General features: G+C 46.2%; 1 protein-coding gene across 1 annotated transcript; it reads right to left on the bottom strand.

The window, feature by feature from the left end:
• Positions 1–16,539: 16,539 nt before the first annotated feature.
• On the bottom strand, positions 16,540–49,184 carry LOC144608635 (uncharacterized). Its single transcript, XM_078426609.1, has 6 exons — positions 49,032–49,184; positions 34,037–34,130; positions 23,371–23,551; positions 21,005–21,060; positions 19,652–19,684; positions 16,540–17,152 (listed from the first exon to the last, which is right to left on the bottom strand). The coding sequence occupies exons 1-6, from the start codon at positions 49,182–49,184 to the stop codon at positions 17,013–17,015; spliced, it is 657 nt and encodes a 218-aa protein (XP_078282735.1). The 3' UTR covers positions 16,540–17,012.
• Positions 49,185–72,089: the final 22,905 nt, after the last annotated feature.

Consider the following 72,089-nt stretch of genomic DNA (forward strand, 5'->3'; position numbering starts at 1 on the left):
CCACCCATGGTTATCGCACTCTGAAGCTGACCTGTGAAGGGTGACCCATTGAAACTGGAACCCCACCAGCCCCTGGTCACATCGTGGCCGCACTGGAATGGGTGACGCTTCGGGTCAAGACCCTTCTTCGGTCTCCCATTCCTTCTCTCCAGCGATGTTGCCTGTCCCGCTGAGTTACTCCAGCATTTTATGTCTATCTTCCTGTCCCGCTGAGTTACTCCAACATTTTGTGTCTATCTGCTAGTTTACAGTTTAGTTTATTGCCACGTGTACACCAGATTGATCCCTGGGATGGCGGGACTTACATATGAGGAAAGACTGGATAGACTGGGCTTGTACTCGCTGGAATTTAGAAGACTGAGGGGGGATCTTATAGAAACATATAAAATTCTTAAGGGGTTGGAGAGGCTAGATGCGGGAAGATTGTTCCCGATGTTGGGGGAGTCCAGAACCAGGGTCACAGCTTAAGGATAAGGGGGAAGTCTTTTAGGACCGAGATGAGAAAACATTTCTTCACACAGAGAGTGGTGAGTCTGTGGAATTCTCTGCCACAGAAGGTAGTTGAGGCCAGTTCATTGGCTATATTTAAGAGGGAGTTAGATGTGGCCCTTTTTGCTAAAGGGATCAGGGGGTATGGAGAGAAGGCAGGTACAGGCTACTGAGCTGAATGATCAGCCATGATCATATTGAATGGCGGTGCAGGCTCGAAGGGCCGAATGGCATACTCCTGCACCTATTTTCTATGTTTCTATGTTTCTATGTACAGAGGTACAGCGAAAAGCTTTTATTGCGTGCTATCCACAGCTGAAAGACAATACATGATTACAATTGAGCCATTTACAGAGTGTAGATACATGATAAGGGAATAACATTTAGTGCAAGATAAAGCCGGCAAAATCCAATCTGTCCGAGCTAGTGAGCTCCCATTTATATACACACAAGGAATTGTCAGATGCTAGTTTGCAAAAGAAAGACACAAAGTACTGGAGTAACTCAGAATGTCAGGCAGCATCTCTGGAGAACATGGATGGATAAGTGACGTTTCGGGGTCTGAAGAAGGGTTCTGACTCGAAATGTCACCTGTCCATATTCTCCAGAGATGCTGCCTGACCCGCTGAGTTATTCCAGCACTCTGTGTCCTTTCATGTACAGATAAGTTTATCAGCAAAGCCCCCTCCCTCTACTGGAGACTGAACTACTCCCAATTCCTGTAAATGGACAGATCGGAAGGAACAAAAGGAGGTGACCAAAATTGTTCTCTCACTCCTTTCCTGGAAATCAGTTTGGAGTTTGGGGAAGGGGATAAAACATTGCCGAGATAATTTGCTGTGCTCTCTGTCTGAATGTGATATAGTCATTATTGCGCACTGTTACCTGGCCACAGGATTTAATGGATTCACTTTTATCCTATGCTTATAATGACGGGGGAACGAGGCCATTCGGCTCATCAGGTTCATATCGCCTCACGGAAGAGCAATACTATTGCCTCCTTTCCTTTCTGCATCTCTACCACTAGTTTATCCTCCGTCCCCTTGATTCTTTCTGCCATTAAGGGGTGTTTCACAGTGGACAATTAACCTGCAAGGCCACCTTTAGGAGGTGGGATTAAGCTACCTGGGTGAAACCCGAGCAGTCACAGGGGAATTGTTCAAATTCCACATGGACACACCTTGGTCAGGATCGAACCAGGTCTGAGGTGCGGGAAAGCCACACGAAACCCTTTAGAGATTTTTTTTTTGCTTCCACATTTATCACAAAATCATTGCCACCACACAGTCGGTAGATTGCAACGTTTCTACCTCGGGAAGAATCCAAGGAACTGTCAGGTGGTGCTGGTTTGCGAAAATGAAAAAGATACAAAGTGCTGGAGTAACTCAGCGAGTCAGGCAGCATCTCTGGAGAACAAGGATAGGCGATGTTTCGGGTCTGAAGAAGGGTTCTGTCGCCTCTGCATATTCCCCAGAGATGCTGTCTGTCCCGCTGCGTTACTGCAGCAATCTGTGTCCTTTTATGTACAAGTTTGTTGATCAGCAAAGCCCCCCCCCCCCCCCACTCTACTAGGGACTGAACAGCTCCCAACACCTGTGCAGTTAAATGCACAGACCAGAAGGAACAAAGGAAGGTGACCAAAACTGCAGCACATTTAAATACCTATGAAATATCCACAGCCTCCTGTGCTCTCTCTCTCTCTGTACAACGCAAGGATGGGACGATTAGCTGGTGTGATTACACTCCAGGACAGGTCCACCTTTGGCATCTGGCTAAGAAGTCAGCCACCAAGCATCGTTTGAAATCCGATTCTCACAATTTTTGAAATACCGGGAAGGTTCCCTCCCAGCGCATAACGTAACAAGTTTGTGGCTGAACCAAATTTTGGAGTTTGCTGCATCTCTCGATGAGATGTATCCACCTCCAGAAGAGATACACAGAAAGCTGGAGTTACCCAGCGGGTCAGGCAGCAACTCTGGAGAAAAGGAATAGGTGACGGTTCGGGTCGAGACCCTTCTTCAGACTGAGAGTCAGGGGAGAGAACCGAGAGGGATCTCCATATATCCATCCCCACATGTACAAGCTGTGTTACCAAACCTGTTGCGCCTCAGTTTCCAAACATTAATAAAGCTTCATGCAAAAACAACGTGGGTTTTACCACCAAACCCAAAACACTCCAAACAACATTTCACGATCTTAAACGGAAACCGTGCTGATTCAAATAATTTTAAAGCAATTCTATAAACTTAAAGCTAAAGCCTGTATAAAAGAACGGGTTGTGCCCATAATGAGATTGAACATTGACTTACCAGCGTAATGTGTGTAGGGCATGTAGTACTTGGGACTGATGGTAATATTGAAGTCACCTCCTGTCGTAGCATTCACTACCTTGCAGGGCTGCCACTGGGAATAGGTTGGTGCACATTGAAGAAATAAGCCCAGGAGCAGCGCAGGTAGAATAATTGAAGCCATTTCTCTGTGCTGGGAGCTCTCAGGCAGCAAGAAGTGTTGGTAATAGCTTTAGTTCTGTGAGTCCTGTGTATTTTAAAGGGAGTCCAGGTAGAACCTCCCTCATGAATATTTAAATCTGAGGACATTTAAATATCAATGTCCTTGCTGAGGCATTTCTTGGTTCTGCTGGGGTTTTTTTTCCCCACCTCTGTTTCCTGATTGCCAATTCTCTTGTGACCCAGGTGATGCGGGCAATTTGTGACGATGAGCTGAAGTCTGTAAGAGTGAGTGGGTTTTCCAGTTTGGACTGTCCACTGCATTCATTGGAAATTCGAGAGTCAAGAGTGTTTTATTGTCATAGATCCCAGATGGAACAATTTAACTCTGACTTGCGGCAGCACAACAGAATATGTAAACATAGTAGATTGTAAACAATATAATTAAGGAAGAAGGGTCTCGACCCGAAACGTCACCCATTCCTTCTCTCCTGAGATGCTGCCTGACCTGCTGAGTTACTCCAACATTTTGTGAATAAATACCTTCGATTTGTACCAGCATCTGCTGTTATTTTCTTATATATATTTACACACACACACACACACACACACACACACATACCGACACATTTAAAAAAAAAACTATAATAGTGCAATAATAACAATAATATAGTAATAACAATTCTGAAATCTAAGGAGCTGGAATGTGATCACTACTCTCAAAATGTGCAAAGTATTGTTGGTGCAGTCTGCAGCAAACACTGAGGGAGGAGAGGCAACAGGTCTCTGCTCTCATTACTGATCGAGAACCCTCGTGGCAAGCTGGTGGTTCCGGGCCGAATGAAAATGGAACAAACTCCCTTGAAACTTGCAGTAAAGTTCCATTTGTTATTCGGTCAGGCGTCGACTGGGGACGGTTCTGATCTTTCCAGACTGTTCCTCATTACCAAAATACTCTTATTGAGAAAATGCCTGGAAGAATGCGCAGATTTACGAGGATGTTGCCAGGACTCAAGAATCTGAGCCATAGTTTAGTTCAGTTGAGTTTATTGTCAGTTCAGTTGAGTTTATTGTCATGCGTACCATGGTATAGTTCTATTCACAAAATGCTGGAGTAACTCAGCAGGTCGGGCAGCATCTCGGGAGAGAAGGAATGGGTGACGTTTCGGGTCGAGACCCTTCTTCAGACTGATGTCAGGGGGGCGGGACAAAGGAAGGATATAGGTGGAGACAGGAAGATAGAGGGAGATCTGGGAAGGAGGAGGGGAAGGGAGGGACAGAGGAGCTATCTAAAGTTGGAGAAGTCGACGTTCATACAACCGGGCTGCAAACTGCCCAGGCGAAATATGAGGTGCTGTTCCTAAATGGGTGACGTTTCGGGTCAAGACCCTTCTTCAGACGGTATAGTTCTATCCAGACAGCGGAATGATAATACATGATTACAATCGAGACATTTACAGTGTGCAGATAGACGATAAGGGAATAACGTTTAGCGCAAGGTAAAGCCGGGAAAGTCATTTCAAAGATAGTCCAAGGGTCACCAATGAGGTAGATAGCAGTTCAGGACTGCTCTCTGGTTGTGGTAGGATGGTTCAGTTGCCTGATAACAGCTGGGAAGAAACTGTCCCTGAATCTGGAGAGGTTGAGCAGGCTAGGACTTTATTCCTCGGAGGGTAGGAGACTCAGGTGATTTTACAGAGCAAAAAAAAAATGTTGGAGGAACTCAACTGGTCAGGCAGTATCTGTGGAGGGAAATTTACAGATGTCATTTGAGGACTCTTCTTCCAATTGAAGTCCGGTCCATCCATTATCCTCCATTGATTCTCCCTGACCCGCTGAGTTCCTCCTGCATTTTGTTCTTTGCTCAGGATTCAGCATCTATAATTTCTTGTGGTCTTAAAGAGGTGGAAAATCATGAGTGGTATCGATACGGTGAATGCACAGACTATTGCAAAGGCTGGGAATCAAGAACTCGAGGGCACAGGTTCAAGGTGAGGGGGGGGGGGGGGGGGGGGAGGGGGGAGATTTCATAGGAATCTTGGTCAGCATGGGCAAGTTGTGCCGAAGGGCCTGTTTCCATGCTCTACTGGGGATGGAGATCAAGGAAGATGTGGAATAGATCATTGTTAGCAGGGAGAGGGTAACAACAAAGCAGAGATAAAATGTAGTCGGAGACAGTCAGACGTTGGAGAACTGGGAAAGGGGGAGGGGATGGAGAGAGAGGGAAAGCAAGGGTCACTTGAAGTTAGAGAAGTCAATGTTCATACCGCTGGGGTGTAAGCTGTCAGCAAGGGCAAGTTGGGCTAAAGGGCATGTTTCCATGCTCTGTTATTCTATGACGCTCATTGCTAAGTCACATACAGGAAGTGAAATTAAACAAAGTTGAGTAAGACTGAGAAAAAGAGGGAATGTAAATGTAAGGAACAAATCATTTCTCCAAAAGAACTGAATTCTAAAGATGGGTCCCAATCTGAAACATTGCCTGCCCATTATTTCCACAGATGCTGCCTGACCCACTGACTTCCTCCAGCACATTGCGTTTTACTCTAAATTCTGATACAACTAGGCTTTATAAGTTTTATAAATGTTTAATTTTTTAGGTTTTAATAATTAAGTTTTTAATGTTTATAAGTTTTAATTATTTCCAAACATTCTCACCGACAAACGATATTTTCATTGTCCAATTCTCAAGCCTAGTTGTGTCAGAATTTAGAGTAAAAAAACGAATTGCCGGAGGGAGTCAGCGTTTTGGGTCGGGACACTTCTTCAGAGATGTTGCCTGACCTGCTGAGTTACTCCAGCTCTTTGTGTCTATCTTCAGTATAAACCAGCATCTGCAGTTCCTTCTACACACCCTGTCCCTCAGATGCTACCTGACCTGCTGAGGTCTTCCAGCAGCTTGTATTTTGCTCAAGATTCCAGCATCTGCAGTTCCTTACAACTTCATTTTACTGCTCTACAGTGAGATTTCTTCAAATGATCCTGACTTTGAAGTGGTTCTCCTCCTCCCTCCTCCTGCACGCGATAGCCCAGCTGATGGTGGTTGCGCAGCAGAAAACAAAAGCAGAAACAGGTGTTCTTCAGGACCCTCTCTCACTGCTCCTCATAGTGGCTGGCTCGAAGGGCCGAATGGCCTACTCCTGCACCTCTTGTCTATTGTCTATTGTCCTCCGGCACTCCCTTGGCTCCCCTGCTACTTGACCAGGGTCTCACCCACACTCACAGCCACGTGTCCTTCCTCAACACATCTTCACCGCCAGGCTGAGGAAGGGTCCCAACTGATTCTTGATTAGTGCGGGTGTCAGGGGTAATAGGGAGGAAGCAGGAGAATGGGGTTGAGAGGGAAAGATGGACCTGTCACGATTGAAGGGCGGAGTAGACTTGATGGGCTGAATGGCCTAATTCTGCTCCTACAACGTATGAACTTATGAATAGAACCATCGTCCGTCCATTTCCCTCCACAGATGCTGCCCGGCCCATTAGGCTCCTTCAGGACTTTGCGTTTTGCACTTGTGTAACCTGCCTGCTACTTCCTTTAGGGACTAGAACACCTGGACACCTTTCAACTTCTCATTTGCAGAATCTCTTGAATTTCGATAATTATCCACCCTTTCGTTCCTCTTACTGAAGTGTGTGGCCTCACATTTCCCCACATTAAACTCCATTTGCCTGTTTTTTTCATTCAGTCACGTAATCTCTTGCACAGTCTCAATGCCCTCATCACGACAAGTGTTTCCATTTACTTTGGTGTCGTTAGCAAACTTGGAAACCTTCCATTTTGTTCCCTTCCTTCGTTCAATAATATAAATAGTAAACAACTGGATTAAACAAGTTTGTTTTCAGTAGCAGAGAAGGTGGAGGAGGAACGACTAGAATAAAAGGAATATAATATAATAATAATAATATATAGGGTGGGGGAGGATCCAAATGGATTCACAAGGAACTGCAGATGCAGGAATCTTGAGCAACACACAACATGCTGGAGGAACTCACCAGGTCAGGCATCATCTATGGAGGCAAAGGATAAGCGACGTTTGAGAGCAGATTCAGTGGAGACGGAGAGATTGGGAGAAACTGCATAAATCCAGTAAACTGATTGTAGATGAAGATATCAAAATTGGAAATAGACACAAAAAGCTAGAGTAACTCAGCGGGACAGGCAGCATCTCTGGAGAAAAGGAATGGGTGACGTTTCGGGTTGAGACCCTTCTTCAGATTCAGTCTCGACACCGAAACGTCACGCATTCCTTCTCTCCAGAGATGCTGCTTGTCCTGCTGAGTTACTCCAGCTTTTTGTGTCTATCTTCGGTTTGAAACAGCATCCTTCCAACACATATCAAAATTGGGTTGCATTGATTAAAATGGACAACAGTTCCCAGCATAACTCTAAGTCCTGGAGGAGCTCTACAGGTCAGGCAGCATCTGTGTAGGGTCTGGACAGATGGCGTTTCAGGTCGGGACCCTTTATCGACTGTAACGAATGATTCTAATGATGCAAAGCAAAGTGATTATGTTAGCACTGAAACTCTGAGCATAATGTGGCCATTTGTAAAGTGTTTCACTGCCCCACCCACCAATGTTCTCAGGTGCATGTCAGCCTGCAGCAATATATACAAGGACACCCCTCTCCCTTTGAATGTCAGCATTTCTCAATAAGTCATTATTTAAAAAGTATTCAAGACGTGCGTTATCTGCACTGAACAGAGCAACCCCCACATTTTCCCTCAACCTACTCCGTCAGCCATGTTATTGCTTAGTATCTCTGACTGCCTATGTCACCTTGAAGCCACGTTGCGCCCCATTATTGCTCATGTTCCCACCGACTTTCATGCCATCTTGCGGCACGGTGGTGCAGCGGTAGAGGTGCTGGGGGTAGAGGTAGAGGTAGAGGTAGAGGTAGCGGTAGAGGTAGCGGTGGTGCACCGGTAGAGGTGCTGCCTCACAGCACCATGGACCCGGGTTCCATCCTGACCGTTTGGAGTTTGTACGTTCTCCCCGTGACCTGCGTGGGTTTTCTCCGGGTGCTTCAGTTTCCTCCCACGCTTCAAAGACGTGCGGGTGAAAGCTGTTAAATTTAAATATTTAGTTTCGACAGGCTAGATGCAGGAAGATTGTTCCCGATGTTTGGGAAGTCCAGAACAAGCGGTCACAGTTTAAGGATAAGGGGGAAGTCTTTTAGGACCGAGATGAGAAAGTTTTTTTTCACTCAGGGGGTATGGAGAGAAGGCAGGTATGGGATACTGAGTTGGATGATCAGCCATGATCATATTGAATGGCGGTGCAGGCTCGAAGGGCCGAATGGCCTACTCCTGCACCTATTTTCTATGTTTCTATGAATGGCAGAGAAGACTTGATGGGGCGATTGGCCTAATTCTGCTACTATCACTTATGACCTTATAAACATAACACAAAAAGTAAGGAAATTTGTGTTTGGTAGATTATTTCTTTGTTGTAACAATGCTTCTTGGCAATAAATCTTATACCGTTGGAAAGCCTGTTTATTTCCCTTTTAAATGGTGCCACATTTGTAAGGAACATGCATTTGTGGGATGAGCAGCAGAGCTGAGTATATGGGTTGTGCCCATGAAAAATGTGCCAAATCCTCTCTGCCAATGCCAAACAGCTTATTCTGCTGTTGCTATTGACTCTTGTTTTGAGCTTCTGGTACCCCCAGGTGCTGACAATCAGGTCACTGATTGGCACCTGATTGGCAGCATCTGTGAGCATGGGCCCTGCTACAGTGGTCAGTAGGTGTCTGCTCCAAGAATCGGCATGCCACGTTTGACTGATCTGGATAGGACCCGTGCGATAGGGCAACTTCAAGCTGGTGTTCCGCAAAACCAAGTTGCGGCATTATTTGGAGTGAGCCCTAGTACCATCTCCAAAGTGAAGGCCAAGTTCCATATAACGGGGGATGACAGAGACAGGCCGCGAAGTGGGCGTCCCAAGAAGACGACACCTGAAGAAGACCGTTTCCTCACCCTGTCAGCACTTAGGAACCGTAGGCTGTCTTCTACAGATTTGCAGTCAAGGTTTGCAGGACGATATGTCCGACGGCTCTCTGCCCAGACAATTCGGAGCAGACTGCAGGCAGCCGATCTCTGGTCTCATAGGGCTGCCAGGAGGCCTGCCATGACTGCCCTTCACCGTCAGGCCCGTTTGCGCTGGTGTCGGCAACACGTGCACTGGAACCTGAACATGTGGAGGAACGTTATGTTCAGCGATGAGTCCAGATTCTGCCTACGGCAGTTGGATCATAGGGTCAAAGTGTGGAGAAGACACGGAGAACGCTATGCTGATTGCTGCACCGATAGAGTAACATCTTTTGGTGGAGGCAGCATGATGGTGTGGGGCGGCATCTCCCTCACTGGAAAGATGAGGCTTGTCATCATTGGAGGCAATCTCAATGCAGAGAGATATCGAGATGAGATTCTGCAACCAGTGGCAATCCCATATCTCCACAGTCTGGGACCGAACTCTATCCTCCAAAATGACAATGCTCGCCCCCACAGAGCAGGGTTTCTCAGAGACTACCTCCAGAATTTGGGAGTGGAGAGGATGGAATGGCCTGCCAGCAGTCCTGACCTCAACCCCATTGAACACTTGTGGGATCAGCTTGGGCGTGCTGTTCGTGCCAGAGTGACCAACACAACCACGTTGGCTGACTTGCGACAAATGCTGGTTGAAGAATGGAATGCCATCCCACATCAGTGTGTGACCAGGCTGGTGACCAGCATGAGGAGGAGGTGCCAGCCTGTTGTGGCTGTGTATGGTTCTTCCACACGCTACTGAGGCTCCTGTTTATTAAATGAATAAATTGTTAAATTGCCAATATGTCTTGTTTCTTCAGACTTCAATCATCCAATCCACCAAACAACACCGAACAAGAGTCAATGGCAGAATAAGCTGTTTGGCATTGGCAGAGAAGATTTGGCACATTTTTCATGGGCGCAACCCATATACTCAGCTCTGCTGCTCATCCCACAAATGCATGTTCCTTACAAATGTGGCACCATTTAAAAGGGAAATAAACAGGCTTTCCAACGGTATAAGATTTATTGCCAAGAAGCATTGTTACAACAAAGAAATAATCTACCAAACACAAATTTCCTTACTTTTTGTGCTATGTTTATTTCCAACTGAGGTAAAATGTTCTGACTGCCCTATCTACGCCACTCGTAGAAATTTGATGTATTTCTATCAAAGATAGACACAAAATGCTGGAGTAACTCGGCGGGTCAGGCAGCATCTCTGGAGAAGAGGATTCTCCCACAACATTCAGCATTCCAGAGAAAACAATGCAAGTCCGTCTAACCTCTCCTTGTAGCTAATCCCCTTTAACCCAGCCATCATTCTGGTATAAAATTGACATAGACTGCAACACTTTGCCCCTTTATCTTTCAGCGATTGGATGTCTTACTACAATTATCCAAGGACTCAGTTTAAGGAGTGGAGAGTATATTCATTAGACTGATCCCTGAGATGGATCATTTAGGTCTGTATTCACTAGAGTCCAAAAGACCTTCTTGCCCGCTGTTATCAAACTACTAAACGGTCCCCCCACAAAATAAGGTGCAATCAGGTTCTTCCAACCTATCTCAATGTGGATCTTGCACTTTTTAAAATCTGGACTTTCTTTGCATCTGTAACACTATAATGCTGTGAACATTATATTCTGTTCTCTAGTATCCATCTCTTTGCCTACCTGGTCTATTTTAGTTTAAAGATTCAGCATGGAAACAAGCCATTTGGCCCACTGAGTCCATGCTGACCATCGATCACTAATACACTAGTTCTATGTCACGTGGAGAATGTGGAAACTCCGCACTGACAGCACCTGTAGTCAGGATCGAACCTGGGTCTCTGGTGCTGTGAGGCAGCTGCTCTATCGCTGCGCCACCGTGCCACCCTTGCGCTACTGTGTACAGGCTTGGTTGTACTCATGTATGGAATGATTTGACTAGATAGCAGGCAAATGCATTTTGTTACTCTATATTGTACACCTGACGGTAATAAACCAATGTCCATCCCAATACCAAAGGTGAGAATGGTACGGTGGCGCAGCAGTAGAGTTGCTGCCTTACAGCGCCTGAGACCCGGGTTCGATCCTGACCACGAGGTCTGTCTGTACGAAGTTTGTACGTTCACCCCGTGACATGCGTGGGCTTTCTCTGAGATCTTCCCACACTCCCACACTACAAAGACGTACAGGTTTGTAGGTTAATTGTCCTGGTATAAATGTTAATTGTCCTTAATGGAATCAAGGGGTTAAGGGCTGATTGTGGATGATCAGCCATGATCACATTGAATGGCGGTGTTAGCTCGAAGGGCCAAATGGCCTATTGCTGCACCTATTGTCTATGTATCTATGTGTAGGATAGTGTTAGTGTGCGGGGATCACTGGTCAGCGTGGGCTCGGTGGTCCGAAGGGCCTTTTTGCACGTTGTACCTCTAAACTAAATACAGAATTCGACAGATTTAGAGACTTATCTAAATGGCACTGTTGTATCTGCTTGCTCCACTATTCCTGGCAACGTATTCCATACATCTAAACAACTTCTGTGTAAAAGAAAATTGCCCCACGCATCTCCTTTAAACGTTGCCCCTCTCACCTTAAAGGGCCTGTCCCACTTCCGCAATTTTAAGGCGACTGCCCGTGACTAGGCTGTCGCCGACAGTTCGCCGGGGTGTTGCGGGCATGATCGTGAGGAGTCTTCAAAGAATCGTAGTGGATCTCGGCACGTCGCTGAGAAATCAACCGGTATGAAATTTCTCGGCGACAGCTGGCTTGTCGCCAGGTATCGTTGCTTATTGCGGGCTCTGTCGCATGCTGTCCCCAGGTTTGATAGGTTCTCTTAGATGCATTTAGAAGCACGTAATATTAAATTAAGTAAAGTCATTTGAAGATACCATAAAATACTTGTGTTTAACCAATTTATTTACCGTCAGGACATTTGACAGGTAGATTGGAGGCGACAGTTTGACGGTCAGGTAAGAGTGGGAATTTTCGCCATGTTTATGGCCATCAGCGATTACAATTAAAGTAGGCTCCCAACCCAGATATGCAACCCAGAAACCAAATATGTATCTCCCGTACAGTTTCAAAGAATGCCCACACTCTGCACAAAAATCCATTCAACCACTTTTAAAATTAAAGTTCTCAATACTGCTATTAGTAAACTGGAAGTCAATCCAGTTTATGCCTTGTTACCGTGAAGCTTGGCTTTCAAGTAACCCGGGCAAGATGTTTTATTTCAAAACTCTCAAGTAATTACCGACTTGTCAGTGATTTCAGCGAAAATTAGGACGCTGGAGAAGCATTGATAAGCGTAGGAATTTCGCGATGTTTCCGAAGACGGTGTAATCTCAACCTGACTCTGCATTGTCATAGGGTAAAAGAAAATTTTGGCGATCTGCTACGACTTTAACACTTGCCGGCAGTCGCCTAAGTGGGACAGGCCCTTAAAGCTATGCCCTCTAGTCACTGAATATATTTACAGAGATAGACACAAAATGCTGGAGTAACTCAGCGGGACAGGCAGCGTCTCTGGAAAGAAGGAACGGGTGACGTTTCGGGTCGAGACCCTTCTTCAGACTGGTTACGGTTAAGGGAAACGAGAGATATGGACGGTGATGTGGAGAGATAAGGAACAATGAATGAAAGATGTGCAAAAAAAGTAACGATGATAAAGGAAACAGGCCATTGTTAACTGTTGGGTGAAAATGTGAAGCTAGTGCGACTTGGGTGGGGGAGGGATGGAGAGAGAGGGAATGCTGGGGCTAAGTGAGAGAAATTAAAATTCATACCACTGGGCTGTAAGCTGCCCAAGCAAAATATGAGATGCTGTTCCTCCAATTTGTGTTTAGCCTCACTTTGACAATGGAGGAGACCGAGGACAGAAAGATCTGTGCAGGAATGGCAAAGAGAATTAAAGTGTCCAGCAACCGGGAGATCAGGTTTAACAGAGAGAGATAAAGGGCGTGGGGTGAGTGCAGGAACATGGTGTTGAGATAAAGACTCATCCATGATGACAATTAAAGTCACAATTCTGCGATTTACCGTATCTACACAATGCTAGGAATTGTTGAGAGACATAACAAGTTGAGTGAATTGGCTGAATAACATGGGTGGGGTGGTGAAATACTTTACAAACTGCAGTATTAGGTTCAGAGAATTTCAGGCAATGATCACACGATCACCTCAATTCCTTGTCAATTACCATATGAAAACACGGTCTGCTTTGGAAACTTCAAATCTTGAAAAGAAACTAAAAGGAAGGCACTTTCAATTTTTTTTAGCATTCCACACTTCCAGTACTCTGATGGGGCTCGATCAGCCAGGAGGGATGTGTTTTGTAGGAAGGAACAGCAGTTTCTGGTTTACACTGAAGATGGACACAAAATGTTGGAGTAACTCAGCGGGACAGGCAGCATCTCTGGAGAGAAGGAATGGGTGACGTTTCGGTTCGAGGAGAAGGGTCTCAACCCGAAACGTTACCCATCCATTCTCTCCAGAGATGCTGCCTGTCCTGCTGAGTTACTCCAGCATTTTGTGCCCTTTTTGTGTAAACCAGCACCTGGCAGTTCATTGTTTCTGCATCCTTTCTCTTGCTTAAGAGTCGTCTTAGATTGTTGAAACACTTGGCGTGATCTATTTTAGGAAGAACGTATTCCTTAGACTTTAGCGACACAACGTGCGAAGAGGCCTCGTCAGCCCACCGAGTTCATGCCGACAAGCGATCACCCTGTACACTGAACCTTGCACGACACACTCGGGCAAATTATACCGAAGCCAATTAACTTACAAACCTGTACATCTTTGGAGTGTGAGAAGAAACCAAAGCACCCGGAGAAAACCCACGCAGTCACAGGGAGAACGGACAAATTCCATACAGACAGCACCCGTGGTCAGGATCGAACCTGGGCCTCTGGCGCTGTGAGGCAGCAACTCTACCGCTGTGCCACCGTGCCACCCACTGTTCTACTTCTTTGCCTCTTTCTGTGCAACAATTGTTGCCATTGACAGTGTTCACTGGTTCTTTATTAGACAATAGACAAGAGACAATAGGTGCAGGAGTAGGCCATTCGGCCCTTCGGCCCTTCGAGCCAGCACCGCCATTCATTGTGATCATGGCTGATCATCCACAATCAGTAACCCGTGCCTGCCTTCTCCCCATATCCCTTGATTCTACTGGCCCCTAGAGCTCTATCTAGCTTTTTCTCAAATCCATCCAGTGATTTGGCCTCCACTGCCCTCTGTGGCAGAGAATTCCACAAATTTGCAACTCTCTGGGCGAAAAGGTTCCTCTCACCTCAGTTTTAAATGGCCTCCCCTTTATTCTAAAACTGTGGCCCCTGGTTCTGGACTCATTGGGCACATTTTTCCTGCATCTAGCTTGTCCAGTCCTTTTATAATTTTATATGTCTCTACAAGATCCCCTCTCATCCTTCTAAACGTCAGTGAATACAAGCCTAGTCTTTTCATTCGTTCCTCATATGACAGTCCCGCCATCCCAGGGATCAATCTCGTGAACCTACGCTGCACTGCCTCAATTACAAGGATGTCCTTCCTCAAATTAGGAGACCAAAACCGTACACAATACTCCAGATGTGGTCTTACCAGGGCTCTATACAACTGCAGAAGAATCATTTTACTCCTATACTGAAATCCTCTCGTTAAGAAGGCCAACATTCCATTAGCTTTCTTCACTGCCTGCTGTACCTGCATGCCAACGTTCAGTGACTGGTGTACAAGGACAATAGACAATAGACAATAGACAATAGGTGCAGGAGTAGGCCATTCAGCCCTTCGAGCCAGCACCGCCATTCAATGCGATCACGGCTGATCACTCTCAATCAGTACCCCGTTCCTGCCTTCTCCCCATACCCCCTCACTCCACTATCCTTAAGAGCTCTATCCAGCTCTCTCTTGAAAGCATCCAACGAACTGGCCTCCACTGCCTTCTGAGGCAGAGAATTCCACACCTTCACCACTCTCTGACTGAAAAAGTTCTTCCTCATCTCCGTTCTAAATGGCCTACCCCTTATTCTTAAACTGTGGCCCCTTGTTCTGGACTCCCCCAACATTGGGAACATGTTTCCTGCCTCTAACGTGTCCAACCCCTTAATAATCTTATACGTTTCGATAAGATCCCCTCTCATCCTTCTAAATTCCAGTGTATACAAGCCTAGTACGTAGGAAACACGGAACCGTGTACAGTTTCTTGACAGTTTCTTCCCAGTTGTTATCAGGCAACTGAATCATTCTACCACAACCAGAGAGCGGTGCTGAACTATTATCTACCTCATCGGGGACCCTCACTCTGTCTTTGATCGGACTTTACTGGCTTTATCTTGCACTTAGCGTTATTCCCTTATCATGTGCAGGAAAGAACTGCAGATGCTGGTTTAAATCGAAGGTAGACACAAAATGCTGGAGTAACTCAGCGGAACAGGCAGCATTTCTGAAGGGAAGGAATGGGCGACGTTTCAGGCCGAGACCCTTCTTCAGTCTGAAAATGGAAAATGCTCTTGATTCAGACTCACGTAAGAGGCCAAGTGCCGACAATAATCAATATCATTGACAAAATTGTAGACTTTCAAAAGTTCATTTTTTTAATTATTAATGAATTCAACAATTATTTATAAATCACTTCATTGCATTTATAAACTGTGTAATATATCCCCAATAGTAGATATCCGCCATGGCTTTATCTTAAAGGACAATATAACCTATATGTTCGCAGGATGCAGTCACTGTTTCTGCAAATCTTCATTACATGGTCTTTTGCCTTAAAAGATTATTGCCTTTGGTATCATGCTAAGATTGTCTAGAATTGTGCAATGTCCTGCATCAACAAACATCAACAAAGTTCATTATTACATGAAAGAAAAACAAAGAAACAGAGAAACCATAGCATTCAATAAAAGTTGCCATTTTGGATCAACCATGCTGTGTATGAACCAGTACACTTTAGAAACAGGGGTTCGCAAAGCGAAGGGTATTTTTATACTGAATAACATCACTGAGGTTAGGTTGGATGCAAACCAACTAACATGATTACAGAGTGATAATTATATGTCCAAGTTATGCAAATGATTATTCCAAAAGTTCTTCAGCTGTGTTAATATTGTCATTATGAATTTGCAAACAGAGGAATTCATATGATATAATTTCTATGTTTACAATACAATGTTAAATCAGGCATAAAGCTAACTAGAACACAGATTAATATTAACGACATCATCTGCTGATTTAAGTCAGATTGGTATTGTGTTGCACCCAAGATCAAGGGAAGCAACATTTTCTCATAAACTAAAAGACAATTGATCATTTGTTTGATAGGATTCTCCTAGAAAAGACATCAACGATTTAATATAAATGTTATTGCCATAAAGCAAAAGGTAACATTTACTTTTGATTTTGTTTTGATGAGTTTTGCAGCTTAATTATACGATAAAATCAATAAAGTTAGGAGTTAGCTGGTATTAATTGCCACCTAAGTGCAGATAAACTCCAGCAAAAATATATTTGAGAATTTCTTTATCATTTGTGAAATTATTTAGTGAAGTTTAGGTTATTGACCTATGATTACAGTAGACACTTGCTCTACGTCTCAGAATGGAATAGACATTTTAAAGTAACATGAGCCATAGGGAATTTTTATTAAAAAAATTAGGATGATGAGGATTATTTTGGATTTATTATTATCGTGGATGGTTTGTTGGTCATGCAACCTCATGTGTACAGCAATGGGAAAAGATCACCATTTTCCACAGATAATCAGCAATGCAGAAGGCTATCTGATTTTGCCTCCATGCTGAAGAGGTTAAATATTCAGTTTATGAAAACAAAGGGCTCCTGCTATAGAAACGACAAAGAAAGTGGAATGGATGAGGTAATCGAATTGGATGATATCGATCAAATTCACTGAATGAGTGAAAATTAAGGAAAGATCTGAGGTGGTCCCATTTTTGACGAGAATATTTGATGCTGCACCATGAGAGGAAAGCTCAGAGGTCATTAGAGAGGTGTTTGTGGAATAGGTTGGTTGAGAGACATCTTTTTAATTCTGTTTATAATCCTGGCACTGTGACTAGGAGCAGGAGCACACAGACAAACGCTTGCAGTGGCTTGGAGCTCATGCCCGGTGCCGAGTTTTCAGTTGTAGTTGCTGGTGGGCTTGTGGTGACGGCTACCATAGTAGTGGATTGAGCTGTGAAAGACAAAACGATTTGTTATTTGATGATTTTGTTTTAGTTTGAATACATTTCAAATATGGCATTGTCCTATTGACCGCAATATATGCAAGCATGATGGTAAATTCAAACTCGGAGTCCCTTGGGTTGTGGGCGGGACGGTGGCACAGCGGTAGAGTTGCTGCCTAACAGCGCCAGAGACCCGGGTTCGATCCTGACTATGGGTGCTATCTGTGCAGAGTTCGTACGTTCTCCCTGTGACCGTGTGGGTCTTCTCTGGGTGCTCCAGTTTCCTCTCACGCAGCAAAGACGTACAGGTTTGTAAGTTAATTGCCTTTGGTAAATAAATGTAAAATTGGCCCTAGTGTGCAGGATAGTGCTAGTGCACAGGGCAATCGTTGCTCAGTGAGGACCCAGGGGACTTGATGGGCTGAAAGGTCTCCTTCAATGTCATAGCAAGAAACTATGCATGGAGACACAAGGAACTGCAGAGAGGCGGAAGGCAAGGATTACTTGAAGTTAGAAAATCAATATTCATACTCAAGCGAAATAGGAGGTGCTGTTCCTCCAATTTGCATCGGACCTCACTCTGACAGTGGAGGAGATCCAGGACAGAAAAATCAGTATGGGAATGGGAGGGGGAGTTAAAGTGTTTGGCAACCGGGAGATCGCGTAGGCCAAGGCGGACTGAGGGGAGGTGTTCAGCAGTTAGTCCCAGCTTTTGGAGTTGGGCTGATGGTAGTAAGCTGTGTTGGAAGGAACTGCAGGTGCTGGTTTAAATCGAAGAGGGACACAGAAAGCTGGAGTAACTCAGCGGGACAGGCAGTATCTCTGGAGAGAAGGAATGGGTGACGTGTCGGGTCGAGACCCTTCTTCAGACTGAAGACAATCATTTGTAATATAAGAAAATAACTGCAGTTGCTGGTACAAATCAAAGGTATTTATTCAAAAAATGCTGGAGTAACTCAGCAGGTCAGGCAGCATCTCAGGAGAGAAGGAATGGGTGACGTTTCGGGTCGAGACCCTTCTTCAGACTGATGTCAGGGGTGGCGGGACAAAGGAAGGATATAGGTGGAGACAGGAGGATGTAGGATAGTGTTAGGAGTGATCGCTGGTCGATGTGGACTCGGCAGGCCGAAGGGTCTGTTTCCGTGCTGTATCTTAAAGTAAAATCTGAAGATCTTGCCCAAACTGAACTTCATTGTGGTGACTGTGTGGGCCCCTTTGTCCAGGGTCAAGTTGCCGGGACAATTGCTACACTTTTAAGAAGATTGTTGTCCAAGTCGACTGTTAGGTTCCTCTGACCCATGTGAGATGCGATGGAAAAGGAAGGACTTATACGTTCATAAATTCATAAGTGATAGGAGCAGAATTAGGCCATTCGGCCCATCAAGTCTACTCTGCCATTCAATCATGGCTGATCTATCTCTCCCCACTAACCCCTTTCTCATGCCTTCTCCCCATAACTAATGACACCCGTATTAATCAAGAATTACTGCCTGGGGCAGTAACAAGCTTTTGTTGTGATGCGTTCTATCCAGTCAGTGGAAAGACAATACATGATCACGATCGAGCCATTTGCAGTCTAGAGGAGAGTGCGGAGCGATTGTAATATGCGATTGTAGGCCTGCTTCTGTGGCTGGCATGCCAATAGTCACCTGGCTTCCACGCTGAAGAGCCTGAACTTTCAGTTTGTGATTATTCAGGCTCAATGGTACTGAAATGCTAAAGAAGTTATAATAAATGAAGTAATTGATTAACAAACCCTCATCAAATTAACCATAATCACCGAATGAATATTTAGGAATATTTGAGAACTTGTACTACGTTAAAATGTGTAGGAATGAACTGCTAACACCAAAGATAGCCACAAAGTGCTGGAGAACCTCAGTGGGTCAAGCTGTATGACTGGAGGGAAGGAATAAGTGCGCACTCATCTCTCCCACCATCCCGCCTCACTTTCCTCTTCCCCCTCATCCCTTGCCACCTACATCCCTTTCTCTGGTCTCTCATTTCACTCCTCTTCTCTTCTAATCTCACAGCCTTTTGCCTCCTTTTCATCTCTGGTCTTTGTCCACTTGTATCCACCTATCACTTGCTTGGCTTTGACCCCCCCACCTCTCTCCCCCCCACCCCCCACGACTACAATCACCCGAAACGTCACCTGTCCATACCCTCCAGAGATGATGCCTGACACACCGAGTTACGCTGCCATTTTGCATTTTATTGAAGAATACCTTATGCTTAGAAGTGAATCTGTTGGAAGTGGTAGTTTGATAGTTTGATAACAAACGTTTTGTACTTTTTATAACAACAATTCATGGAGAGTAACAAGAAGCAGAATCTATTGAAAAAGGGTATCAACCCGAAACGTCTACCATTCCTTTTATCGTGCCCCACTGAGTTGCGTGTCTATTTTGTGTTTATCTTTGGAGTAAACCAGGATCTGCAGTTCCTTCCTACACAAGAAAATCCATGCCTTGGCTTGAAGCTGCTGGCATTATCTGTGACCTTACCTTTTGTGGTAGTTGGAGGGGCCGTAGTGGGCACTGTGTGTAAAGACATCACATTGTTAACATAGTCAGTTTACTTTGAATACGTTTGAAACATAGCATTGTTTTTACGGAGCACAACAATATAAACATGATACTCAGCCCAACCTTAGTGTCTCTCAATTTCCCATCGAGAAAAGTGTGTCTGCTCGCTCATTTTCTTTTTGTTCGGTTTGAATTCAGTTTGTGAACGAACAACTGAGCTGGCTGTTGACCCATAAATCCATGAACAATCACCTCTTGCAGGTGAAGCAATCATCTCACTTTGTTACATTGATCCTCAATGTCTTTGTTGGGGATTAATAGATTGCAATTATTATTGTCAGCAATAATGCCAACATGCTTCCGGTATCTTGATTGTCAAAAGGCAGAAGGTCACGGGTGGTACGGTGGTGCAGCTGTGGAGCTGCTGCCTTCCAGCACCAGAGGACCGGCTTCGATCCGGACTATGGGTGCTGTCTGTGCGGAGTTTGGACGTTCTCCCTGTGACCACATGGGTTCTCTTTGGGAGCTCCGGTTTCCTCCCACACTCCAAAGACATTATACAGGATTGTAAGCTAATTGGATTTGGTTAGAAAATGTGTAAATTGCCCCATGTGTGTAGGATAGTGCTCGCTTGGGGTGATCAATGGTCGGTGTGGACTCAACGGGCACGTTTCCGCGCTGTATCGCTCAACGTGTTAGGAGTCTGCACGTTCTCCTCGTGACCACATGGGTTTCCTCTGGGTGCTCCAGTCTCCCACTCACATCCCAATGACGTGAGGTTTTGTAGGTTGATTGGCCCCTTTAAATTGCCCTAAGTGTGCAGGAAGTGGGATTTAGATTTAGATTTAGAGATACAGCGCAAAAACAGGCCCTTCGGCCCACCGGGGCTGTGCCGCCCAGCGATCCCCGCCCATTAACACTAACCTACACACACTAGGGACAATTTTTACATTTGCCCAGCCAATTAACCTACATACAGGATAACATAGAAGTCGTGTGAACGGGTGATCGATGGTCAGCATGGACTTGTTGGGCCGAAGGGCCTGTTTCCACGCTGTATCTCTCGATCAATCAATAAATCAATCATTGTCTGCTCCATATAATGGAACCTTTAGCAAAGCGTCGTTCCTCTGATCGTGGGACAGGAAAGGAAAGGCATTTACTGCCCGAGTTTTTTGCCCAGAGCAGCAGAACAGGAGAAACTGATAATTTCTATAATTTTATCATCACTTAAAAATAACGAAAGCAAGTGCAGTTAAAATAAAAATAAAACATTCTTTATCATACTATAACTCTCAATTACTTTATAGAGAAAATGAAAATAAATCCTACTTTGTTTGAGGGGCATGATCTGGACATAGGTTCCATTCATCGAGCTCACAAATGCCCTGGACACAAATAGAAACACATTCATGTTAGAAGTCCTTTCTCACAATTGCATTAGTTTTGGTCTCACTGCGAGAGAAAATATTGTATATCATTAAGCTGGTCAGTGAATATGTGATGAGGATATATCCACCAGTGGGAAGGTCTGGGACCGGAGGTCATTGTCTCAGAATAAAAGGACATTCCTTTGGAACAGTGGGGAGGAATTTTGTTAGTCAGAGGGTGGTGAATCTATGGAATTCATTGGATATTTGTAAGGCAGACGATACAAGGCCTTCTATGCCCGCACCTCCAGACTCAGGAACAGCTTCATCCCCAGGGCCATAGCTGCTATGAACCGGTCCTGCTGAGCCGGATGGCCACAACGCATAGATCAACTTGCACTTTACCCTGTCCAAAACTGTTACAACTGTTCGTTTCGTTGGGTTGCTGCTGTCTAAATTACCTAAATTATTGCATCGTATGGGAGGCGCATTCCCAATCTCGTTGTACCCCTGGGTACAATGACAATAAAGATATATTGTATTGTATTGTATTGTATTGATAGATACTTGATTAGTACGGGTGTCAGGGGTTATGGGGAGAAGGCAGGATAATGGAGTTGCGAGGGAAAGATAGATCAGCCACGATTGAATGACGGAGTAGACTTGATGATCCGAATGGCCTAATTCTGCTCCTATCACTTATGAACTTATGAAGGGAATTGCAAACTAGAGGACATGTGGGAGGGGGGGGGGGGGGGGGGGGGGAAGATTTAATAGGAACCCAAGGGGTAAACTTTTTACACAAAGTGTGGTGCATGTATGGAATGAGCTGCCGGAGGGGGTAGTTGAGGCTGGGACTGTCCCAGCATTTAAGAAGCAATTAGACAGGTGCATGGGCAGGATAGGGTTTAGAGGGGATATGGGCCAAACGCAGGATAGGTTTAGAGGGATATGTGCCAAATGCAGGTTAGGTTTAGAGGGGATATGGGCCAAACGCAGGATAGGTTTAGAGGGGATATGGGCCAAACGCAGATGGGACTAGTGTAGATGGGACATGTTGGACGGCGTGGGCAGGTTTGGTTATGAGACTGTTTCCACACTGTATGTCTCGATGCTATCACTCTATTCTGGCTGGTAGTTTGTTCTTGTATTCAATGTCCAACTTCTTCTACACTTTTGCAGAGACATTGATGAGGTTTCATGCCTGTCATTGGAGGTAGATTGCAGAGAAGGTTGTACAAACCTTACAGCTGCTGTGGGCTGAATATCCCAACTTGCTCTACATATTTATGTATAACATGGCTAGTTACTTGCAAAGGCTAATTACTGATCAGAAACATTCAGTGATTCAATGCATGTCAAGAGGAAACAACATAAGAATATAGAACACAGTGCACAGAACAGTACAGCACATGAACAGGACCTTCGGCCCTCAATGGCCATTCTGAACATGATACCTAGTGAGGCTTATCTCCACTGCCTGCATGCGATCCATATCCCTTCTATCGACTCCATTTATACCTCACTCTGCCTCGGCAAGGCCAGCGGCATAATTGAGCCGTACCCCGGCCACTCCCTCTTCTCCCCTCTCCCATTGGGCAAAAGGTCCAGAAGTGTGAAAATGCACACCTCCAGATTCAGGGACAGTTTCTTCCCAGCTGTTATCAGGCAACTGAATCATTCTGCCACAACTAGAGAGTAGTCCGGAACTACCAACTACCTTATTGGGACCCTCGGACTATCTTTAATCAGACTTTGCTGGCTTTACCATGCATTAAACATTATTCCCTTATCTGACACACTGTAAATGGCTCGATTGTAATCATTTACTGTCTTTCCGCTGACAGGTTATCACGTAACAAAAATCTTTTCAGTGTACCTTGGTACATGTGACAATAAACTTCACTGAACTTCCCTGCATATCCAATTCAAAGGCCTCTTAAGTGGGGTGTCACGGTGGAGCAACGCTAGAGTTGCTGCCTTACAGCGCCAGAGACCCGGGTTCGATCCTGACTCTGGGTGCTGTCTGTAAGGTGTTTGCCCATTCTCCCCGTGACCACGTGTGTTTTCTCCTAGATCTTCGGTTTCCTCCCACACTCCAAAGACGTACAGGTTTGTAGGCTAAATGGCTTGGTATAAGTGTAAATTGTCCCTAGTGTGCATCGGGTAGCGTTAGTGTGCGGGGATCGCTGGTCGGCACAGACTCGGTGGACCGAAGGGCCTGTTTCCGCGCTGTATCTCTGAAACTAAACTAAACTAGATGCCTCTATTGTATTTGACTCGGCCACCAACCGTGGCAGTGCGTTGCAAGATGATATTAGGCAATACCTGATGTTAACATAAGCGGTGATGTTCATAGGTGAAACCCATTCTTCAGTTGTATACATGCTCCTCACCCCCTCGATTCCATCACAAGTTGTTGAACCGTTCGTCCAATTCCCCACAGCTGATCCGTCGAAGTGAGCGGACAGTGTAATCGTTGCGTTCACTCCAAATCCCGAAACCTTAACTGGGAAAGTGAAAAGAAAAGTTAATATTTTGCACATGGGTGCAAGGCTGTGGAGTAGAAGCGCTTCAATGTCAATTAAGAATCGAGGGTCAAGGGAACTTTATTGTCACGTGTCTTGAAATGGAACAATGAAACAATGAAATTCTGTCTTCCAGCAGCACAGCAGATATGTAAACATATTACTCTGTAATGACCAAACAAAACAATACAAGTTCAATACATAGTACACACACACATAGCGTATGTATATGTGTGTGTATGTGCGTATGCACACATCTTTATGTCATCAATCTCATTATCTCAATGTATAAATGTATATATATATATGTATCTGTATACATGTGTGTGCATGTATATACATGCACACACATGTATACAGATACATATATATATATATTTATACATTGAGATAATGAGATTGATGACATAGAGATGTGTGCATACACACACACACACACACATATATATACACATATATATGTACATATATATATATATATATATAAACACACCCCTACCACACAAATAAACAACAATAGTGTAAAGACCAAAGCTATGCCCAGAGGAGCTTGTTTGGAAGTTGTAGTGTTTAATGTCCTGATGGTTGTAGGGATGAAACTGCTCCAGAACCTGGATGTTACAAGTTTTCAAGCTCCTATACCTTCGTCTCTATACCAGAGATGAAAATGTGACAAAAGGTTGTGAGATTCGGTGAGGGGTAGATCATGGCTGATCCACCCCTTCTTCCTAACCCCATTCTCCTGCTTCCCAACACCCCTGGCAACCGTACCAATTAAGAATTTATCAATCTCCGCCTTAAAAATATCCATTGACTTGGCCTCCACAGCCTTCTGTGGAAATGAATTCCAAAGATTCACCACTCTCTGATTAAAGAAATTCCACCTCATCTTTCTAAAGGTATGTCCATTTATTCCGAAGCTGTGGCCTCTAGCCCTAGACTCTCCCATGAGTGGGTGCATCCTCTCCACATCCAGGCCTGCCCATTTTGTACAGGGGAAAGGGTTAGGATGGCTGATTTTCGACTTTAAGTTAACTAGTTGATGGATGAAATTCCCCTTCTATTTTCAACACAAACACTTCCAATTTGAAGTCACCGCTGTCTTTAAATAAAAACACTTAAACATTAGATTACATTTCCAGCGAGCTGAATACCAAATCCGACCAAGCACAGACTCTCTTTGGGTCTTTGAGTGGGATATCCATGGGAACATTTTGAGTCTTGAATGCAGGTCCCACAAGCAGATTAGCTACGAAGTTTGGACAACATGGTGACGTAGCGAGTGGAGCTGCTGCCTCACTGTGCCAGAGACCCCGGTTCGATCCTAACCTTGGTTGGACCCTAACCTGCCTGTGTGGAGTTTGCACGTTCTCCCTGCGACTGCATGGGCTTTCTCAGTCCACGCCAACCAGTGATACACTAACACTATCCTATACACTAGGGGCAATTTTACTGAAACCAATTAGCCTACAAACCTGCACGTCTTTGGGGTGTGGGAGGAAACCGGAGCACCTGGGGAAAACCCACTTAGGGTCACGGAACAAACGTACAAACTCCATACAGACAGCACCCGTAGTCAGGATCAAACTCGGGTCTCTGGAGCTGTAAAGCATCAATTCTACTGCTGTGCCACCATGCCGCTCCAAAGGATTGTCAGAGTCTCAAAGATTATAAAGAACCAGAGGACATACAGTATGTTTAAGGTGAGGGGGGAAAAGATTTAATAGGAAGTGGAGCGCAAATTTCTTTACACAAAGGGTGGTGGATGTATGGAACAAGCTGCCGGAGGAGGTAGTTGAGGCAGGGACTATTGCAACGTTTAAGAAACATTTAGACAGGTACATGGTTAGGACAGGTTTGGAGGGTTCTGGACCAAATGCAGGCAGGTGGGTCGAGTGCAGACAGTTGGTGGTGGGCATGTTGGGCCAAAGGGCCTATTTTCACGCTGTATGTCTCTGTGAATCTAAATTAAAATAGATCATTGATTTGTTCAATATTAATTCAGATATTGCATGAAGAACAAAGACAGTCATGTTGAAGACTGACCCTTATATTTTCCAACTGAGGTAATAAGGTAAAAAGTCTGAAGTAGGGTCTCGACCCGAAACGTCACCCATTCCTTCTCTCCAGAGATGCTGCCTGTCCCACTGAGTTACTCCAACATTTTGTGTCTATCTGAGGTAAAATGTAAATTAGGGATATCTCTGAACCTCTTTTAAAATTCCAGCTCCCACACGTCTTTGCTTTGAACACTTGTCCTTGAATATTTGTACCCTTTCCTCTTCTGATATTCCTCTCCAATCTATCACCTGTACTATAAACATTCCTTCTCTGTTTTCTGTATAAATAACTTCTGTTTAGTTTCCACATTGAGCATCGACCCAGAAAAGCCTCAGTCAAGTTTAGTTTAGTTTAAGATAGGCACAAAATGTTGGAGTAACTCAGCGGGTCAGACAGCATCTCTGGTGAGAAGGATTGGATGACGTTTTGGGTCGAGACCCTACTTCAGATTTCAGTTTAGTTGATCATTGTCACGTGTACCGAGGTACAGTGTAAAGCCTTTTTATTGCGTGCTATCCAGTCAACGGAAAGACTATACACGATTACAATCAAACAGTCCACAGTATACAGATGCAGGAGAAAGGGAATGACGTTTATTGCAAGATAAAGTCCAGTGAAGTCCGATTAAAGATAATTTGAGGGTCTCCAATGAGGTAAATGGTGGGTCAGTTGGTGATGGGATGGTTCCCTCGAATCCAAATGCCACCCAAGCAGTGTGGCAAACCCTTCAGTGTGAAACCCCTCATTAAGTTTAATTATTTCTACTGATTATCCTGGCTTTTCACATCCACACGTAGACTTCACAAACCACGTCTGTTTACACCGATGTTTCTGAGTGTAAGTTTCTGAGTACTTTGGTAATTATCTGCGGTTCACAAAAGTTACTATAGCGATGTAGGTCTTTATTGCCCATGTAATCCCCATCACAGCCAACACTTGATCACTCTTTTGTCTGTTTTCACCTACAGCCTTTATCATGAATTCCACCCACCTACTAATTGACCTCTCCACACCTGCATTTCCCCTTTCGCTTGCCAGACCTTGTCCCTCCACAGATTCCGCCTGACCCGTTGAGTTACTCCAGCACTTTGTGCTTTCCCCTTGAACTGACTGCCATTCCTTTCCCAACACCACTTTCCTGCACTAGCCCCACTTCCCTCAATTACCTCAACATCCAGCAATGACAATGGCTGGACCATTTTTGCACCCTACCGGGAAATATATTTGCTGTAAACTAATGAATGAATTCTTTAAACATCAGCCAATTCTTGTCTCCTGTCATTTGTTTAAAATGTTGATGAAAGTTTTAAGGAATCTTGAAAAGAAAAATAATCAAAGGAAACATTTAAAACTTTGCCAAAAACAGAGCCCGAGAATGGGGAAAATTCTCTGGGTAAATTTGAGTAAAGAAAGACAAAGAATATGTAATAGTTAATCAATCATTATGGTCATTTCTTTTCTTTGCCATTAATTCTCTCATCTTGCTACCAATGCTTTGCAAATGCTTGGGCGGTGGCGCAGTGGTAGAGTTGCTGCCTTACAGTGCTTGCAGCGCCAAAGACCCGGGTTCCATCCCGACTACGGGTGCTGTCTGTACAGAGTTTGTACGTTCTCCCCGTGACTGCATAGGTTTTCTCAGATACTCGTTTTCCTCCCACACTTCAAAGACGCACAGGTTTGTTGGTAAATTGGCTCGGTATATGTGTACATTGTCCCCAGTGTGTGTAGGATAGTGTTAATGTGCGGGGACCGCTGGTCTGTGCGGTCTCGGTGGGCCGAAGGGCCTGTTTCCGTGGTGTATCTCAAAACTAAACTAAACTCGGATGATAAGCTTTCATTTCATCTTACTTCCATTTTTCAAGATCTGACTCTACTTTTATTTTTTCATCTACATTTTTATCTTTCAAAAAACAAACTGCTGGAGTCACTCAGCAGGTCAAGCAGCATCTGTGGAGGGAAATGAGCAGATGAAGTTGTATATATGAAGTTGAAGTTGTAGAATGTATATATATTTATGTTTATGCACACACACCGAGCTTTTTTTTCTTGCTTATTATATTATTTACAGTGCACTATGTTTACAATCTGTTGTACTGCTGCAAGTAAGGATTTCATTGTTCCATCTGGGATATTTATATACTAAAACTTTTGTTTGTTTGTTCCTGAACTACAGCCAAAACGGTACACTATAGCACAACAATTTTAGACCCACCTTACTCACCGTCGTCCCTTTGGTGCTAATGGAAAAAGTTTCATTGAAATCGGTGTTATATCTTTAAAGTTGTTTGCATTTAAAAGTTTAAATCTATCTCCTAGGGAGGGAGGGGTTTGGAGGGAGGGGGGGAGGAGGGAGGATAAGGGGGGGGGTTGAAGGGGATGATAAGGAGGGGAAGGTGTTAAGGGGGGATGGAGGGACGCGGGGGGGGAGGGGGAGAGGGGAGGGGGGAGAGGGGAGGGAGGGAGAGAGAGAGGGGGGGTGCTGCACCAATGCAGGAGAGGTTTGGGCCCAACGGGTCCACTTGGTCTAGTTTGACAAAAAAACACTCTTGAAGTTTTGGGGCAAAATTGTTCCTCTCTATGTTTGCATGTTGTGTCCTTTCCTGACAGACTTTGGTTACCATCACCCACACGTTCTCAAGTACAGGGAGTAGAATCTACTCTGCCATTCAATCATGGCTGATCTCTGTCTCCTAATCCTGTTTTCCTGCCATCCTCCCCATAACCCTTGACACCCATTCTAATTAAAAAAATGTCTACCTCTGCCTTAAAAATATCCACTGACTTGGCCTCCACTGCCCTCTGTGGCAGTGAGTTCCTCAGATTAACTACCCTCTGACTAAAGAAGTTCCTCCTCACCTCCTTTCTAAAAGAGCGCCCTTTAATTCTGAGTCTGTGACCTCTGGTCCTAGACTCTCCCACCAGTGGAAACATCCTCTCCACATCCACTCTCTCTGTGCCTTTCATTATTCTGTAAGTGAAAAACAAACTGCTCATTTCACTACTCTTCTTAACGTGTCCTTACTTTTATCCTTTCCAGTTCCCCCCCTCATTAGAAGCCGCAGCCTCCACTATTTGACATATATCTTTGTAGACCAGTTGCTTCACTGGCCGCTCGTCCCAGCCTGATTCAAGTCAAGGCATCCCATGAGAACAGCTCCACATTCTCCAGTACAGCTCACAAAATGAAACCTTTTCCTTCCTCCACGATCAACATCCAGCACAATTAACTCTCGGATCTTATTTACTGGAAAGAATTTTGTACCTAGCTCAGGTAATAATCCAGAGCTTTAGTAGTTCTGTCTTTCAATTTGGATCTAATCCATTGCCAGAACTTCCTCCTTTATCCTAAGTCATTGTTTTCACATGGACTCAGATCACTGGATCTCCAATCCAGGCGACTGTTTGCATGCTGGCCACAGATCTACAATTACATGTTACAATCGCTCCACACATTTAAATCTCTACACTGAATGATTCGATTGTAATCATGCATTGTCCTTCCACTGACTGGTTAGCAAGCAACAAAAGCTTTTCACTCTACCTCGGTACACGTGACAATAAACTAGACTAAACTGTTCCCATTCTAAGTTCCTCTCCAACTTAAGGGAATGTCGTTAGGTAGACAATGAAAACACCTGGATTCTAGCTCTTAGCTGAAGGGTCTCGGCCCAAAGGAAGACACAAAATGCTGGAGTAACTCGCAAGATGGGATTGGATTGTTCATATTCGCCAGGACTGAGGTGCTCCATCATGCCAAGTGTTTCAACAATCTAAGACAACACTTAAGCAAGAGAAACCTAGGTTTACTAGGTTAATTCCCGGAATGGCGGGACTGTCATATGTTGAAAGACTGGAGCTACTAGGCTTGTATACACTGGAATTTAGAAGGATGAGAGGGGATCTTATCGAAACGTGTAAGATTATTAAGGGGTTGGACACGTTAGAGGCAGGAAACATGTTCCCAATGTTGGGGGAGTCCAGAACCAGGGGCCACAGTTTAAGAATAAGGGGTCGGCCATTTAGAACGGAGCAATTTCACACAGGTCAATTAACCTGCAAACCCACATGTTTTTGGGATGTGGGAGGACATTGGGGCATCCAGAGGAAACCCACACACAGTTACAGGGAGAACCTGCAAACTCCACACAGACAGCACCAGAGGTCAGGATTGAACCAGGATCTCTGACGTTGTGAATCGGCAGGTTTACCAGATGTGCCACTGTGCTAGGTAGATACAGAGGTACTGTCTCTCTCCCCGCTGTATTCATCATGGGTCTGCCAACTTAAAATGTCCCCCTTCCCCTAGAGCTCAATGACTTTACTCCCCCCTCCCACAGTTCCTCCTCTCCTCCAGCCAGTTTACAAGAACCTCACACTTGTCAGACTGAAGAAGGGTCTCGACCCGAAACGTCACCCATTCCTTCTCTCCCGAGATGCTGCCTGACCCGCTGAGTTCCTCCAGCATTTTGTGTCTAGGTTTGTAGGTTAATTGGCTTTGGTAAAGATTGTAAATGGTCTCTAGTGTGTAGGATAGTGCTGGTGTGGGGATTGCTGGTCAGTGCGGACCCGGTGGGCCAAAGGGCCAGTTTCCGCGTTCCCTCTCTCCATCCCTCCCCCATCCTAGTTCTCCAACCAGTCTGACTGTCCTCCTGATTAAACTTTACATTGTACGCCTCATTGTCACTTTACCCTAGCTGGCAATGATCCGTTCTGCATGTTCCTTGAACATCCATCCCCTTTGATGCCTCGTTTTCACACCTTATCCTTCCATATCTCTCATTTCCCTTTCCCCGGACGCTCAGTCTGAAGAAGGGTCTCAAACCGAAACGTCACCCATTCCTTCTATCCAGAGATGCTGCCTGTCCCGCTGAGTTACTCCAGCATTTTGTGTCTGTCTTCAAGGTTTCAAGTTCTGTTTATTGTCACTGTATTAAGGTACAGTGAAATTTGACTTATCATACAACCATACTAAGTGAAAAGCAACAAGACACACAACCACATGAAAGTTAGCATAGGAGCGCTGGGTCGTTCTCCAGGAAAGGCCGCCAACTCCATGATGTTAGGCCGCAGTGGGGATAGAGATACGATACGGAACAAAAAAAAAACCGCCGCATCTCCGTCGAGGTAAGAGATTGAAAAAAAGTCTCCCCCCCCCCCCCCCGTGTCATCTGATTTCACTAACCGGTCCCACCTGGGTATCCAACAACCCAGCTGCTATTTGCTTATTGCCTTTTAATACCGTAATACCCTGGTGATGGATATTCGTCTCATGAATTTGCGCTGAACAAAACATGTTCCCACAACCTATCTCGGTCATAAATCGAGGGATTAGCTGTGGGTGATTATCACAGTGGGTGGAAACTAGCAGACGAAGAAAATCGGAAAGTAACACTGAAATAGCGAAATAAATATTGAAACCGGAATCATTCCTTTACATGGCAAAGTCCACACTCTGAAAGCATTGTGTTTTGGACTCGTCTCCTGTGCTAAAGTTCTTTGTGTTTTTGCAGAACCTGCAGGCTTACACCTGCATGACTTCACACAGTCTGAATTTGTTGACTCCAGTGAACCATACTGTCGATCTCTCCCTTGTTAGACCAGTTCCCTACTCCACCCATGGTTATCGCACTCTGAAGCTGACCTGTGAAGGGTGACCCATTGAAACTGGAACCCCACCAGCCCCTGGTCACATCGTGGCCGCACTGGAATGGGTGACGCTTCGGGTCAAGACCCTTCTTCGGTCTCCCATTCCTTCTCTCCAGCGATGTTGCCTGTCCCGCTGAGTTACTCCAGCATTTTATGTCTATCTTCCTGTCCCGCTGAGTTACTCCAACATTTTGTGTCTATCTGCTAGTTTACAGTTTAGTTTATTGCCACGTGTACACCAGATTGATCCCTGGGATGGCGGGACTTACATATGAGGAAAGACTGGATAGACTGGGCTTGTACTCGCTGGAATTTAGAAGACTGAGGGGGGATCTTATAGAAACATATAAAATTCTTAAGGGGTTGGAGAGGCTAGATGCGGGAAGATTGTTCCCGATGTTGGGGGAGTCCAGAACCAGGGTCACAGCTTAAGGATAAGGGGGAAGTCTTTTAGGACCGAGATGAGAAAACATTTCTTCACACAGAGAGTGGTGAGTCTGTGGAATTCTCTGCCACAGAAGGTAGTTGAGGCCAGTTCATTGGCTATATTTAAGAGGGAGTTAGATGTGGCCCTTTTTGCTAAAGGGATCAGGGGGTATGGAGAGAAGGCAGGTACAGGCTACTGAGCTGAATGATCAGCCATGATCATATTGAATGGCGGTGCAGGCTCGAAGGGCCGAATGGCATACTCCTGCACCTATTTTCTATGTTTCTATGTTTCTATGTACAGAGGTACAGCGAAAAGCTTTTATTGCGTGCTATCCACAGCTGAAAGACAATACATGATTACAATTGAGCCATTTACAGAGTGTAGATACATGATAAGGGAATAACATTTAGTGCAAGATAAAGCCGGCAAAATCCAATCTGTCCGAGCTAGTGAGCTCCCATTTATATACACACAAGGAATTGTCAGATGCTAGTTTGCAAAAGAAAGACACAAAGTACTGGAGTAACTCAGAATGTCAGGCAGCATTTCTGGAGAACATGGATGGATAAGTGACGTTTCGGGGTCTGAAGAAGGGTTCTGACTCGAAATGTCACCTGTCCATATTCTCCAGAGATGCTGCCTGACCCGCTGAGTTATTCCAGCACTCTGTGTCCTTTCATGTACAGATAAGTTTATCAGCAAAGCCCCCTCCCTCTACTGGAGACTGAACTACTCCCAATTCCTGTAAATGGACAGATCGGAAGGAACAAAAGGAGGTGACCAAAATTGTTCTCTCACTCCTTTCCTGGAAATCAGTTTGGAGTTTGGGGAAGGGGATAAAACATTGCCGAGATAATTTGCTGTGCTCTCTGTCTGAATGTGATATAGTCATTATTGCGCACTGTTACCTGGCCACAGGATTTAATGGATTCACTTTTATCCTATGCTTATAATGACGGGGGAACGAGGCCATTCGGCTCATCAGGTTCATATCGCCTCACGGAAGAGCAATACTATTGCCTCCTTTCCTTTCTGCATCTCTACCACTAGTTTATCCTCCGTCCCCTTGATTCTTTCTGCCATTAAGGGGTGTTTCACAGTGGACAATTAACCTGCAAGGCCACCTTTAGGAGGTGGGATTAAGCTACCTGGGTGAAACCCGAGCAGTCACAGGGGAATTGTTCAAATTCCACATGGACACACCTTGGTCAGGATCGAACCAGGTCTGAGGTGCGGGAAAGCCACACGAAACCCTTTAGAGATTTTTTTTTTGCTTCCACATTTATCACAAAATCATTGCCACCACACAGTCGGTAGATTGCAACGTTTCTACCTCGGGAAGAATCCAAGGAACTGTCAGGTGGTGCTGGTTTGCGAAAATGAAAAAGATACAAAGTGTTGGAGTAACTCAGCGAGTCAGGCAGCATCTCTGGAGAACAAGGATAGGCGATGTTTCGGGTCTGAAGAAGGGTTCTGTCGCCTCTGCATATTCCCCAGAGATGCTGCCTGTCCCGCTGCGTTACTCCAGCAATCTGTGTCCTTTTATGTACAAGTTTGTTGATCAGCAAAGCCCCCCCCCCCCACTCTACTAGGGACTGAACAGCTCCCAACTCCTGTGCAGTTAAATGCACAGACCAGAAGGAACAAAGGAAGGTGACCAAAACTGCAGCACATTTAAATACCTATGAAATATCCACAGCCTCCTGTGCTCTCTCTCTCTCTGTACAATGCAAGGATGGGACGATTAGCTGGTGTGATTACACTCCAGGACAGGTCCACCTTTGGCATCTGGCTAAGAAGTCAGCCACCAAGCATCGTTTGAAATCCGATTCTCACAATTTTTTAAATACCGGGAAGGTTCCCTCCCAGCGCATAACGTAACAAGTTTGTGGCTGAACCAAATTTTGGAGTTTGCTGCATCTCTCGATGAGATGTATCCACCTCCAGAAGAGAGACACAGAAAGCTGGAGTTACCCAGCGGGTCAGGCAGCAACTCTGGAGAAAAGGAATAGGTGACGGTTCGGGTCGAGACCCTTCTTCAGACTGAGAGTCAGGGGAGAGAACTGAGAGGGATCTCCATATATCCATCCCCACATGTACAAGCTGTGTTACCAAACCTGTTGCGCCTCAGTTTCCAAACATTAATAAAGCTTCATGCAAAAACAACGTGGGTTTTACCACCAAACCCAAAACACTCCAAACAACATTTCACGATCTTAAACGGAAACCGTGCTGATTCAAATAATTTTAAAGCAATTCTATAAACTTAAAGCTAAAGCCTGTATAAAAGAACGGGTTGTGCCCATAATGAGATTGAACATTGACTTACCAGCGTAATGTGTGTAGGGCATGTAGTACTTGGGACTGATGGTAATATTGAAGTCACCTCCTGTCGTAGCATTCACTACCTTGCAGGGCTTCAACTGGGCATAGGTTGGTGCACATTGAAGAAATAAGCCCAGGAGCAGCGCAGGTAGAATAATTGAAGCCATTTCTCTGTGCTGGGAGCTCTCAGGCAGCAAGAAGTGTAGGTAATAGCTTTAGTTCTGTGAGTCCTGTGTATTTTATAGGGAGTCCAGGTAGAACTTCCCCCACGAATATTTAAATCTGAGGACATTTGAATATCAATGTCCTTGCTGAGGCATTTCTTGGTTCTGCTGGGGTTTTTTTTCCCCACCTCTGTTTCCTGATTGCCAATTCTCTTGTGACCCAGGTGATGCGGGCAATTTGTGACGATGAGCTGAAGTCTGTAAGAGTGAGTAGGTTCTCCAGTTTGGACTGTCCACTGCATTCATTGGAAATTCGAGAGTCAAGAGTGTTTTATTGTCATAGATCCCAGATGGAACAATGAAACTCTGACTTGCGGCAGCACAACAGAATATGTAAACATAGTAGATTGTAAACAATATAATTAAGGAAGAAGGGTCTCGACCCGAAACGTCACCCATCCCTTCTCTCCTGAGATGCTGCCTGACCTGCTGAGTTACTCCAACATTTTGTGAATAAATACCTTCGATTTGTACCAGCATCTGCAGTTATTTTCTTATATATATTTACACACACACACACGCACACATACCGACACATTTAAAAAAAAAACTATAATAGTGCAATAATAACAATAATAGAGTAATAACAATTCTGAAATCTAAGGAGCTGGAATGTGATCACTACTCTCAAAATGTGCAAAGTATTGTTGGTGCAGTCTGCAGCAAACACTGAGGGAGGAGAGGCAACAGGTCTCTGCTCTCATTACTGATCGAGAACCCTCGTGGCAAGCTGGTGGTTCCGGGCCGAATGAAAATGGAACAAACTCCCTTGAAACTTGCAGTAAAGTTCCATTTGTTATTCGGTCAGGCGTCGACTGGGGACGGTTCTGATCTTTCCAGACTGTTCCTCATTACCAAAATACTCTTATTGAGAAAATACCTGGAAGAATGCGCAGATTTACGAGGATGTTGCCAGGACTCAAGAATCTGAGCCATAGTTTAGTTCAGTTGAGTTTATTGTCAGTTCAGTTGAGTTTATTGTCATGCATACCATGGTATAGTTCTATTCACAAAATGCTGGAGTAACTCAGCAGGTCGGGCAGCATTTCGGGAGAGAAGGAATGGGTGACGGATAGTATAAGGAAATAACTGCAGATGCTGGTACAAATCGATTTATTCACAAAATGCCGGAGTAACTCAGCAGGTCGGGCAGCATCTCGGGAGAGAAGGAATGGGTGACGTTTCGGGTCGAGACCCTTCTTAAGACTGATGTCAGGGGGGCGGGACAAAGGAAGGATATAGGTGGAGACAGGAAGATAGAGGGAGATCTGGGAAGGAGGAGGGGAAGGGAGGGACAGAGGAGCTATCTAAAGTTGGAGAAGTCGACGTTCATACCACCGGGCTGCAAACTGCCCAGGCGAAATATGAGGTGCTGTTCCTAAATGGGTGACGTTTCAGGTCAAGACCCTTCTTCAGACGGTATAGTTCTATCCAGACAGCGGAATGATAATACATGATTACAATCGAGACATTTACAGTGTGCAGATAGACGATAAGGGAATAACGTTTAGCGCAAGGTATAGCCGGGAAAGTCATTTCAAAGATAGTCCAAGGGTCACCAATGAGGTAGATAGCAGTTCAGGACTGCTCTCTGGTTGTGGTAGGATGGTTCAGTTGCCTGATAACAGCTGGGGAGAAACTGTCCCTGAATCTGGAGAGGTTGAGCAGGCTAGGACTTTATTCCTCGGAGGGTAGGAGACTCAGGTGATTTTACAGAGCAAAAAAAAAAATGTTGGAGGAACTCAACTGGTCAGGCAGTATCTGTGGAGGGAAATTTACAGATGTCATTTGAGGACTCTTCTTCCAATTGAAGTCCGGTCCATCCATTATCCTCCATTGATTCTCCCTGACCCGCTGAGTTCCTCCTGCATTTTGTTCTTTGCTCAGGATTCAGCATCTATAATTTCTTGTGGTCTTAAAGAGGTGAAAAATCATGAGTGGTATCGATACGGTGAATGCACAGACTATTGCAAAGGCTGGGAATCAAGAACTCGAGGGCACAGGTTGAAGGTGAGGGGGGGGATGGGAGGGGGGGAGATTTCATAGGAATCTTGGTCAGCATGGGCAAGTTGTGCCGAAGGGCCTGTTTCCATGCTCTACTGGGGATGGAGATCAAGGAAGATGTGGAATAGATCATTGTTAGCAGCGAGAGGGTAACAACAAAGCAGAGATAAAATGTAGTCGGAGACAGTCAGACGTTGGAGAACTGGGAAAGGGGGAGGGGATGGAGAGAGAGGGAAAGCAAGGGTCACTTGAAGTTAGAGAAGTCAATGTTCATACCGCTGGGGTGTAAGCTGTCAGCAAGGGCAAGTTGGGCTAAAGGGCATGTTTCCATGCTCTGTTATTCTATGACGCTCATTGCTAAGTCACATACAGGAAGTGAAATTAAACAAAGTTGAGTAAGACTGAGAAAAAGAGGGAATGTAAATGTGAGGAACAAATCATTTCTCCAAAAGAACTGAATTCTAAAGATGGGTCCCAATCTGAAACAACGCCTGCCCATTATTTCCACAGATGCTGCCTGACCCACTGACTTCCTCCAGCACATTCTGTTTTACTCTAAATTCTGATACAACTAGGCTTTATAAGTTTTATAAATGTTTAATTTTTTAGGTTTTAATAATTAAGTTTTTAATGTTTATAAGTTTTAATTATTTCCAAACATTCTCACCGACAAACGATATTTTCATTGTCCAATTCTCAAGCCTAGTTGTGTCAGAATTTAGAGTAAAAAAACGAATTGCCGGAGGGAGTCAGCGTTTTGGGTCGGGACACTTCTTCAGAGATGTTGCCTGACCTGCTGAGTTACTCCAGCTCTTTGTGTCTATCTTCAGTATAAACCAGCATCTGCAGTTCCTTCTACACACCCTGTCCCTCAGATGCTACCTGACCTGCTGAGGTCTTCCAGCAGCTTGTATTTTGCTCAAGATTCCAGCATCTGCAGTTCCTTACAACTTCATTTTACTGCTCGACAGTGAGATTTCTTCAAATGATCCTGACTTTGAAGTGGTTCTCCTCCTCCCTCCTCCTGCACGCGATAGCCCAGCTGATGGTGGTTGCGCAGCAAAAAACAAAAGCAGAAACAGGTGTTCTTCAGGACCCTCTCTCACTGCTCCTCCTGGTGGCTGGCTCGAAGGGCCGAATGGCCTACTCCTGCACCTCTTGTCTATTGTCTATTGTCCTCCGGCACTCCCTTGGCTCCCCTGCTACTTGACCAGGGTCTCACCCACACTCACAGCCACATGTCCTTCCTCAACACATCTTCACCGCCAGGCTGAGGAAGGGTCCCAACTGATTCTTGATTAGTGCGGGTGTCAGGGGTAATAGGGAGGAAGCAGGAGAATGGGGTTGAGAGGGAAAGATGGACCTGTCACGATTGAAGGGCGGAGTAGACTTGATGGGCTGAATGGACTAATTCTGCTCCTACAACGTATGAACTTATGAATAGAACCATCGTCCGTCCATTTCCCTCCACAGATGCTGCCCGACCCATTAGGCTCCTTCAGGACTTTGCGTTTTGCACTTGTGTAACCTGCCTGCTACTTCCTTTAGGGACTAGAACACCTGGACACCTTTCAACTTCTCATTTGCAGAATCTCTTGAATTTCGATAATTATCCACCCTTTCGTTCCTCTTACTGAAGTATGTGGCCTCACATTTCCCCACATTAAACTCCATTTGCCTGTTTTTTTCATTCAGTCACGTAATCTCTTGCACAATCTCAATGCCCTCATCATGACAAGTGTTTCCATTTACTTTGGTGTCGTTAGCAAACTTGGAAACCTTACATTTTGTTCCCTTCCTTCGGTCATTAATATAAATAGTAAACAACTGGATTAAACAAGTTTGTTTTCAGTAGCAGAGAAGGTGGAGGAGGAACGACTAGAATAAAAGGAATATAATATAATAATAATAATATATAGGGTGGGGGAGGATCCAAATGGATTCACAAGGAACTGCAGATGCAGGAATCTTGAGCAACACACAAAGTGCTGGAGGAACTCACCAGGTCAGGCATCATCTATGGAGGCAAAGGATAAGCGACGTTTGAGAGCAGATTCAGTGGAGACGGAGAGATTGGGAGAAACTGCATATATCCAGTAAACTGATTGGAGATGACGATATCAAAATTGGAAATAGACACAAAAAGCTAGAGTAACTCAGCGGGACAGGCAGCATCTCTGGAGAAAAGGAATGGGTGACGTTTCGGGTTGAGACCCTTCTTCAGATTCTGTCTCGACACCGAAACGTCACGCATTCCTTCTCTCCAGAGATGCTGCTTGTCCTGCTGAGTTACTCCAGCTTTTTGTGTCTATCTTCGGTTTGAAACAGCATCCTTCCAACACATATCAAAATTGGGTTGCATTGATTAAAATGGACAACAGTTCCCAGCATAACTCTAAGTCCTGGAGGAGCTCTACAGGTCAGGCAGCATCTGTGTAGGGTCTGGACAGATGGCGTTTCAGGTCGGGACCCTTTATCGACTGTAACGAATGATTCTAATGATGCAAAGCAAAGTGATTATGTTAGCACTGAAACTCTGAGCATAATGTGGCCATTTGTAAAGTGTTTCACTGCCCCACCCACCAATGTTCTCAGGTGCATGTCAGCCTGCAGCAATATATACAAGGACACCCCTCTCCCTTTGAATGTCAGCATTTCTCAATAAGTCATTATTTTAAAAGTATTCAAGACGTGCGTTATCTGGCTGAACAGAGCAACCCCCACATTTTCCCTCAACCTACTCCGTCAGCCATGTTATTGCTTAGTATCTCTGACTGCCTATGTCACCTTGAAGCCACGTTGAGCCCCATTATTGCTCATGTTCCCACCGACTTTCATGCCATCTGGCAGCACAGTGGTGCAGCGGTAGAGGTGCTGGGGGTAGAGGTAGAGGTAGAGGTAGCGGTAGAGGTAGCGGTGGTGCACCGGTAGAGGTGCTGCCTCACAGCGCCATGGACCCGGGTTCCATCCTGACTGTTTGGAGTTTGTACGTTCTCCCCGTGACCTGCGTGGGTTTTCTCCGGGTGCTTCAGTTTCCTCCCACGCTCCAAAGACGTGCGGGTGAAAGCTGTTAAATTTAAATATTTCGTTTCAAAAGTTGTGCAGGAATTTATTTATTTATTGGGAGTCTGAAACCTTCTCATCACTACTTCCCTTTTCACATTTACATAATCTTACATTTCCATCATGCCTGGTTTCTTAGGGACGTGACTATCACCGGAAAGCAGAACTACCTGTATTATACTTATGTCCTCATGCTCCAACAATGTTCACCTTCCTCCAACATGAGACCTCACTGAAAACCTCAATGGTTCAATGGTTCTTGAACCATGTTCTTGCCATAGAGGGAGTACAGAGAAGGTTCACCAGATTGATCCCTGGGATGGCAGGACTTTCATATGAAGAAAGACTGGATAGACTCGGCTTGTACTCGCTGGAATTTAGAAGATTGAGGGGGGATCTTATAGAAACGTACAAAATTCTTAAGGGGTTGGACAGGCTAGATGCAGGAAGATTGTTCCCGATGTTGGGGAAGTCCAGAACAAGGGGTCACAGTTTAAGGATAAGGGGGAAGTCTTTTAGGACCGAGCTGAGAACGTTTTTTTTCACACGGAGAGTGGTGAATCTGTGGAATTCTCTGCCACAGAAGGTAGTTGAGGCCAGTTCATTGGCTATATTTAAGAGGGAGTTAGATGTGGCCCTTGTGGCTAAAGGGATCAGGGGGTATGGAGAGAAGGCAGGTACGGGATACTGAGTTGGATGATCAGCCATGATCATATTGAATGGCAGTGCAGGCTCGAAGGGCCGAATGGCCTACTCCTGCACCTATTTTCTATGTTTCTATGTATTCACGAGAGAGTTAGATATGGCTCTTAGGGCTAGCGGAATCAGGGGATATGGGGGAGAAAGCAGGAATGCTGCTTTTTGGATGATCAACCATGATCATATTGAGTGGCGGTGCTGGCTCGAAGGGCCGAACGGTCTACTCCTGCACCTACTTTCTATGTTTCTTTATTGTCACCAATGCGCAGCACAGTCAAGTTCTCTTGCACGAAGCCACAGATGCACAGTTGCTATATTTTGGTGCCGTTTACAAAGAGAAAGAAGTCCAAGGTCCACATGTTGGAAGCCCAGGTAAGCCCCACAACCCCACAGTCTGATGAAAGTTCAGACACACCACATCTTATACAATACAATACAATACCATACAATATATCTTTATTGTCATTGTACAGGAGTACAACGAGATTGGGAATGCGCCTGCCATACGATGCAATAAATTAATTAGCTAGTCAGTTTTAATTTAAACAACCCAATGAAACAAATTAGAACAGTTTTAAAACAGAATAAAGTGCAAGTAGGTCTGTGCCGGTTCACTGTGCGTTGTGACCATCCGGCCCAGCAGGACCGGTTCATAGCAGCTATGGCCCTGGGGATGAAGCTGTTCCTGAGTCTGGAGGTGCGGGCGTAGAAGGCCTTGTATCGCCTGCCCGATGGAAGGAGTTCGAACAGACTGTTGCAGGGTTGTGAAGAGTCTTTGTGGATGCTGGTGGCTTTTCTGAGGCATCGTGTGTTGTAGATGCCCTCCAAGGCTGGTAGCTGTGTTCCGATGGTCCTCTGAGCTCTATGGACTACCCGCTGAAAAGTTTTCCTCTCTGCCTCCGTGCAGCTGAGGTACCACACAGGGATGCCATGTGTCAGGATGCTCTCTATGGTGTTGCGGTAGAAGGTCGTCAGCAGCTGTTGAGGTAGACCAGACTTTTTCAGTGTTCTTAGGTAGAACAGTCGTTGCTGTGCCTTCTTGACCAGCGCAGCAGTGTTATTGGACCATGTTAGGTCCTCCGAAATGTGAGTGCCCAGAAACTTGAAGCTGGACACTCTCTCCACACTGTCCCCGTTGATAAAGGTCGGGGCGTATTCCCCGTTGTGTGACCTACGGAAGTTGATGATCAGCTCCTTGGTCTAGGTGGTATTTAGGGACAGGTCCCCCTAATCAATAAAAGGTGCATCCTCAAAGTGCACCAGTGAATTGGTCAAGTGTGAGCTCTCTTTCATCCATCCAAGATGATTCCGCTCAATCATATTATTTTCAAAGTCGACACAAAATGCTGGAGTAACTCAGTGGGACAGGGAGCATCTTCAGTCTGAAGAAGGGTCTCGACCCGAAACGTCACCCCATTCCTTCTCTCCAGAGATGCTGCCTGTCCCACTGAGTTACTCCAGCATTTTGTGTCTATCTACCTTCGATTTCAACCAGCATCTGCAGTTCTTTCCTACACACTTACGTTCCAAGTATCTTTGACAATAAACAATAGACAATAGACAATAGGTGCAGGAGTAGGCCATTCAGCCCTTCGAGCCAGCACCGCCATTCAATGTGATCATGGCTGATCACTCTCAATCAGTACCCCGTTCCTGCCTTCTCCCCATACCCCCTCACTCCGCTATCCTTAAGAGCTCTATCCAGCTCTCTCTTGAAAGCATCCAACGAACTGGCCTCCACTGCCTTCTGAGGCAGAGAATTCCACTCTCTGACTGAAAAAGTTCTTCCTCATCTCCGTTCTAAATGGCCTACCCCTTATTCTTAAACTGTGGCCCCTTGTTCTGGATTCTTAAACTGTGGCCCCTTGTTCTGGATACCATGTCCTGGAGGAATAAACTAGTATGAGGGTCCAACATTAATTCAGTAAACGAACTTATTGCGTGTGCGTTTATGGGAAGAGACAATCTCTCCAAAAGAACTAGATGTACTGACTCCTGCAGCATTAACCACCACTGTGGACACCTTCACTGAACTGTCATGTTACATGTTGATTGAAGACTCGTACTGTGATGTTACACCCCACCTTTGCAACTTGTCAAATTCCTTAACCTTTCCAGCATTTGTTTCAGAATTATGTTTGTGCAAGACTTTGCTTTGAATCAAACTTTTGGTGACTGAAACTAGAATCTGAAACTGGAATTTCTGGTGTGGAGTGCAATAGACTCGATAAAAGTGAATGTTTGTCATTCCTGTTTGTTATATCCCATCCCCCCCCCCTCCCATCTCTCACCGTCACAAGTATTCAAAGGGAGTCATCGGCCTCATTCTTTCCTCTTGTCAGGCCACGTCAGACTGGACAGAGCAGTTAGTCTGGTTATGGGGGTAATTAGCAACCCCCAACATCAACTCCCTGGCATTTGCCTCCCATTTTAACCATCAGTTATGTAAGCTCCATGAAGCCGGAGGTGAAGCAATAATGGGATGCTCCCTGTACCTGGTGTCCTGTTTCCCAAAACCAAACGACTTAACGTCAAGTCACGTCAGGTGTTGATCATGCGGGTATCATGTGAACACAGTTTGCGCTGTTCAGAACAGAAACGTCTTCAGTATTTGAATAGCAAGGTCGAAGGCTGCTGAAAGGTTGAAGCCAATTACTCTAGCCTTCATGCTCAGGACTTTCCAATCCTGCTAATGGTCAAGGAGTAAACAGACGAAGCATTCATTATCACCACCCGTCCTTGATTAAAAAGCGTTCTTAGAAAAAGGCAATAAATTCAATTTCGGAAGAGTGCCCAGCAGAGGTCTTGTTTAGTACGGGTGCCAGGGCTGGGGAATAGGGCTAGGAGGGAGAGACAGATCCGCCATGATTGAATAGCGGAGTAGACTCGATGGGCCAAATGGCCTAATTCTGCTCCTTTCACTTATGAAGGTCAATGTTACTGGGAGTCAGTGGGACTGGCAGCATCTCTGGGGAGAAGGAATGGCACCTTGTACCCAGTCTTTGTTTCTCACTGCTCGCAAACCTGCACTGTTGAACTTCATGTCTTTCCCCCCCAACCCCACTTAATCAGTCTGATGAAGGGTCTGGACCCGAAACATCACCTATCCATGTTCTCCAGAGAAACTATCTGCCCCGCTGGATTACTCAAGCTTTTTGTGTGTGTTTTTGGAAATATATGCAGGATGACTGAGGATTGTCTAAGACTGCTCCTTTCTTTGATTAAAGCCGCTGATTTCACAGGATTATTTTACTTTAGTCATTCCACGCAGTTGGCACAGGAGCGGCACGGTGGCACAGCGGTAGAGTTGCTGCCTTGTAGCACCAGGGTCCCGGGTTCGCTCCTGACTACGGGTGCTGTCCGCACGCAGTCTGTACATTCTCCCTATATTTCACTCTACCTTAATTGTACACGTGACAATAAACAGACCAGTGAAACCTTTGGCCGCCCGCGTGGGTTTTCTCTGGGTGCTCCAGTTTCCTCCTTCCACACTCCAAAGACGTGCAAGTTTATAGGCTAATTGGCTTCTGTAAATAGTCCCTCCTGTGTAGGATGGAACAAGTTTACGGGGCAATGGCTGGTCGGTGCAGACTCAGTGGGCTGAAGTACCTGTTTTTACACCGTATCTCTAAACGAAGCTAAACTAAACTAAGCTAAACAACCGATTCAGACTTAGCTAAGACAAATTGAGCTTCCTCCTGGTTGAATCTTTGCCTGATATTTTTGCCACATTTGCAGATGTTGCACTGAAGATAAATAAACAAAGCTGTTAGGGCAATGGAGGAAATGACACTAGTTACACAATCACAATGACTAAGCAGGTGGTAGCATAGTTTTCATACTTTCCACTTGGTTGCAACATTCCGTTTTTCAAAGCCGAATTTGTTGTTCTAAATTATCGACTAATAATCAAGTCCACATCAGCCATGACAAACATAGAAACATAGAAACATAGAAAATAGGTGCAGGAGTAGGCCATTCAGCCCTTCGACCCTTCACCGCCATTCAATATGATCATGGCTGATCATCCAACTCAGTATCCCATACCTGCCTTCTCTCCATACCCCCTGATCCCTTTAGCCACAAGGGCCACATCTAACTCCCTCTTAAATATAGCCAATGAACTGGCCTCAACTACCTTCTGTGGCAGAGAATTCCACAGATTCACCACTCTCCGTGTGAAAAAAAACGTTCTCAGCTCGGTCCTAAAAGACTTCCCCCTTATCCTTAAACTGTGACCCCTTGTTCTGGACTTCCCCAACATCGGGAACAATCTTCCTGCATCTAGCCTGTCCAACCCCTTAAGAATTTTGTAAGTTTCTATAAGATCCCCCCTCAATCTTCTAAATTCCAGCGAGTACAAGCCGAGTCTATCCAGTCTTTCTTCATATGAAAGTCCTGCCATCCCAGGAATCAATCTGGTGAACCTTCTCTGTACTCCCTCTGAACTCAGATTATATTTGTTCCACCATCATCTCCGCAGCACGTTCCAGATATCAACTACACCCTGTTATGGAGTCATTGACAGAGTGATACAGTGTGAAAACAGGCCCTTCTGCCCAACTTGTCCACACCGGCCATCATGTCCAGCTACACTAGTCCCACCTGCCCGCATTTAGTCCATATCCCTCCAAACCTGTCCTATCTATGAACCAGTTGAACTGTTTCTTAAACTTTGGGACAGTCTTTGACACAACTACCTCCTCTGACAGCTTGTTCCATACATCCCCAACCCTTTGCATGAAAAAGTTACCCCTCAGATTCCTATTAAATCTTTTCCCCTTCACCTTAACCTTACACACCTCCTGTGTGCAAACAAAAAAATCAATTTTAAAGCTCCTTCCTCTCCCCTTAAACCTGACCCCTCCGGTTTTTGATATCCTGAGCATCTACTTTATCGATGCCTTGTATATATATTTATCCCTATCAGCTCACCCTCAGCCTCCAGATGAAACAAGCCTAGCCTGCACTCAGTATAGGAAAGAACTGCAGATGCTGGCTTAAATCAAAGATGGACGAAAAATGCTGGAGTAACTCAGTGGGACAGGCAGCATCTCCGCAGAGAAGGAATGGGTAACGTTTTGGGTCGAGACCCTTCATCAGTCTGAAGAAGGCTCTCGACTCGAAACATCACCCATTCCTTCCCTCCAGGAATGCTGCCTGTCCCACTGAGTTACTCCAGCATTTTGTGTCTATCTACCTTCGATCACACATCTCCTTTGAAGTTTGCTCCTCTCATGGTAAAGCAGTGCCCTCTCATCTTTAATATAAAGGAACTTCCTTTAGGAAGGAGATGAGAATTTCTTTAGTCGGAGGGCGGTGAATCGTGGAATTGTTTGCCACAGAAGACTGTGGAGGCTGTCAATGGATATTTTTAAGGCATAGATAGATTCTTGATTAGTACGGTTGTCAAGGGTTATGGGGAAAAGGCAGGGTAATGGGGTTAAGAGGTAGAGGTAGATCAACCATGATTGAAGGGGTCGCAGTTTAAGGATAAGGGGGAAGTCTTTTAGGTCCGAGATGAGAACGTTTTTCTTCACACAGAGAGTGGTGAATCTGTGGAATTCTCTGCCACAGAAGGTAGTTGAGGCCGGTTCATTGGCTATATTTAAGAGGGAGTTGGATTGTGGCCCTTGTGGCTAAAGGGATCAGGGGGTATGGAGAGAAGGCAGGTATGGGATACTGAGTTGGATGATCAGCCATGATCATATTGAATGGCGGTGCAGGCTCGAAGGGCCGAATGGTCTACTCCTGCACCTATTTTCTATGTTTCTATGTTTCTATGAATGACTCTATGACTGTACAAACCGGCACGTCTTTGGGATGCGGGAGGAAATTTGGAGCACCCGGAAGAAATCCATGCGGTCATAGGGAGTGCGTGCAAACTCCACACAGACAGTATTCAAGGTCACAATCAAACCCGGATCTCTGGTGCAGGGCGGAAGCATCTCTACCAGCTGCGTCACCCTGCCGCCCAGTTTTTACCTATGTTTTTTAAACGGAAAGTCAATAATAAAAAAAGTCAACAACAATATTGATGGCTATAATTTTCTACTTAGCTTTAAGATGACAGGTAACTACAGAATTACACATTTGCAATGAGAGTACACATTAGTTGTCAGGACACTTGCGAATGCTCTCGCAATTTGATGGGACAAACTAATTCAACAGGCCAGTCGAGATGCTTCTAAGAGTCAAACTCATCCAAACTATGCCTCCTTTGTTACTATGTTGACTTAAGTCTCCCTGGATACACAAACAGCAGAATATTATATAATTAGATAAACCATGCTTTGAGTAGCAGCGATATAGAAACATAGAAAATAGGTGCAGGAGGAGGCCATTTGGCCCTTTGAGCCAGCCATTCATTGTAATCCTGGCTGATCATCCACAATTAGTAACCTGTGCATGCCTTCTCCCCATATCCCTTGATTCCGCTAGCCCCTAGACTCTCTTCTAACTCTCTTTTAAAGTCATCCAGTGAATTGGCCTCCACTGCCTTCTGTGGCAGGGAATTCCACAAATTCACAACTCTCTGGGTGAAAAAGTTTTTTCTCACCTCAGTTTAAAATGGCCTCCCCTTTATTCATAGACTGTGGCCCCTGGTTCTGGACTCCCCCGACATTGGGAACATATGTTTTGAACTATACATTCACGCAGAGATCGGCCGCTTAATGCCTTTCTTGATCTCATCCTGGAGGTTTCAGCGAGGGCCAATTCACATGCACATTCTTCTATTGACCTCAATGATCCCAATCGGGAAGCCCCAACACCCGACGACTGGCTTCAATGGACAGTGTTTAACCACTCTGAACATGAAGGGCACAAGATGGCGGTGCAGCGTGCAGCGTGCAGCGTAGGTTTACTAGGTTAATTCCCGGAATGGCGGGACTGTCATATGTTGAAAGACTGGAGCGACTAGGCTTGTATACACTGGAATTTAGAAGGATGAGAGGGGATCTTATCGAAACGTATAAGATTATTAAGGGGTTGGACACGTTAGAGGCAGGAAACATGTTCCCAATGTTGGGGGAGTCCAGAACCAGGGGCCACAGTTTAAGAATAAGGGGTAGGCCATTTAGAACAGAGATGAGGAAAAACTTTTTCAGTCAGAGAGTTGTGAATCTGTGGAATTCTCTGCCTCAGAGGGCAGTGGAGGCTAATTCTCTGAATACATTCAAGAGAGAGCTAGATAGAGCTCTTAAGGATAGCGGCGTCAGGGGGTATGGGGAGAAAGCAGGAACAGGGTACTGATTGAGAATGATCAGCCATGATCACATTGAATGGTGGTGCTGGCTCGAAGGGCCGAATGGCCTACTCCTGCACCTATTGTCTATTGTCTATTGAAACGTGGCGACTCTATCATACTGCCTAGGAGTAATATTCTTAAACTCTTGCAAAAGGTTGCTGAACACTCGCTGAACCTGGTGGGAACATATCACATTGTCTGCCGTCCATTCCTTACAGGATGTGGACCATGTGCAGGCTGAGGTAACTAGTTTAACTTCACAACATGTTCGGCACGGACATTATGGGCTGAATGGCCTCTTCCTGTGCTGTACTGGTCTGAAGAAGGGTCTCGACCCGAAACGTCACCTATTCCTTTTCTCCAGACCCGCTGAGTTACTCCAGCTTTTTGTGTCTATCTTCGGTTTAAACCAGCATCTGCAGCTCCTTCCTACACATAATGTCCTGTCCCATGCAGCACAAAGGATAAAGAGGGAAGCAAAGTATTGCAGAAACATTTTCATTAATGTCAGGTATAATCACGTTCTGATTTTCCAAATCCCAGTGGAAAACTGGGATAACTTGTTAATGCTTTGCAGATCGGTTAATTTAAAATTTTGTTCTCAGCCCAAACTCCCATTTTTCAGAGAATAATCCTTGTGGGAGAGGGAAGTTCGTAATAGGGCACAATTCACAGAGGTGTTTAATTCTTGCATGGAAAGAACATTGTTATAAACCAAAGCAATGGATGTGATACCATGGATGATGATGTGCATCGAGCTGCCAGAGGAGGTTGTTGAGTCAGGTACTGTCACGTCATTTAAAAGATATTTGGACAGGTACATGGATAGGAAAGGGTTGGTCGGCCTTGGGTCGAACGCAGACAGGTGGGACTAGTGTAAATGGGGCATCTTGATCGACGTGTGGGCAAGTTGGGTCAAAGGGCCTGTTTCCGTGCTGTACAACTCTATGTATGACTAGGGCTGGTTGGACTGGGAATAACAAGGATGGTTGCTATGGGAGGATGTTCTGGGTAGGAGGATGAGTGTAGGAGAAATTATAGACAACTGAATCTGTGGAAAATGAAGCTTGCACTCCAGGTCAATATACAAAGTGAGTCAGAGCTTAATGACCTGGGTTCCATCTTGACCTCGGGTGCTGTCTTTACGGAGTCTGCACAATCTACCTGTGACCGCGTGGGTTTTCTCCGGGTGCTCCGGTTTCCTCCCACACTCCAAAGAAGTGCAAATTTGTAGGTTGCCCGGCTTCTGTAAATTGCACCTTGTCCCGAGTGTGTCGGGTTGTGCTGAGGGTGATTGCTGGTCGGTGGTCCTCTTTCGCGTTCGTTCCCCATGCTTTGGGGGCAATTTACAGAAGCAAAACTAACCTACAAACGGGCAAACCGGAGCAGCCGGTTGAAATCCACGCGGTCACCGGGGGAGCGTGCAAACTCCACGCGGACAGCGTCCGTGGCCAGGATTGAACCCGGGTCTCCGGCGCTGTGAGGCAGCGGCTCTACCAGCTGCGCCACCGGTGCGGAGAGTTCAAACCACTTGGGCAGCAGTAAGGGAAATACAGTAGATGTACAGTTGGAGAAAGGGAGGTGCAGTCATATATGGAAGAAAACACGTCATTCCAGTTAGCAGAACAAATGTGGGTGTGATAATGCATAGGAGGAACGCAGGGCTAATTACACCTATCTTATAACACAGAGTCAGGCTAGGAAGGTCGATGAATGGAGGGCATTGATGAGTACATTGGACTGTAAAGGGCGTGATTTACACGGGGCTTGGCTTCCTCCATCAAATACCAGTTATTACTGAGCCTAGTTTCTTTCACCTCCTCATTAACTGCAGACCTGTATTCCACCTGTAGGTTTTCTGTGCCTTCTTCCACAAAGGCAGTCAAAGGATATTTGTTCACTTTTACCGTCATTTCCGTATTCCCAAATAGAACTTCTCTTGACTTAGTTTGTAGAAAAGAATTGCAGATGCTGGTTTAAATCGACGATAGACACAAAATGCTGGAGTAACTCAGCGGGTTAGACAGCATCTCTGTAGAAAAGCAGGACAGGCAGCTTTTCTTCTCTGCCCACTCCCCTGACATCAATCTGAAGAAGGGTCTCGACCCAAAACGTCACCCATTACTTCTCTCCAGTGATGCTGCCTGTCCCGCTGAGTTACTCCAGCATTTTGTGTCTATCTTCTGTTGTCTTAGTCTTGTCTTGTGATTTTAACTTTAAGGATGGCTCAGTGGTGCAGCAGGTAGAGCTGCTGCCTCACCAAGCCAGGGACCCTGACTACGGGTGCTGTCTGTGTGGAGTCTGCACGTTCTCCCAGTGAGTTTCGTCCCACATCCAAAAGACGTGCGGGTTTGTAGGTTAATTGGCCTCTGTAAATTGCCCCTAGTATGCAGGGCTTGGATGTGAAATTGGGATAACGTAGAGCTAGTATGAGCAGGTGACCGAGTCAGCGTGGGCTGGTGGGCCTGTTTCCAGAAGGTAGACGCAAAATGCTGGAGGAACTCAGCGGGACAGGCAGCATCTCTGGAGAGAAGGAATGGGTGACGTTTCGGGTCGAGACCTTCCAGTACGTGTTTCTGAAACTAAAACCTTTGCCAATCCTTTTCTTTCACATCTCTGAAGATCCGGGTTTTATCTAAACAATCTATTTATAAGTGTCTCGCTGGACTTCCTTTGGATTCGGTTTTCCACCTTGTTCCTCTTAGAGCGCCCGAAAGAATCATGAAAAGAAGATTTAATCAAAGTTTAATCAAAACATCAACACACTAAAATACTAAAATATTATGACAAATAATATCATTAAATAATAACGAATAATTAGATCGCCTGAAAGGTTCAGGAAAATAAGAATTAATTAAACTTAACAAAAGAAAAATATATTTGAGAATCTATGCTATTAGCTGACATAGTTAATTAGAGATATTGATATTTTGTTATAAATATTATGACAAATAATATAATTAAATAATAACTAATAATTAGATCGCCTGAAAGAATCAGGAAAATAAGAATTAATTAAACTTAACACAAGAAAAATATATTAAAATACTAAAATATAGGCTTTAGACTTTAGAGATACAGCATGGAAACATGTCCTTGGCCCGGCTGTGTCTGTGCCGACCAGCAATCTAAACTAGCACTCGTACATTAACACTATCCCACACACGAGAGGCAATTTACAATTCTACCGAAGCCAATTAACCTACAAACCTGTACGTCTTTGAAGTGTGGGAGGAAACCGGAGCACCCGGAGAGAGCCCACAGGGTCACGGGGAGAACGTACAAACTCCGTACAGACAGCACCCGTAGTCAGGATCGAACCCGGGTCTCTGGCGCTGTGAGGCAGCAACTCTACCGCCGCGCCACCGTGCCGCCCGTAATGACAAAGGATAACATATATAATAATTGGTTTGCCTGAAAGAATCAGGAAAAGAAGAATTAATAAAACATAACAAAAAATAAATATTTTGAAATACTAAATATATAATGACATAATTCAATTAAAAATAATAATTAGATTGCCTGAAATAATCAGCAAAATAATTAATCTAACAACAAAAAATAATTACATTGAAATACTAAAATATTATAATGACAAAGAATAACATAATTTAAAAATAATGTAAAAATATAAATAGCATTTTGCCTTCAACTGGAAGCAAAGGGTCGCTGTGAGATGCTGGACCTGGTTGCTTCAATGCCTCTGGGGAATACTCTCCAGAGGTGGCACAGTGGCACGGTGGTAGAGTCACTGCCTTACAGTGATTGCAGCACTGGAGACCCGGGTTCGATCCCGACTACGGGTGCTGTCTGTACGGAGTCTGTACGGTCTCCCCGTGACCTGCTTGGGTTTTCTCCGAGATCTTCAGTTTCCTCCCACACTCCAAAGACGTACAGGTTTGTAGGTTGATTGGCTTGGTATAAATGTAAATTGTCCCTAGTGTGTGTAGGATAGTGTGAGTGTGCGGGTATTGTGTCAAATGGCGGCGCTGCCCTAGCAGCTGCGGCTTACCTGCGGTCCATTTGTCTTTGTGTTTTGTTGTTTTTTTGTGTCTTAATTGTCGATGTGATGTCGTGATTTTGTGTTTGTGTACTATGTGTGTATGTGGGGGGGAGGGGGGGAACTGTAAAATTGTAATATGTGTCCCTTCCAAACGGAGACCCGACCTTTGTGTTCTGGGTCGGGTCTCCGTTCCTGCTGCGGCCTACCATCGGCCCAACTCCTGGAGCTGGCGGCCTCCAGGGCTCTGGTTCGCAGAGCCCGCGGATCGGACTCACCATCGGCGGAGCCGGCCGTCTACGGAGGCTGCGGGAGCGGCTGCAACTCGCCTTAGGCTCGGGCCGCATGGATGCCGACATCGGGAGCAGCGGCAGCGGCAGCGTGTTCGCCCGCCCCGGATCGCGGGGCTTGGGTCGCGGACATTTCACCATCCGGCGCGGCCTAAAATAGGCCGCGGGATTTTTCTCTGCTGGGTGGGGGCTTCAATGTCGGGAGCCACGACCGCCCCGACGTGCAGCAACAGCGGCAGCGTGTTCGCCCGCCCCGGATCGGACTTATCATCAGCGGAGCCGGCCGTCTTCGGAGGCTGCGGGAGCGGCTGCGACTCGCCTTAGGCTCGGCCCGCTGCGGACCGTCCGGCGCGGCCTGCAACCACAACAACCTGACCGCGGGAGAGGACGGCAGGAAAAGGGAAAAGACATTGTGGCCTTCCATCACAGTGAAGAGAGGACTGGAGGAGACTCACTGTGATGGATGTTTCTTTGATGGATGTTTCTTTTTTTGTGTGTTTTTGGGGTTGTGTAATTTTAATGCCTATTTTAATGCTTTTGTTGTTGGACTGTGGGTGACGGAATTTCGTCCAATTTGGATGACAAATAAAGCTATCTTGATCTTGATCTTGATTGCTGGTCGGTGTGGACTCGGTGGGCCGAAGGGCCTGTTTCCACGCTGCATCTCTAAACTAAACTAAAGCTAAACTCACCAGTGTAGTACCAAAGACTCCCAGAGTGTAAAGTCAATCTCAGTTTACACTGGAATTTACACTGGAATTTAGAAGGATGAGAGGAGATCAGGACACCAGGCGCCTTTGGCAGGGGCTATGGACTATAACTAGCTACTGGTCCAGCACCCCCTCAACCGGAAGTGCGGGCTCCTCCTTAGCTGATGACCTGAACTCTTTTTATGCACGGTTTGAGATGGTAACACCACCAGCTCGCCGTCTAAAAACAGTACCGAAGGGGCGCTGGCTAGCAAGGCTGGAGGGGGATCCACCGCCGGGGATGTGCACACATTTTCGGTGTCCGAGCATGAGGTGAGGTGGGCTCTGACGCGTGTGAACACGAGGAAAGCTGGAGGCCCAGATGGTATATCTGGGCGAGTACTAAAGTCTTGTGCTACTCAGCTTGCTCCAGTGCTCACCACAATATTCAACCTCTCCTTGGCAAAGTCCGTGGTCCCTGCATGCTTCAAAAGATCCATCATTGTACCGGTGCCAAAGAATGCCTCTCCAGCGTGTTTAAATGACTACCGACCGGTGGCCCTCACCTCGGTTGTCATGAAATGCTTTGAGAGGCTAGTCAAGAAGCACATCTGCGCCCTCCTTCCTCGCAACATGGACCCACTACAGTTCGCATACCGTCCGAACAGGTCCACGGATGATGCGGTCTCCCAGGTTCTACACACCGCTCTCTCTCATCTGGACAGCCAGGGGGGCTATGTGAGGATGCTGTTCATTAACTTTAGTTCAGCATTCAACACAATAGTCCCCAGCAGACTGGTTGAGAAGCTGCTGGAACTGGGGCTTAGCACCCCTCTGTGTGCCTGGGTCCTGGACTTTCTCACTGCCAGGCCCCAAGTGGTCAGGATGGGGGAACACACATCTAGCTCCCTCACCCTGAACATAGGATCCCCCCAGGGCTGCGTCCTTAGCCCCCTACTGTACTCCCTGTACACACATGACTGTGGGGCCAGGTTCAGCTCAAACTCCATCATCAAGTTTGCTGATGACACTGTGGTGGTGGGCCGGATGTCCAACAACGATGAGAAGGCCTACCGGGAGGAGGTGGCTGATCTGGCACTCTGGTGTCAGGACAATAGCCTCCTCTTGAATGTCACTAAAACAAAGGAGCTGATTGTGGACTTCAGAAGGGCTAAACATCCAAGGACGTACACGCCACTGGAGATAAATGGGTCTATTGTGGATAGGGTGAGCAGTTTTAAATACTTGGGAGTCCGCATCGCAGAGGATTTGACGTGGGCAACGCACATTGCCACACTGGTGGGTAAGGCTAAGCAGCGCCTTTACCACCTTAGACAACTGAGGAAATTCAGAGTGTCTCTGAGGATCCTTCATTGCTTCTACTCTGGGGCTGTAGAGAGCATCCTGTCCGGCAACATTACAGTCTGGTTTGGGAACAGCTCTGCCCAGGACAGGATGGCCCTGCAGAGAGTAGTGCGTTCGGCAGAACGCACCATGGGAACTACACTCGTCCCCCTGCAGGACCTATACATCAGGAGGTGCAGATCCAGAGCAAGCAAGATCATGAGGGACCCCTGCCACCCCAGTAACGGACTGTTCCAGATGCTACGATCAGGCAAACGCCTCCGCTGTCACGCTGTGAAAACGGAGAGGATGAGACGGAGCTTCTTCCCACCGGCCATCAGGACTGTCAACTTTTATAACCCCAGAGACTAAATTTTTGTCGACACTAATAGTAACTTATTAACTTTATTTATATGCTGTAACTGTAATTCTTTTTGTGCACAACCCGCAGGCATTGCCACTTTCATTTCATTGCACATCGTGTATGTGTATGTGACAAATAAATTTGACTTGACTTGACTTGACTTGAGATCTTATCGAAACGTGTAAGATTATTAAGGGGTTGGACACGTTAGAGGCAGGAAACATGTTTCCAATGTTGGGGGAGTCCAGAACAAGGGGCCACAGTTTAAGAATAAGGGGTAGGCCATTTAGAACTGAGATGAGGAAAAACTTTTTCAGTCAGAGAGTTGTGAATCTGTGGAATTCTCTGCCTCAGAAGGTAGTGGAGGCCAATTCTCTGAATGCATTCAAGAGAGAGCTAGATAGAACTCTTAAGGATAGCGGAGTCAGAGGTTATGGGGAGAAGGCAGGAACGGGGTACTGATTGAGAATGATCAGCCATGATCACATTGAATGGCGGTGCTGGCTCGAATGGCCGAATGGCCTCCTCCTGCACCTATTGTCTATTGTCAGTTCAGTTCAGGTTAGTTTATTGGCACGTGTGTGGAGTGAAAAGCTTTTGTGTTGCGCGCTAACCAGCCAGCGGAAAGATAATACATGATTCCAATCAAGCCATTCACAGTGTACAGTTACATAATAAGGGAATAACGCCTCGTGCAAGATAAAGCCAGCAATGTCCGATCAAAGATAGTCCGAGGGTCAGCAATGAGACAGAAGTTCAGCACTGCTCTCTGCTAGTGGCAGGATGGTTCAGTTACCTGACAACAGCTGGGAAGAAACCGTCCCTAAATCTGGAAGTCTGTGTGTTTTCACACTTCTGTACCTTTTGCGTACTAGATCAGACGGCAGGCTCTTCAACCTCACCCGCCTCCGAGCCAAGAGAAAAGTACGTGAAGCTCTCATCAGAGACATGTTGTTCGCCGATGACGCAGCAGTTGTGTCCCACACCCAGCAGGAACTACAGTCACTGATGGACTGCTTCTATCGGGCCTGCAAGGACTTTGGGCTGACCATCAGCCTGAAGAAGACGAACGTCCTGGGACAGGATACAGAGACACCGCCTGTCATCACCATCGACGACTACGAACTCAATGCCGTCCATCAATTCACATACCTTGGCTCCACCATCACCGACAACCTCTCCTTGGACACAGAGATTGACAAGAGGATCGGGAAGGCAGCTACAACTCTCGCTCGCCTCACAACTCGAGTGTGGACCAATCCAAAGCTGACAGTGAAGACTAAGATAGCAGTCTACAACGCCTGTGTCAACAGCACGCTGCTGTACAGCAGTGAGACATGGCGTGCAGCGTAGGTTTACTGGGTTAATTCCCGGAATGGCGGGACTGTCATATGTTGAAAGGCTGGAGCGACTGGGCTTGTATACACTGGAATTTAGAAGGATGAGAGGAGATCTTATCGAAACGTATAAGATTATTAAGGGGTTGGACACGTTAGAGGCAGGAAACATGTTCCCAATGTTGGGGGAGTCCAGAACAAGGGGCCACAGTTTAAGAATAAGGGGTAGGCCATTTAGAACTGAGATGAGGAAAAACTTTTTCAGTCAGAGAGTTGTGAATCTGTGGAATTCTCTGCCTCAGAAGGCAGTGGAGGCCAATTCTCTGAATGCATTCAAGAGAGAGCTGGATAGAGCTCTTAAGGATAGCGGAGTCAGGGGGTATGGGGAGAAGGCAGGAACGGGGTACTGATTGAGAATGATCAGCCATGATCACATTGAATGGCGGTGCTGGCTCGAAGGGCCGAATGGCCTCCTCCTGCACCTATTGTCTATTGTCTTTGGTCTATTGACTACATATGCCAGACTGGAGAGAAGACTCAACACCTTCCACCTTAGAAGCATCTGCTGTATTCTGGGTATATCCTGGCAAGACAGAGTGTCCAACGCCGAGATTCTGTCTCGCACTCACTTTCCGAGTATGTACACTCTACTCAGGCAGCGCAGGCTGCAGTGGCTGGGCCATGTCCACCGCATGGAGGATGGCCGTATGCCAAAAGGCATCCTCTATGGAGAGCTGACGTCTGGGAGGAGAACCATCGGCCGCCCCCAGCTACGTTACAGGGATGTCTGCAAGAGAGATTTGAAGGCGCTCGACATCGATGTGGTGTCCTGGGAGAGCCTTGCAGCTGACCGCACGAAGTGGAGAGGTACCCTGAACCAACATCTCAAAACGGGGGAAGAGAAACTGATGAACGCAGCGGCAGACAAGTGGGCACGCAGAAAGGAGCGCAGCAACTTCAACAGACCAGAGACCACACACATATGTGACCTATGCCACAGAGACTGTCACTCCCGCATTGGTCTCTTCAGCCACAAGCAACGCTGCTCTAGCCGAGGTGTGGAGCAAGCGGCCAACTAGGATTCATCACCCATGGTCAGCCATAGACAATGGACAATAGGTGCAAGAGGAGGCCATTCGGCCCTTCGAGCCAGCACCGCCATTCAATGTGATCATGGCTGATCATTCTCAATCAGTACCCCGTTCCTGCCTTCTCCCCATACCCCCTGACTCCGCTATCCTTAAGAGCTCTATCTAGCTCTCTCTTGAATGCATTCAGAGAATTGGCCTCCGCTGCCTTCTGAGGCAGAGAATTCCACAGATTCACAACTCTCTGACTGAAAAGGTTTTTCCTCATCTCAGTTCTAAATGGCCTACCCCTTATTCTTAAACTGTGGCCCCTTGTTCTGGACTCCCCCAACATTGGGAACATGTTTCCTACCTCTAACGTGTCCAACCCCTTAATAATCTTATACGTTTCGATAAGATCTCCTCTCATCCTACTAAATTCCAGTGTATACAAGCCTAGTCGCTCCAGTCTTTCAACATACGACATTCCCGCCATTCCGGGAATTAATCTGGTAAACCTACGCTGCACGCCCTCAATAGCAAGAATGGAACAAGCTGCCGGAGGAGGGAGGTGAGGCAGCTTGTTTATGAAACATTTATGAAACATTTAGACGGGTATGTGGGTAGGGTAGGTTGAGAGGGACATGGGTCAAACGCAGGCAGGTGGGACTAGTGTAGATGGGGCATGTTGGTCAGCTTGGACAAGTTTCCTGTTTGCACGTTGTAAGACTCTACGCCCAGGGCTCACTAACATGGGGTGGCCTAATGCTGTCTTTTCTCCAGTGAACCGGCCCATCACAATCTCACCAAAGAAACCGTCTGAATGTGGCACGGATTTCAGGGAGAGCCTGGGAAAGAACATCGAGGGAGTGCTGAGAATGATGTGGCTGGTATAGATTTTGTTTAAAGATACCGCTTAGTTTAAAGATAACGTATGGAAAAAGGCCCCACGTCCCACCGAGTCCGCACCGACTAGCGATCCCCTGCACACTAACATAACATAACATAACATAACATAACATAACAACACTTTATTGTCACTCGGCACAACACCGAGCGAAATTTCAGCAGTCACACAAAATACAGCAAAAAGAAAAGAACACAGGACACCCGACCCCAACACAAACATCCATCACAGTGACTCCAAACACCCCCTCACTGTGATGGAGGCAACAAAACTTCCCCTCTCTTCCCCCCGCACCCACGGACAGGCAGCTCGACCCCTACCGAGGCAAACGACACGCACAGCCCCCGCAAGGGGATGGAAGGCCCCCCGGCCGAGCCGCCCCGGGCACCGAAACGTCCCGCGGCCACACCGGGCGATGTTAAGTCCAACGGCCGAGCCGCACCGGGCACTGAAACGTCCCGCGGCCGAACAGCGCTGACGATGTTAAGTCCAGCGGCCAAGCCGCACCGGGCACTGAAACGTCCCGCGGCCACACCGGGCGATGTTAAGTCCAGCGGCCAAGCCGCACCGGGCATTGAAACGTCCCGCGGCCGAGCCGCACCGGGCACTGAAACGTCCCGCGGCCACACCGGGCACTGAAACGTCCCGCGGCCACACCGGGCGATGTTAAGTCCAGCGGCCGAGCCGCACCGGGCACTGAAACGTCCCGCGGCCGAGCCGCACCGGGCACTGAAATGTCCCGCGGCCGCACCGGGCGATGTTAAGTCCAGCGGCCGAGCCGCACCGGGCACTGAAACGTCCCGCGGCCGAGCTGCGCCGGCAATGTTAAGGCCCGCAGCCGAGCCGCACCGGGCACTGAAACGTCCCGCAGCCGAGCTGCGCCGGCAATGTTAAGGCCCGCAGCCGAGCCGCACCGGGCACTGAAACGTCCCGCAGCCGAGCTGCGCCGGCAATGTTAAGGCCCGCAGCCGAGCCGCGCCCCGGGGAAGAGACCTAATAAAATAAAGGTTTCCCCCCGCCCCACCCCCCCCACCCCACCCCACACCCCCACCACACACCCCCACCACACATACACAGCCAAAAACAGAAACAAAAACCATCCCAACACCGACACAAACAAAAAAAAAGAAAAAAAGACAACAGACTGCCAGAGAGCCGCAGCCGTTAGGCGCAGCCAACACTATCCTACACACACTGGGGACAATTTACATTCATGCCAAGTCATGGATAGGACAGGTTTGGAGGGATATGGACCAAATGTTTGCAGGCGGAACTAGTGTAGCTGGGACATGGTGGCTGGTGTGGGCATATTGGGCCGAAGGGCACATGGTATCACCCTATGACTCTGTCAATTAACCTACAAACCTGTACGCCCATGTAGTGTGGGAGGAAACTGAAGATCTCGGAGAAAAACCCGCGCAGGTCACGGGGAGAACGTACAATCTCTGTACAGACAGCACCCGTAGTCAGGATCGAACCAACGTCTCAGGCGCTGTAAGGCAGCAACTCTACCATTGCACCACCCTTGTGGGATTTCTCTGGGAGCTCCAGTTTCCTCTTTCCAAAGACGCACAGGTTTGTGAGCCAATTGGCTCCTGTAAATTGTTCTGAGTGTGTAGGATGGTGCTGGTGTGCGTGGGCCGCTGGCCGGTGCGGACTCGGTGGGCCAGAAGGGGCTGTTTCCGGACTGTATCTCTAAACTAAATTAAGTTCCTTCTGTACCTGATGGGAGAGGGGAGAAGAGGGAGTGACCAGGGTGAGACTGATCCTTGATGATGCCGACCTTGTTGGCCAAAGATTGTAGTCACAGCATTTGGTTTGGTGCTGTCTGTTATTTGGGTGCCATGATACTAGTGTTTCTAAAATAACAACCGTAGTTTAGAAACACACATACGTTTACAAGAATGCTGACGACAGTTGCTCTATCGGAAAGAATGCCAAGCTGATAATAACATCGTCTGCCGACAATGTTGCCAAACTGGAAACCTGCGATCTAATTTAAGGTTGAGTCTTAGCATAATGCGGATGGACACGCCCTTGTAGCAGAAAGGAATGACGATCTCACAGCATTACCTCTTATTTCCTTTAGTTACCGACTGAGTTCCATAGAGTTCGCCCCATTTCTGAGAAATCGTCTTGTTCAGTTTAGTTTATTGTCACGTGTACCGAGGCACAGTGAAAAGGTTTCCTTGCATTAGGGAATGATTGCAAACATGCCATCCCGAGTGTACAGATACATGATAGATAGATAGAAGGATGAGAGGAGATCTTATCAAAACGTATAAGATTATTAAGGGGTTGGACACGTTAGAGGCAGGAAACATGTTCCCAATGTTGGGGGAGTCCAGAATAAGGGGCCACAGTTTAAGAATAAGGGGTAGGCCATTTAGAACTGAGATGAGGAAAAACTTTTTCAATCAGAGAGTTGTGAAGCTGTGGATTTCTCTGCCTCAGAAGGCAGTGGAGGCCAATTCTCTGAATGCATTCAAGAGAGAGCTAGATAGAGCTTTTAAGGACAGCGGAGTCAGGGGTTATGGGGAGAAGGCAGGAACGGGGTACTGATTGAGAATGATCAGCCATGATCACATTGAATGGCGGTGCTGGCTTGAAGGGCCGAATGGCCTCCTCCTGCACCTATTGTCTATTGTCTATGATAAAAGGAATCGAATTGAATTGAATACTTTATTGTCACAAGTGACACGTGATAATCCACAGTGAAACTCTTTGCTTGCACACCCAAGGTGTGCAAATAGTCGCCACATAAAGGGCGCCGACAAAGTTACAAATTATCCCGCACCTGGTCCTCCTTTATTCTCCCCACCCCCCCCCCCCGCCGGGCCCACCTTTGAATAACGTTTAGTGCAAGGTAAAGTCCGATGGAAGATAGTTCACGGGTCTCCAATGAGGTAGATAGTAGTTCAGGACCCCTCTCTAGTTGTTGACAGGATGGTTCAGTTGCCTGATAACAGCTGGGAAGAAACTGCCCCTGAATCTGGAGGTGTGCGTTTTCTCACTTCTGTACCTTTTGCCTGATGGGAGAGGGGAGAAGAGGGAGTGACCGGGGTGAGACTGGTCCTTGATTCTAGCGCCCTGTGACACGTCTCATCAAGCCCTGGGGATTTATCCACCTTTATGTCCATGAAGGCATCTATCATCTCCTTTTTAGCGATGACATGTTATAGAACAGTGGCACAGTGGCGTAGTGGTAGAGTTGCTGCCTCACAGCGCCAGAAACCCGGCTTCGACCCTGACTACGGGTGCTGTCTGTACGGAGTTTGTATTCTCCCTGTGACGGCGTAAGTTTTTTCCGGGTGCTCCGGTTCCCTCCCACACTCCAAAGACATGCGGGACGGTAGCTTAATTGGCCTCTAGAAATTGTACATTTTCCCTAGTGTGTAGGATAGTGTCAGTGTGTGTGGTAATCACTGGTTGACGCGGACTCGGTGGGGACATAGGGCCTGCTTCCGCACTGTACCTCTAAATAGTCTAAACAACTTCACCATCTCCCTCCAGACCCTCTCGACTTGGAGGGATGATTGCCGTTTTAAGAGGCCAAACACCACCCAGGACAAATAATAAATTCCAAACAAGTTCATATTAAGTGATAGGAACAGAGATAGGCCATTCGGACCGTCAAGTCTACTCCACCAATCATGGCTGATCTATCTCTCCCTCCTAACCCCATTCTCCTGCCTTCTCCCCGTAACCCCGGACACCCGGACTAATCAAGTATCTACCTATCTTTGCCTTAAAATTGTCCCTTGGCCTCCACAGCCTTCTGAGGCAAAGAATTCTGCAGATTCACCACCAAGAGCACTACCTTTCACTGTGTAGGTCCTGCCCTTGTTTGACTTCCCAAAATGCACCAGCTTGTACCTATCAGCATTAAACTCCATTAACAATTCCTCAGCCCACCTGCCCAATCTACCAAGATTCTGCCGCAATTTTTGATCACCATCTTCCCTAACGATGATGCCACCTACTTTCATGTTATCTGCAAACTTACTAATCATGCCTTGCACATTCTCATCCAAATCGTTGATACCAACAACAAACAACAAAGGGGCCCAGCACTGGTCCCTGAGACACACCACTAGTCACAGGTCTCCAGTCCGAAAAACAACCTTCTGCTATCACTCCCCAGGTTGGTATTAAATCTTGCCCCTCCCTCCTTAAACCTATGCCCTCTTGCCTTTGTTCCCCTACACTGGGTAACAGGCCCAGTGCATTCACCCTATCTATGCCCCTCATGAGTTTAGTTTAGTTTAGTTTGGAGATACAGCGCGTGAACAGGCCCTTCGGCTCACCGAGTATGTGCTGACCAGCGATCACCCCATACGCTAGCTCTATCCTAAACACACTAAGGACAATTTACAATTTTTAACAAAGCCAATTAACCTACAAACCTGTACGGCTATGGAGTGTGGGAGGAATCTGGAGTTCCCGGGGAAAACCCACGTAGGTCATGTGGAGAGCTTATGTCCTCTGGTTCGTGATTCTCCTACTCTGGCTAAATGACTCTGTGCATTTACCCTACCTATTCCCCTCATGGTCTTGTACACCTCTATAAGATCTCCCCTCAGCTACAAGGAATGAAGTCCTAGCCCGCTCAACCTCTCCCGAGAGGCTGCAGCCGATTACCAGGGTTCTACATGGAGAGCCTATCTTTGTGCAAAGTGTAAAGGCAAGATCGTCAGTTATCCTATTCTGTATTTAATTAACGAAGCAATCTGAAGAGGGACCGTTTCTTGGGAAATCCTTCAATTGAAGAAATAAATAAAACATTAAGCACTCTTAATCTCTCCTAACAATATCTCTGGGCACTGATAGTATTTGCAAATCACATCTCACTTTCAGGATTATGTTCTGCACTGATGTGATCATTAATTGTAGCCTTTGAGTCTATTAATCTCCTCAGAATATTGTTCAACTCTTTGTATGCAGCGATTGCAAAATTATAATGAAACGTGACACATTACCGCCTTTGGAGTGTGGGAGGAAACTGGAGCACTGGAGGAAATCCACGCAGGTCACGGGGAGAAAGTACGGGGTGGAAAACGGGGCACCTGGTGAAAACCAACATGGTCACAGGGAGAAGGTACAAGCTCTGTACAGACAGCACCCGTAGTCAGGATCGAACCCGGGTCTCGGGCGCTGTGAGGCAGCAACTCTACCGTTGCACCACTGTGCCACACTTGGCTGTTCGTCTTTTTGAACTCTGTGGCAGAAGACATTGGGTTGAGTTAAAGTATGCCTTAAGTTTGAATGTTTAGTTTAATTTTCCTTGCCTATTCGCAATACAGTGTTTTTAGTGAAAAAGGGACTCTAAATCTTTTCTTCTTTTGTTCAGGATCCAAAGTTGCAGAGCTGAAAGGATTAAACAGAGAGTGATCTTACAAATGCCTCAGGTATTTATTCACAAAATGCTGGAGTAACTCAGCAGGTCAGGCAGCATCTCGGGAGAGAAGGAATGGATGATGTTTTGGGTCGAGACCCTTCTTCAGACTTCAGACTGAAGAGGGGTTTCGACCCGAAACGTCGCCCATTCCTTCTCTCCCGAGATGCTGCCTGACCTGCTGAGTTACTCCAGCATTTTGTGAATAAATACCTTCGATTTGTACCAGCATCTGCAGTTATTTTCTTATATTACAAATGGCTCAAGTGGCAGCACAGGTAGATAGAGTGGTAAAGAAGGCGTACTGTATGCTTGCCTTCAGTGGTCGGGGCAATGAGTATAAGAGCCAGGATTGTCATTCTGAGCATTTAGAGTATTGTGTAAGAAGGAACTGCGGATGCTGGTTTAAACCGGATAGACACAAGAAGCTGGAGTATATCAGCGGGACAGGCAGCATCTATGGAGAGAAGGAATGGGTGACGTTTCAGGTCGAGACACTTGTTCAGAAATGCTCCCTGTCCCGCTGAGTTACTCCAGCTTTTTTTTGTTGTCTATTTAGAGCATTGTGTTCAGTTTTGGGCACCATGTTACGGGAAAAATGTTGTCAAGCTGGAAAGGGTGCAGAGAAGATTTACGAGGACGTTGAGCTGTAGGGAGCTGTAGGGAGAGGTTGAACTGGCTAGGGTTTTATTCCATGGAGCGCAGGAGGATGAGGAGTGATCTTATAGAGGTGTACAAAATCATGAGAGGAATAGATCAGGTAGATGCACAGTCTTGTGCCCAGAGTAGAGGAATTGAGAACCAGAGAACATAGGTTTAAGGTAAGGGGGGGGGGGGGGGGGGGGGGGGGGATGGGAGGAAGATGTAATTGGAACCTGAGGAGTTTACACAAATGATTTACACACCATTTACACAAATGGTGGTGGGGGTATAGAACGAGCTGCTGAGGTGGTAGTTGAGGCAGGCATTGTTGCAACATTTAAGAAGTATTTAGTCAGGTACATGGATAGGATAAGTTTAGAGGGATATGAGCCAAATACAGGCAAATGAGACTAGTGTAGATGGGGAATGTTAGTCAGCATGGCATGTTGAGCCAAAGGACCAATTTCCATTCTGTATGACTCTATGAATCTAAGACTCTATAACTACATTTCAACATTGGACTTATGGCCCATATTTTAAGATGTCATGATAACTGAATTGTGTAGGTAAATAACTGCAGATGCTGGTACAAATCGAAGGTATCACAAAATGCTGGAGTAACTCAGCGGGCCAGGCAGCATCTCAGGAGAGAAGGAGTGGGTGACGTTTCGGGTTGAGAACCTTCTTCAGGCTGAAGAAGGGTCACGACCCGAATGGCCACCCATTCTTTCTCTCCTGAGATGCTGCCTGGCCCGCTGAGTTACTCCTGCATTTTATGATATCCGAATTGAAGATTGTGTCATAATTATTCAAGATTTCAATTCACTTTACTTTGGCTTTGTAGCTTATTATTCACAAGAAACTCTGTGAGTCTATCTGATCAGAATCAGAATCAGAATCAGAATCAGAATCAGAATCAGAATCAGAATCAGAATCAGAATCAGAATCAGAATAGCCTTTATTGTCATCCAAAAAAACCCAAGTCTTTTGGATGAAATTCAATTACCCACAGTGCTACAACAAGAGCAATAAAAATAAGCAATTACACACACGATCACAAACCAACACAAAACAAAAAAAAAGAAACATCCATCACAGTGAGTCTCCTCCAGTCACCTCCTCACTGTGATGGAAGGCCAGAATGTCTTTTCTCTTCCCTGCCGTCTTCTCCCGCGGTCAGGCTGTTGAAGTTGCCACGTTCCAGGCCGTGCCAGACGGTGGAAGGTCCGCCGCGGGCCGACCCAAGCCCCGCAATTCGGGGCGGGCGAAAACACTGCCGCTGCACGTCGGGGCGGTCGTGGGTCCCGACATTGAAGCCCCCGCCGGGCGGAGAAAAATCCCGCGGCCTCATGATCGGGGCCTTCCATCGCCCGGCGCGGCTCGGCCGCGGGATTTTCCATCACCCGGTACGGCCATAGGACTTTCCAGCGCAGCACGGCTCGGCCGCGGGACTTTCCATCGCCCGGTACGGCTCGGCCACGGGGCCTTCCATCGCCCGGTACGGCCGCGGGACTTTCCATCGCCCGGTACGGCTCGGCCATGGGGCCTTCCATCGCCCGGTACGGCCGCGGGACTTTCCAGCGCCCGGTGCGGCTCGGCCCGGCGGCGGGACCTTCCATCGCCCGGTACGGCTCGGCTACGGGGCCTTCCATCGCCCGGTACGGCCGCAGGACTTTCCATCGCCCGGTACGGCTCGGCCATGGGGCCTTCCATCGCCCGGTACGGCCGCGGGACTTTCCAGCGCCCGGTACGGCTCGGCCATGGGGCCTTCCATCGCCCGGTACGGCTGCGGGACTTTCCAGCGCCCGGTGCGGCTCGGCCCGGCTGCGGGACCTTCCATCTCCTTGCGGGGGCTGTGCGGGTCGGTCACCTCGGTGGGGGTCGAGCTGCCTGTCCGTGGGAGGGGCATGGGGGAAGAGAGGGGAAGGTTTTTTGCCTTCCATCACAGTGAGGGGGTGTTTGGAGTCACTGTGATGGATGTTTGTGTTGGGGTTGTGTGTCTTGTGTTCTTTGTTTTTTTGCTCTGTGACTGCTGGCAAATTAATTTTGTTCAGTAAAACGAATGACAATAAAGCTATTCTGTATTCTGTATTCTGTATAATTTATTCCTCTCATGATTTTATACACCTCTTTAAGATCACCCCTCACCCTTCTGCGCTCCAGGGAATAGAGTCCCAGCCTGCTCAACCTCTCCCTATAGCTCACACCCTCGAGTCCTGGCACATCCTTGAAAATCATGTCTGCACCCTTTCCAGCTTGACAACATCTTTCCTTATAACACCCTGCCCAGAACTGAACACAATGCTCTAAATGCAGCCCCACCAATGTCTTATGTAACTGCAACATGACCACCCAACTTTTATCAACACTATCCTAAGTCTAAATGTTTCTAAATGTTTCTTAGGGCGGCATGGTGGCGCAGCGGTAGAGTTGCTGCCTTACAGCGAATGCAGCGCCGGAGACTCAGGTTCGATCCTGACTACGGGTGCTGTACTGTAAGGAGTTTGTACGTTCTCCCCGTGACCTGCGTGGGTTTTCTCCGAGATCTTCGGTTTCCTCCCACACTCCAAAGACGCACAGGTATGTAGGTTAATTGACTGGGTAAATGTTAAAAAAAAATTGTCCCTAGTGTGTGTAGGATAGTGTTAATGTGCGGGGATCGCTGGGCGGTGCGGACTTGGTGGGCCGAAAAGGCCTGTTTCCGCGCTGTATCTGAAATATGGAATATAAAATAAAAATATGAATATGAAATGTTTCGCTAGTACCGACTTAAATGTTGTGATAGTAACTGATTTTTTATGATGCATTATAATAAAATAACATGGAGAAATTATGCATCAAATCACCTCACTAATTCCTCAGAGGTTTGCAGGCTTCAGAGAGGACTTTTCACCGTCCGGCGCGGCCTGGAACGTGGCAACTACAACAGCCTGACCGCGGGGGAAGACGGCAGGGGAAGAGAAAAGACATTCTGGCCTTCCATCACAGTGAGGAGGTGACTGGAGGAGACTCACTGTGATGGACGTTTCTTTTTGTTTGATTGTGTGTGTTTTATTGCTTATTTTTATTGCTCTTGTTGTTGGACTGTGGGTAATCTTTCATTCCACTGCACATTTATGTGTATGTGACAAATAAACTAGACTTGAACTAGGAAGTCCATCTTTCTTTCATTCCAGCGTGTCCCTGTTGCACACAGCTGAACTGCCCACAGAATGCCTACCTGCACAGTGGCGTAGCGATAGAGCTACTGCCTCGCAGCGCCAGAGACCCGGGCTCCATCCTGACTACGGGTGCTGTCTGTGTGGATTTTGTACGTTCTCCCCGTGACCGCGTGGGTTTTCTCCGGGTGCTCCGGTTTCCTCCCACACTCCAAAGACATGAAGGTTTGTGGGTTAATTGGGTTGGTATAAATGTAAATTGTCCCTAGTGTGTAGGATAGTGCTAGCGTGCTAGCGTGCGGGATTGCTGGTCGGCGCAGACACGGTGGGCCAAAGGGCCTGTGTCTGTAAACTAGACTAAAACTAAATTAAAGGCAGGTTTGCAGCAGTTCCTATGGTTACTGGTTCACTAACGTGGGAATGGTTCTGTTTGTGCAAAGCACATTCGTTTTTCCTGAGAGGAAAATGTAAAGCAAGCCGTCTGTAAATTATGTGATGGTCCCTTTGACAGCTGTGCATTTTTAATTCCTTTGTGAAAAGGTCAAATGTGAGATGACATGCGAGAGTGTGAATAACATAGTGAATTTGCTTAAAACACCATTACAATGGTTTGACAGAGAATAGGAAATGTGACCTTCGAATAGGAGTTGCTTAACAACCTGATGACACTTAAATTTCACAGTGTCTACCTCAGCTGTTCATGAAACTGCGTTATAGCAATGTACGCCTCAAGCCCTTAGGCCAAGATACCAACCAAGATCCATTCCTTCTCTCCAGAGATGCTTCCTGATCCGCTGAGTTACTCCAGCACTCTGTGTCTCACCACATGTTAGCTAGTCCCCTTTACCTGTGATTGGCACGTATGTTTATAAACCTTTCCAATCCATGTTCCTGGCCAAACTTCTTTTAAACGTTGGTCGGCGTGGGCAAGTTGGGCCGAAGGGCCTATTTCCACGCTGTATGGCTCTATGACTCTATGTTGTTCCAGTACCTGCCACAGCCACATCCTCTGGCAGTTTGTGAAAAAGTTGCTCCTCAGGTTTGGACGGATAGATTGTTAGGAAAGGTTTAGAGGGATGTTGGCCAAATGTGGGTTGGTGCAAGTAGTGTGGACGAAGCATCTTGGTCAACATTGACAAGTTGGACTGAAGGCCTGTTTTCACAATGTATGACTCAATGCCTCTGACTTTAAACATTGTGCAATCTGTGAAACTCCCTACTTCTGACCTGAAAATGCGATGTCATATTTGATGCAATAAATGTGAACCTGGAGATTAATCGTACCTGAGAAGGGTCTCGACCCGAAACGTCACCCATTCCTTCCCTCCAGAGATGCTGCCTGACCCGCTGAGTTACTCCAGCATTTTGTGTCTACCTTCGATTTATACCAGCATCTGCAGTTTTTTCCGACACAATTTGCTGGTATGTTTAATCTCCAGGTTCTCATTTTTGTGAGTCTTGGCTCCACCCAGTGGAAAGTATTTCCCTTAATTTCCGTTGTGTCTCACTTTACCAGTTTCCTTGATGCCTCACCTAGTTTAGTTTAGTTTAGTCTCGAGATACAGAGCAGAAACAGGTCCTTCGGCCCACCGAGTCTGTATCGACCAGCAATCCCCGTACGTTATCACTATCTTACACACACGAGGGACAGTTTGCAATATTTACCAAAGCAAGTTAATCTACAAGCCTGGACGTCTTTGGAGTGTGGGAGGAAACCAGAGCACCCGGAGAAAACCCACGCAGGTCATGGGGAGAACGTACAAACTCCGTACAGACAGCCACTGTAGTCAGGATCGAACCCAGGTCTCTGGCTCCGTAAGGCAGCAACTTTACCACTACGCCACCGTGCGGCCTTAATCAAATGCTGAAAAGGACATAAAGTGCCTCATGTGGATAGGGTGGTGAAGAAGGCGTTTGGTTTGCTTGCCTTTATAAATCAGAGCATCGAATATAGAAGTTGGGATGTAATGTTAAAATTGTACAGGGCATTGGTGAGGCCGAATCTGGAGTATGGTGTGCAGTTCTGGTCGCCAAATTATAGGAAGGATGTCGACAAAATGGAGAGGGTACAGAGGAGATTTACTAGAATGTTGCCTGGGTTTCAGCACTTAAGCTACAGAGAGAGGTTGAATAGGTTGGGTCTTTATTCTTTGGAGCGTAGAAGGTTGAGGGGGGACTTGATAGAGGTTTTTTAAATTTTAAGAGGGACGGACAGAGTTGACGTGGGTAGGCTTTTCCCTTTGAGAGTGGGGAAGATTCCAACAAGGGGACATAGCTTCAGAATTGAGGGACAAAAGTTTAGGGGTAACATGAGGGGTAACTTCTTTACTCAAAGGGTGGTGGCTGTATGGAATGGGCTTCCGGTGGAAGTGGTGGAGGCAGGCTCGATTTTATTATTTAAGAGTAAATTGGATAGGTATATGGATAAGAGGGGATTAGAGGGTTATGGTCTGAGAGCAGGTAGATGAGACTAGGTCAGAGAGAGTGGTCGGCGTGGACTGGTAGGGCCGAGCGGGCCTGTTTCCGTGCTGTAGTTGTTATATGGTTATATGGTTATAAGTGCTGGAGTAACTCAGCAGGGCAGGCAGAACCTCTGGAGAACACTGCTTGACCTGCTGGGTTACTCCAGCACTTTGTGTCCTTAGTGTATTAACCAGCATCTGCATTTCCGTTTATCTACACTTTGTCAAATACTGGCTTGATATGAAGGTCAGTCAGTTTCGTTGCCCCATTTCTTTGCCACCAGCTTTGTTTTTAACTCCCAGTTATCCACCATATTTTGAGGTAGTAACACAAAAGAGTTTATCAGTGCTCATGGATAATAAAATGCACCTTATTGATGTTGGCATAAGTTTTTGGGTAAATTAATGTGAGAGGGGCATAATTTAAAGGAGATGTGTGGCACAACATTTCTACAAAGAGAGTGGTGGGTGTCAGAGGTGGTGGTGGAGGCAGATACAATAGTTACATTTATGAGACCTTTGGATTAGAAACATAGAAACATAGAAAATAGGTGCAGGAGTAGGCCATTCGGCCCTTCGAGCCATTCAATATGATCATGGCTGATCATCCAGCTCAGTATCCCGTACCTGCGTTCTCTCCATACCCCCTGATCCCTTTAGCCACAAGGGCCACATCTAACTCCCGCTTAAGTATAGCCAATGAACTGGCCTCAACTACCTTCTGTGGCAGAGAATTCCACAGACTCACCACTCTCTGGAGGCCCTTAGGAGGAATTCCTTCTCTCCAGCTGAGTTACAAAATCCTAATCTGTCCGTAACATTTTTTTGTTGAAAAGTGCACTAACTTCTCAATATTGGCTGGTAAAAAAAAATCGTAATTTTTCATGATTTTTCAGTTTCTTGTGTCTTTTCTCTCTTAAATTCATCTCTCTCTTTCCCTCTATCACATTTAGTGCACTCGATGTTCCATTTAAATATTCTATCTTTCACTTGCTGTTTTAAGCAGAGTTTATCAGTCAGATTGTAAGATAAGTGCTGGAGTAGCTCAGCGGGTCAGATCTCTGGAGAGAAAGGAATGGGTGACGTTTCGGGTCGGTCGGTACCCTTCTTCAGACTGAGAGTAGTTCCCCAAACCCCCTGTCACTTATCAGTAAGATTCTTCATTCTGATGAAGTAAAGAGATACACCCTTGTATAATCTGTTCACTGTTTCCTAATCCCCACCAGAGGCGAGTTGTGACTTTGAATATCTGATAACAACTCGTCTGCAGAATTAACAAATAGATAAGCATGTTCTTCAAATTTTACTGACTGTAAAACCAGGCTGATCAGTTTTGAATTGTAACAATAAAAAGCATAAATCACTTTAGACTTTAGCGAAACAGCGCGGAAACATGCCCTTTGGTTCGAGTCCGCACCGACCGGCGATCCCTGGACACTAGCACTATCTTACACACCAGGACAATTTTACCAAAGCTAATTAACCAGCAAACTTGAATGTCTTTGGAGTGTGGGAGGAAACTGAAGATATTCATTGCCACAGAAGGCTGTGGAGGACAAGTCAATGGATAGGTAGTTACTGGATTAGTGTGGGTGTCAGGGGTAATGGGGAGAATGCAGCAGAATGGGGTTAGGAGGGAGAGATAGATCAGCCATGATTGAATGGCGGCGTTGACTTGATGGGCCAGAATGGCCTAATTCTGCTCTGATCACTTTGTGAACCACAATGTTGCCCTGGTTCTCGAAACAATCAGAGAAGGAATTATCAGTCACTTTAGTGTAGTGAACCAATACTTGACAATAGACAATAGACAATAGGTGCAGGAGGAGGCCATTTGGCCCTTCGAGCCAGCACCGCCATTCAATGTGATCATGGCTGATCATTCTCAATCAGTACCCCGTTCCTGCCTTCTCCCCATACCCCCTGACTCCGTTATCCTTAAGAGTTCTATCTAGCTCTCTCTTGAATGCATTCAGAGAATTGGCCTCCACTGCCTTCTGAGGCAGAGAATTCCACAGATTCACAACTCTCTGACTGAAAAAGTTTTTCCTCATCTCAGTTATAAATGGCCTACCCCTTATTCTTAAACTGTGGCCCCTTATTCTGGACTCCCCCAACATTGGGAACATGTTTCCTGCCTCTAACGTGTCCAACCCCTTAATAATCTTATACGTTTCGATAAGATCCCCTCTCATCCTTCTAAATTCCAGTGTATACAAGCCTAGTCGCTCCAGTCTTTCAACATATGACAGTCCCGCCATTCTGGGAATTAACCTAGTAAACCTACACTGCACGCCCTCAATAGCAAGAATATCCTTCCTCAAATTTGGAGACCAAAACTGCACACAGTCCTCCAGGTGCGGTCTCACCAGGGCCCTGTACAACTGCAGAAGGACCTCTTTGCTCCTATACTCAACTCCTCTTGTTATGAAGACCAACATTCCATTGGCTTTCTTCACTGCCTGCTGTACCTGCATATCTTGTTCACAGTTCTGCTAGGATGGGGAAGAGTTCCTCTGGGATTTTCCTGTTGGACAAGTACTGATTTCCTTGCAAATTAACAGGCTGGTAGAACTGCAGTGATGCGTGAAAGGCATTGACAGTAAATGTGCCTTCATTAACAGTAACAAAAAGAATAATGTTCATCAACAAAATTAGTCAGTAGCAAAGAGTTAGAGTTAGTTTGTGGGGGGGGGGGGGGGGGAGTGCTGTTACAATACAATTGTTGGTACAATACAATTGAGAATGCACCACCTGAAATGAAGCACCTGAATTCATTGATAAGCTCTTCAATTAATGATTGAAAAAGACGTGGTGGTTTGTACGTGAGTTGGCCTCTGTAAATTGCCCCCTAGTGTGGAGGGAGTGGATGAGAAAGTGGGATAACATAGAGCTTGTGTGAGCAGGTGATCAATGGTCAGTGTGGACTCGGTGGGCAGATGGGCCAGTTTCCATGCTGCATGTTTCAATCATTCAATCAAAAACAAGCCGGTTACTAACAAGCCCACAGACTCCCATCCCGAAAGTTAGCACCATTTCATGAGTCAAGAGCCAAGATATTTATTGTCATATGTCCCGGACAGAACAATGAAATTATTACTACAGACACAAAATGCTGGGGGAACTCAGTGCGACGAAAAAAGATGGGTGACGTTTTGTGTCG

The sequence above is a fragment of the Rhinoraja longicauda genome, chromosome 32 (genome assembly GCF_053455715.1).
Source record: "Rhinoraja longicauda isolate Sanriku21f chromosome 32, sRhiLon1.1, whole genome shotgun sequence".
NCBI lineage: Eukaryota > Metazoa > Chordata > Chondrichthyes > Rajiformes > Arhynchobatidae > Rhinoraja > Rhinoraja longicauda.

Coding starts and splice junctions, on each gene's coding strand:
- LOC144608635 (XM_078426609.1), bottom strand. CDS start 49,184: ATGACGGTAAAAGTGAACAAATATCCTTTGACTGCCTTTGTGGAAGAA. Junction 21,061..23,370: donor ACCGCTTATGTTAACATCAG/GTATTGCCTAAT, acceptor ATTTGTGTCCAG/GGCATTTGTGAGCTCGATGA. Junction 19,685..21,004: donor GATCATGCCCCTCAAACAAA/GTAGGATTTATT, acceptor CTTTACACACAG/TGCCCACTACGGCCCCTCCA.